The 67,560-nt window shown below is 42.0% G+C and overlaps 2 protein-coding genes across 3 annotated transcripts in view; one reads left to right on the forward strand and one right to left on the reverse strand.

Moving 5' to 3' along the window:
• The window catches only part of LOC129814391 (profilin-2-like), a 6,738-nt gene extending 4,441 nt beyond the window's left edge, over positions 1 to 2,297 (forward strand). Inside the window, exon 3 of one of the 2 annotated variants that reach the window (XM_055867491.1) lies at positions 143 to 562. In XM_055867491.1, coding sequence (XP_055723466.1) covers positions 143 to 240 — 98 coding nt within the window. In that variant the 3' untranslated portion in view covers positions 241 to 562. Of the gene's footprint in view, positions 1 to 142 lie in introns of both variants that reach the window. The other variant, XM_055867493.1, reaches the window with a different exon arrangement.
• Positions 2,298 to 18,986: 16,689 nt separating this feature from the next.
• Positions 18,987 to 49,597, reverse strand: LOC129813523 (protein crumbs homolog 1-like). The gene is made up of 9 exons (XM_055865812.1): positions 49,549 to 49,597; positions 46,678 to 47,700; positions 39,522 to 40,075; positions 29,688 to 29,853; positions 23,178 to 24,099; positions 22,920 to 22,961; positions 22,605 to 22,727; positions 21,551 to 21,778; positions 18,987 to 19,275 (listed from the first exon to the last, which is right to left on the reverse strand). Exons 1-9 carry the CDS (start codon positions 49,595 to 49,597, stop codon positions 18,987 to 18,989), a joined length of 3,396 nt encoding a protein of 1,131 aa, XP_055721787.1.
• Between the last annotated feature and the right edge of the window lie 17,963 nt (positions 49,598 to 67,560).

The raw sequence follows: 67,560 nt of genomic DNA on the forward strand, positions 1-67,560 counted from the left end.
GCAAAACAATTAGCCATAACTTTATCTTCAGTTATGCCAACTGTACACCTCCATTTTGTTACTAACCTTTCCTTCACTTGACTACCTTTCCTTTAACCTCTTAATACTCTAAACTTTTCCCTTTTCCTTTCTTCTCTTTCAGTCTTGGTTCTTGTAATGGGCAAAGAAGGGGTCCACGGAGGTGGATTGAATAAGAAGGCATACTCAATGGCAAAATACTTGAGGGATTCGGGGTTCTAGTGTCACCAAGCTTGCTTAGTTAAAATTGAGGGACAAAAAGAAGAGAATAAATATTGCTTTTAAGATTTCTTCTGCAAACAGTCAAATGTCGTGGAAACTTTAATAGCAATGAAGAGTAATGGTCGTGGTGGGAACATCCTATGTCACTTTTATCCCCACTCTTAGTGGGGGGAAAAGACTATTTTCAATTTTGTTCATTTTTCTTTTTGTTTCCTTGTGTGCTCCAGCATTAGTTTTAGTCATGGGAAAGGAAGGGGTCCATGGCGGACAGCTCAACAAGAAAGCATTTACCATGGCTGAGTACTTGAGGAAGTCTGGAACTTGAAGCAGCCTCTACCCATCATCTTACTCACCTCCATTGTGTTGACAGTACTTTGAGGATTAGTTAGCAGACACATTGGTACTCTTCCCCAGTTCCATTTTTATGTACACCCTTTGTTTTATTTTTTGTTAATTCATGTTTTTTTTGTCCCTTTTCCTCACCATTCTTTCTCAGAGCATTAACACTATGTATCCTATTTCTGACACTAAAGTAAGAGCATGTTCATCAACAATGGTTGAAATGTATATTTACCATAAGGGGAATGTGCAAAGAAATTCATAAAAATATAATAAAATGTGTACCAAATTTGGACTTAGCTTGTATAAACAAATACTTAGCAATTGGAAAATGACAGGAGGAAGCACACCTTAAATGGCGGCATCATTCGATGGTGCAGACAGTTTTGCATAGGAAAATGCCTTTTCAGAATTTTGAAGCGATAACCGTCTGGTGTGGTCTCCTTTCCTCAGCATGTCAGGGTTGGAAAGTTGCATGCATATCTTTTAGTATACAGAATTTCTCTTTCCTTGCCTTTCCCAAACCATTATATTCCATCCAGAAATGTTATTTTAATTCAGTCCTCCTTGAATTGTCATTTGATACATACATCATTAAGGTAAAGATTTCCTCCATCATAGTCCTCTAAGCATACTTTGAAACCCCTCAGCTGAATCAGCCCACTATTTAGGTTTTTCATTTTTTCTTTAGGTTGCATTATCTTCCATCAAATGCTTTTGCTGTTGTAACTTGAATGTGGTCTTACAAGTCATTGATGTGGTGTTGGAATATTGTTTGAGCGTAATGGCAGATAAGATCAGCATTGCTGAGTAAAAAAAAAAATATTCCTCCCATGAACCTTCAATATGTCTTAAAGTGGACATTCCATCTTTGCAATAGCTCAGGCACATATCTAGGATATGCCAGCTCCTGCAATTGTATTTTGCGCTGCTGACATTGCGCAGTGTATCGTCCCTACAAACCATGTTTTGGCAAGTTTTTATTTTCCATAGGACCAATTGTCTGTCAGGGTGATTTTCAGAATAGCTTCAAACCATTGTGAAAGATTGTTGGCCTCATTTGTCAGTCATTAGACACTATACTTCAGATGGCTTTAAAACACTTACTGCTTCTTTAGATTACTTAGAAACTAATTGATTTACTGCTAATTTGTTAACTGATGAAATTGCAGTCTCACTTGACAACTGGTAATGAGTGTATTCTTAGTGAATGACTGTAAACCCAAGCTCTGCTGGGCAAAACTCTTTGAATGAGTTGCCTTGGGCTCTACTCATCAAAGATGTATCAGCAACTGTTAGCACACTACTTAACAGTATATTAAAAACAACATTGAAAGTGTTAATGGTGTGAAAAGTGTTAATTAATGGAAAATGGTGTTGGTTGGAATAAGAACACTAGTGAGTTGTCTTGTGAAAACTTTCAAAGAAAACTATCCTGTGCCATAACGTAGATCTGATCTGTTGCTACTGTGAGTTAGATTTTTAACTTCTGCCTCAGCAAGGACTATGGCACTCTCCTCCGGTGAAGGCTTTGTGGAATATGTCCAGAACTACACATTTCTCACTGATTTGTGATTTTTCTTTTCCCTATGCATTTGGATTCAGTCAAAGTTATTAAATATGCATTTTGATAAATGTTTGGGGAAAATGCCATAAATTGATAAATCACCTTGTTTACAGACAGATCAAATAAAAGTTATTCCAACCAGAACTGTCAACCTGTGTTCGTGCTTTATTTCCTGCTAAAGTTCTGTTTGGTTTTAATCCATCTTTATGGTAAAAGTGCTCAAATAGAAATGTGGGGAAACATGCACGACTCTTTACAATATATGTTGTTTACACAGGCAGCTCAATTCTGATCTTATTACACTAATTGGTATTTTGACCAAAAGCTATTTTGCCAATAATTGGCCAGGCGTTCAGAATTGGGTTGCCTGTGTAAGCAGCCTGAGGATTTTGTGTGAAAGCAATATTGCTTATGCCTGTCATGCAGGCTGTGTTTACACAGGCAGCCTAATTCAGTCTTTTAACCAATCACCGATCTTTACACATCAGGTATTTTTCAGAGCTGAGGGATATATTATGATTGAAGCTAAATCTAGTCTTTTTTTTTTTTATAGCCAACTTCAGTTAGCTTCACATTCCAGCTCAGGGTTAATCTGCACTACGACGGTGGATATGTGAATATTGCTTGTCCGCCTGCCGCTAGGTAGCAGGCTTGTAACTGCGCGTGCATTTCGTACGTGCAAGTCAAACGCTGAACTCTTGAGTCAATGCTGAAACATCAATCAATGGGCGAGTCTGTGCCACATTTGGACTTTGTGCTGAGATCAAAACGAAATAAAGTTATCTTGCAAATTCTGCAAGCTATGGTGTAAAATAGGCTTGTTGAGGTGCTGTCTTTGATTAACGTTAATGCTGTCTTTGGTGTGCTTATCAATGCACCAACACCCCCCCCCCCCCCCCACTCATACACAAGTTTTACTGTGTGAAGTTTTATGCGATAGGTATTTTAACATTATTTTTTAACAATTAATAAAATATTTAATCAGTCAAATTAAGGGGATGATGGCGCAATCTTTGCGAGAGTGAGAGAATATTTCATTGGTCCTCAACTCGCAGCTCAGACACTTAATTCAGGATAAATTGAGTGACTGAGTTAACCTGCCTAGGAGCAGGTTCGTTCAGAGGATTCATTGCCATAGAAATGTACGTTGCTAAGATGGTGAGACACATTCGTGGTACGGGTTATCCCGTTGAACTCAGTTGGCCACAGTTACCTTGATGATGGAAAATATTCTAAGCATGCACATCAAAGAAATACCACTAATTCATCATAGGCACATATTATCACAGTAGCTTTCACATGGATAGAAATGTAGGCTGTAATGTAGATAAGACATGCCTCATGTAGAATAGGGAATTTTAGCTATATACAACAAATTCACCCTCCTGAACGTGACAAAGGTCATTTGATTAGAGACACCTGTGAATGGGAGTTCTGAAGTCTGGTCGGTAATTATCTTCAACCCACAAGTAACCTTACAGCTGTATAAGCCCAGAATCTGGTGACAGTGAACACCTTTACATGCACACCAATGTCCTGTTATAATTCGGGATACTCAAGTATTCTGTTTTTGAGTTGACGCATATTAACATCCTATCCCGTTTACAATGACCCAAATAAGCTTGTATCCCGGTTATGATAAACCCGGATAAGATGCCTGGGATACGCTGATCTTAAATGGTATACTGTGGCATGTCAACACCTTATCCTGTTTACTGTTGTTTTTTTGCGGCCTGCGTGTACTCAGTTTCACATATCATGGGTGTTGTGTGATGGTGTTCTCATCGGAATCTCAAATCAATCACTTAAAAAAGTAGGATATACCTGCACATTTCGAGCCACCATAATTCCATAATTTATTTAGCTAATACACAGTATTGGACCTTACTGGCTTAGGCTACTTTCACCCCTAATTTAGATATGTTTCTGCTTATAATTTCATACATTTGGTAGGCCATTTCTTTGTCAACTATAGTTCGATACATGCAGCTTCTCTACTGTCATAACTTGTTGCCCTGGCCTAGAAAACTAAGTAAATTAGTGCTGACAAGAATGTCTTACATCGATAGAATTAATGCATTCATAATCTAATTAACATTGGTAAAGTTGTCTGTTTCGTTTAGGGACTGGGGAGAAAACCGAATCACTCCAAAACAGTGGAAAGATTGTTCCTGTGCAAAATGTCCAAATGTCATCAAATTTGACAGGTTTTAAAGAAATGAAAAGCTGATAAAACGATTAAACACGTTTCTGCTAAGACTTCAGTTTGTCTTGGGTGCATATTTTGTGGTTGAAATACTGTCTGCTTGCATAAGTGTCAAAGATAACACACTACACGCACATTCGCATTTTCTCAAGAGATGAAAGAAAGAAGTCCTACTTTCCTGGTCCCGAGACAAAATGAACATTTGTTGTATAACTTAACTTCAAGAAATGCATAATTCTACAGCAGTTAATATTATATTACGCTAGATGTGAGAGGTTATAGGCCTACAGTCAGTTACTATTCCATTTAACCCATATGAATTTAAATTAGGAATATTCTGTTTATTCATGGTACAGGGAGATAATCGTGAGTGGAATATCAAAGGTGCATGTGAAAAGCGTATCTTGAATAAGACCTTAAACGGCATATGAGCTACTATCTGGAATACGGTACGCATGTAAACTTGGTCACAGAAAGAGACCGAAATAACTGAAAAAGTGGGAGGACTGGTTGGGGAAATTCACTTCATCCATACTTTGATGAAGAGTCTCTACCTTCTCATGTAAAGTTCTGCTTTATGAGATCCTTCGTGCCCAAACCCCTTCAGTGTAATAATTGCAAAGGATTTGGTCATGTGGCAAGTGTATGCAGATGGGAAGAGTATTGAATGCCAGAGGAGGTCATATGCTGGTGAACATGTTCCTGAATTGCCAGATTGTCCTGTAAGGGTAAATGAAACAGAGTTAGGTGAGGATGGAGAACAATCCACACTTTTTTTTGGGGGGGGGGGGGGGGGGCTGATTGTTCTCCATCCTCCCCTGATTCAGAATGTACCATTTTCATGCCATGCTTGGTTCAATAGCTATTGATGAGAGAACCGAATATACAGTTGAAGTCGGTTTTCCTCCTTACTGGTTTGAGCCAATCAGTTGTGTTGTGACAAGACAGGGTGGTAGAGTTGAAGATGGAAGTTTACATACACCATAACCAAATACATTTAAACTCAGTTTTTCACAATTCCTGAAATTTAATCCTAGTAAAAATTCCCTGTCTTAGGTCAGTTAGGATCACCACTTTATTTTAAGAATGTGAAATGTCAGAATAATAGTAGAGAAAGATTTTTTTCAGATTTTATTTCTGTCATCACATTCCCAGTGGGTCAGAAGTTTACATGCACTCAATTAGTATTTGGTAGCATTGCCTTTAAATTGTTTAACTTGGGCCAAACGTTACGGGTAGCCTTCCACAAGCTTCCCACAATAAGTTGGGTGAATTTTGGCCCATTCCCCCTGACAGAGCTGGTGTGACTGAGTCAGGTTTGTAGGCCTCCTTGCTCGCACATGCTTTTTCAGTTCTGCCCACACATTTTCTATAGGATTGAGGTCAGGGCTTTGTGATGGCCACTCCAATACCTTGACTTTGTTGTCCTTAAGCCATTTTGCCACAACTTTGGAAGTATGCTTGGGGTCATTGTCCATTTGGAAGACCCATTTGCGACCAAGCTTTAACTTCCTGACTGATGTCTTGAGATGTTGCTTCAATATATCCACATAATTTTCCGTCCTCTTGATGCCATCTATTTTGTGAAGTGCACCAGTCCCTCCTGCAGCAAAGCACCCCCACAACATGATGCTGCCACCCCCGTGCTTCACTGTTGGGACGGTGTTCTTCGGCTTGCAAGCATCCCCGTCTTTCCTCCAAACATAACGATGGTCATTATGGCCAAACAGTTCTATTTTTGTTTCATCAGACGTTTGGAAATTGCTCCCAAGGTTGAACCAGACTTGTGGAGGTCTACAATTTTTTTTCTGAGGTCTTGACTGATTTCTTTTGATTTTCCCATGATGTCAAGCAGAGGCACTGAGTTTGAATGTAGGCCTTGAAATACATCCACAGGTCCACCTCCAATTGACTCAAATTATGTCAATTAGCCTATTAGAAGCTTCTAAAGCCATGACATCCTTTTCTGGAATTTTCAAAGCTGTTTAAAGGCAAAGTGTATGTAAACTTCTGACCCACTGGAATTGTGAAACAGGGTGAGTGAAATAATCTGTCTGTAAGAAAATTTTGGAAACATTTCTTGCTTCATGCACAAAGTAGATGTCCTAACCGACTTGCCAAAACTCTAGTTTATTGACAATACATTTGTGGAGTGGTTGAAAAACGAGTTTTAATGACTCCAACCTAAGTGTATGTAAACTTCCGACTTCAACTGTATGTATATATATAGCCATATTAAAGTAACATAAGTTTGATTTATTTTATACTTTTAAAAAAAACATATTTTTACTTTACAGATATGCAAAGTATGGATGGTGTTCTCCGTTTTGCTCTGACCCCCCAAGTGTCAAATAGCTACATTTTCAAGTATGACCATCTTAAAACAATGTCAGCTTAGAATTATTGCCTACTTTCACCCAGATTTTCTTTGCTTTTGGAAAACAAGTTGTTCCAGTCGTTAGCTACACCGCTACTGAAAACAATACCAAGATTTATTTTAGTTAAACTACCACCAAGCTACAGCAACAATGTATTTAAATGACTAGTTGAACTACATGTAGTTCACTACTCCACAACAATGCTTAAAGATTATTTGAACATCGGTACCGTGACTGTGCCACAAATGTAGATAAATTGAATGCTTTTCCAATAGTCTTGAAGGAGTTCCCACACATGCTGAGCACTTGTTGGCTGCTTTTCCTCACTCTGCGGTCCAACTCATCCCAAACCATCTCAAGTGTGCCTTGTATTCTGAATAAATCACAGACAGTGTCACCAGCAAAGCACCCCCACACCATCACACCTTCTCCTCCATGCTTCACGGTGGGAAGCACACATTCGGAGATCACCCATTCACCTACTTTACATCACACAATGACACGGCGGTTGGAACCAAAAATCTCAAATTTTGACTATTCAGACCAAAGGACAGATTTCCACTGGTCTAATGTCCATTGTTCGTGTTTCTTGGACCAAGCAAGTCTCTTCTTCTTATTGGTGTACTTTAGTAGTGGTTTCTTTGCAGCAATCGACCATGAAGGCCTGATTAACACAGTCTCCTCTGGACTGTTGATGTGTCTGTTACTTGAACTCTGTGAAGCATTTCTTAGGCTGGTAACTTTAATGAACTTATCCTCTGCAGCAGAGGTAACTCTGGGTCTTCTTTTCCTGTGGCGATCCTCATGAGAGACAGTTTCATCATAGCACTTGATGGCTTTTGCACTTGAAGAAACTTTCAACGTTGTTGACATTTTCCGGATTGACTGACCTTCATGTCTTAAAGTAATGATGGACTGTCGTATCTCTTTACTTATTTGAGCTGTTCTTGCCATAATATGGACTTAGTCTTTTACCAAATAGGGCTATCTTTTGTATACCACCCCTAGCTTGTCAAAACACAACTGATTGGCTCAAACGCATTTAGGAGAGAAATTCCACAAATTAACTTTTAACAAGGCACAGCTGTTACTTGAAATGCATTCCAGGTGACTACCTCATGTGCTGGTTGAGAGAATGCCAAGAGTGTGCAGAGGGTGGCTACTTTGAAGAATTTCAAATATAAAATATATTTTGATTTGTTTAACACTTTTTTTGGTTACTACCTGATTCCATATGTGTTATTTCATAGTGTTGAGGTCTTCACTATGATTCTACAATGTAGAAAATAGTACAAATAAAGAAAAACCCTTGAATTATTAGGTGTGGCTGGTACTGTGTGTGTGTGTGTGTGTGTGTGTGTGTGTGTGTGTGTGTGTGTGTGTGTGTGTGTGTGTGTGTGTGTGTGTGTGTATAAAATATTTGATGCTCAATAAGTAAGACACAACGCCTAAAGTTAGAATAGGCTAATTTGGACGCATCTCCATCTGAGGACAGTATTTGGGGACCCTATTTGATTACTTTAAAAAATATTTTATTCAGTCTGGTATGAGAACGGTAGCCCTTATCTGCAAAGCAGGGTGTCTGCGGAAAGCTGAGTATCTTGGCTATTGATCGGTGCCTTCAAATCTTTGGTATGACTTAATACCATATATGGGCCTCATTCCAAGGTAGCTGCTACCTACATTCCGGTTAGCGTTGTGAAGCATAAATGAAATAAACACAGAATATGTTGATACACGCCGAAAGCCGGGACACCACGGATCATGAGGATATCATGTTTGTCTGCCTGTGACCTACCGTTATTGATCAACAGCCCTGAGTGTCAAAATGTTTATTTGACACGTTTTCACAAAACAGCAAACATTTTACAAGGTAAGCTTCAATTTGGTCTGTGTTTGAGCTATAGCTACACAGGGGGTACCACATTAATCCTTAGGCTAGATTTGTTCCTACCAACCTATGTTATGTGATGGTTTATGACTTAAATGGCAACATCGAATGTCCACCGATTGGATGTCTTTATGCTCTGTAGGCATCCATATCCCCTGTATATTCCCCTACACCACCACAATGTTTGAGAGAGGTTGGTGTTACCCCATAACGCCACCACAATGTTTGAGTATGGTTGATATGGTAGAAATTGTGTTTTTAGACTGAACAAATAGCATGTAGGGATTGCAAATATGTAATAGCACTGGAATTATCTAATTTACAGACATATGCCACTTTGGAGGTTTAGGGACACTTGGAAATGTCCCGTGACCACAGCTGACACCACTTAGTAAAACGTGCCCATTTCTAGTTATGTCTATCAATCACATTTTTTTATGATATTGCCATCTGATCTGTTTCCAGCTCTAGTCATCAATAATTCACTTATAGCTTGTCAATGAAAGATGACTTTAAAAATATAAAAAACGTATTTTGTGTGTGCTTGATTTAGTGTATTCTGAACTATGTAACTCCTATCTTCTGATATTTTCCTCATAATCTCCCAGATGTCTTCATTCCAAATATACCAAGTTTTTACATGTCAGAATCATGTAATTAAATATGAATAGCAATTACTTTTGGGTATGTCTATTTAGGCAGATATCTACATTTTGCCATTACATTAAAGAGGCTTTAATGTCTTCATGCTTTGTCTTTCAATACTTAAAAAAAGCATATGTTAAGTGAATTCACTGAGAAACATGTATACATGTTAATATATCTTACATGACTGCTTTTTAATGAATTTGACGATGCATATTCATTGTCAAATTCTTAGCCTACTAAACGAGGAACCAGGACGTACCACTTTCATACTGTATTCATGCCCTTGTTGTCCATGTTGGCTCCAATAGCCCCTAGTCGTCCATGTTGGTTGGGGAAAAATGCTTTTAGTTTTTATGCCCCTAGCTCACTGAATAGTCTTCAGGCCACCTTGAAGCTCGACTCGCTGATCTCCATTGGACAGTTTATATACATGTGAGCGGACCAAGTAATTTGGTGTCACTAAAGCCGAAAGGTGGAATAAGCGAGTCAGGAGTTGGTTTCTTGATTGAACACAGTTCTCTATTGAGGGATTTTGGTCAATACAAACACTCCAACATAATCAATGAAAATCTCCTTAGGAAAAAACATACATCTTCTTCTCCAGATGAAACAGGAACACAATACGATTATCTTTAAACTACAAAAAAAGTCACGGGTTCTTCGTGGTTAGCTTCTCTCTCTTGGTAGCCATCTTCCAGAGATAGGTTTTTCCTCCCTCCTCTCTCTTGGTTCCCTTCTCTCTCTTGTAGGGAAAAGATAATAGGTCATTAGTACCATCAGCTGTGCTTAATTGCCTCAGGTCCCCTTGACTCACATGCCTAGTTGGGCTACTATCCAAGAGTCCAGCTTGCCCTCTGGTGGTCTTTCCACATACATTTTGAGGGATAATATGTGATAGTTGTGTTTTGTTTTGATTAAACTTAATGTATTTATTGTGTTGATGTTATTTTGATTTAAATTGTATTGAATTGTGTATTCATGTTTCTTTTAGAATGACACCCTGATCTCAATGGTGACCCCCCCCCCCCCCCCCCATCTAAATAAAAGTATATATATATATATATATATATATGAGAGCAAGTTTCATCATATCGCTTGATGGTTTTTGCGACTGCACTTGAAGAACCTTTCAAAGTTTTTCCGGATTGAATGACCTTCATGTCTTAAAGTAATCATGGACTGTTGTTTCTCTTTGCTTATTTGAGTTATTCTTGCCATAATGTGGACTTGGTCTTTTACCAAATAGTGCTATCTTCTATATACAGTTGAAGTCGGAAGTTTACATACCTCCACAAGTCTGGTTCATCCTTGGGAGCAATTTCCAAATGCCTGAAGGTACCACGTTCATCTGTACAAACAATAGTACGCAAGTATAAACACCATGGGACCACGCAGCCGTCATACTGCTCAGGAAGGAGGCACATTCTGGTTCCTAGAGATGAACGTACTTTGGTGCGAAAGGTGCAAGTCAATCCCAGAACAACAGCAAAGGACCTTGTGAAGATGCTGGAGGAAATAGGTACAGACATATCTATATCCACAGTAAAACAAGTCATATATCAACATAACCTGAAAGGCCGCTCAGCAAGGAAAAAGTCACTGCTCCAAAACCGCCATAAAAAAGCCAGACTACGGTTTGCAACTGCACATGGGGACAAAGATCATACTTTTTGGAGGAGTGTCCTCTGGTCTGATGAAACAAAAATTGAACTGTTTGGCCATAATGACCATAGTTATGTTTGGAGGAAAAAGGGGGAGGCTTGCAAGCCGAAGAACACCATCCCAACCGTGAAGCATGGGGGTGGCAGCATCATAGTGTGGGGGTGCTTTGCTGCAGGAGGGACTGGTGCACTTCACAAAATAGATGGCATCATGAGGGAGGAAAATTATGTGGATATATTGAAGCAACATCTCAAGACATCAATCAGGAAGTTAAAGCTTGATCGCAAATGGGTCTTCCAAATGGACAATGACCCCAAGCATACTTCCAAAGTTGTGGCAAAATGGCTTAAGGACAACAAAGTCAAGGTATTGGAGTGGCCATCACAAAGCCCTGACCTCAACCCTATAGAAAATGTGTGGGCAGAACTGAAAAAGCATGTGCGAGCAAGGAGGCCTACACACCTGACTCAGTCACACCAGCTCTGTCAGGAGGAATGGGCCAAAATTCACCCAACTTATTGTGGGAAGCTTGTGGAAGGCTACCCGTAACGTTTGACCCAATTTAAACAATTTAAAGGCAATGCTACCAAATACTAATTGAGTGCATGTAAACTTCTGACCCACTGGGAATGTGATGACAGAAATAAAATCTGAAAAAAGTAATTCTCTCTACTATTATTCTGACATTTAACATTCTTAAAATAAAGTGGTGATCCTAGCTGACCTAAGACAGGGAATTTTTACTAGGATTAAATGTCAGGAATTGTGAAAAACGGAGTTTAAATGAATTTGGTTAAGGTGTATGTAAACTTCCGACTTCAACTGTACCACCCTGTCTTGTCACAACACAACTGATTGGCTCAAACGTAGTAAGGAGGAAAACAATCCACATATTGACTTTTAACAAGGCACACCTGTTAATTGAAATGCATTCCATGTAACTACCTCATGAAGCTGGTTGAGAGAATGCCAAGAGTGTTCAAAGCTATCATCAATGCAAAGGCTGGCTACTTTGAAGAATCTCAAATAAAAAATAGATTTTTATTTGTTTAACATTTTTTTTGGCTACTACATGATTCCGTATGTGTTATGTCTTCACTATTATTCTACAATTTAGAAAATAGTAAAAATAAAGAAATGCCCTTGAATGGGTAGGTGTGTACAAACTTTTGACTGGTACTGTATATACGTATATATTTATTATTTATTTAAATTTTGTTATTGCCTCTAGTCATACATGTTGGCTCCAATAGACCCTAATCGTCCATGTTGGCCCTTATCTGCTGGTGTTCCTGGTTGATCTCCTGGCCATCATCATCGAGGTGTAGGATTATGTAGGAAATGAACTGGAACATGTATTGCCACAGCACCAGGGCCAGGTACAAGTAGAACTCGCTGCAGTCGACTGTGCATTGGTTGCCTGAGAAGTTGCTCTCACAGTCACAGTGGAAGCCATTGGGGAGGTTGTGGCAGTAGCCTCTGTTATCACAGGGGCCTGATGAGCACTCATCGAAGTCTAACTCACACCTGTACAGAAGGAGGATTTTTTAAAGTATAGTATTTTATTAAGTAAATAATATCAATATTTTATATAAATAAATACATTTTGTTGTTTAAATACTTTGGTATAATATTACAAGACACAGATATTGGCTGTCTTTTACTAACCATGCGTATGCACAGATTTGTGATTATATTGTGAGGTGAGCGTAGATTAAATTGACCAACATTTTGGTATTCCCAATTTGTGTTTTTGGGTATGAGTCAATTTACAAATAAAAATGTAAAGGAGACCTCAAATCTTCATTTAGGAGAGGGATAGTTATGGTAGCAATAAGGTCCGCGGCGGTGTGGTATATGGCCAATATACCACGGCTGAGGGCTGTTCTTATACACAACGCAATGTGGATTGCCTGGACACAGCCCTTAGCCGTGGTATATTGGCCATATATCACAAACACCCGAGGTGCCTTATTGCTATTATAAACTGTTTACCAACATAATTAGAGAAATAAAAACCTGAGAAGTCATACCTATGGTTTACGGTCTGATATACCACAGCTGTCAGCCAATCAGCATTCAGGGCTCAAACCAGCCAGTTTATAATCATAATGATATGAAAAAACATTTCTAAATATTGACATGCTGTTGCGTTCTTCTCAACAGCTGATGTTGCGCTTTTCTTGATTGATTTAAGGATTTCTCCAGTAATTAAAAAAAATATTTTATACATTTGTTGTCTTTGGCACATTACTTTAAGCAATCCGCAAAAGTTATTTTCCAGTTCCTGTATTGTATCTACTGCTAGTAAAAACATGTCTTAAAACCTCTTAAGTATCCATCCCTTTTTTTTTAAATTTTCGCCTAAAATGAAATATCCAAATCTAACTGCCTGTAGCTCAGGACCTGAAGCAAGGATGTGCATATTATTGATACCATTTGAAAGGAAACACTTTGAAATTTGTGGAAATGTTAAATTAATGTAGGAGAATATAACATATTAGATCTGGTTAAAGATAATACAAAGAAAAAAAACAAGCTCTTTTATTTTGTACCATCATCTTTGATTAAAAAAAATATGTGTATGTGTGGAGTTAATCACTCCAGTTTCTGTAATTTTAGTGCACTATATATATTTTTGTGATCCCAAGTACATAATATATACAGCTAAAACCAACAATGCAATGTAAAAACAAGTTGACTGAGTTTAAAGGTCCAATGCAGCCGTTTTTAATTGCAATATCAAATCATTTCTGGGTAACAATTTAAGTACCTTACTGTAATTGTTTTCAATTAAAATGATCATAAAGAAACAAAATGGCTTCTTAGCAATGGGTAATTTCTCAAGCAAGAATGTTGCTTAGTTTTTACGGACATGATTGTAGTATACTATAGCATTCACTGTAGCTTTTTGTGGACTTTAATACTGTAGTATTTACTGTAGTATACTGTTGTATTTACAGTTAACTATAGTATAAATAATGTTTATAGTACAGATTATGGTATACCCTATTATTTACTGTAGTGTTTTGCAGACCTTAATCATTTTCTCTAGTGTTTTATTATCTTTGAGATAGAAGTGGAGGCTTTTTATTTGATGAAACATACTGGAGAAATACTACTTTGGCAGCGATTACAGCCTTGAGTCTTCTTGGGTATGATGCTACAAGCTTGGCACACCTGTATTTGGGGAGTTTCTATCATTCTTCTTTGCAGATCTTCTCAAGCTTGGTCAGGTTGATTGGGGAGCGTCACTCTCTAGAGATGTTCGATCGGGTTCAAGTCCGGGCTCTGGCTGGGCCACTCAAGGACTTTCAGGGACTTGTCCCGAAGCAACTCCTGCTTTGTCTTGGCTGTGTGCTTAGGGTCATTTTCCTGTTCTAGGTTTTTATCAAGGATCTCTCTGTACTTTGCTCCGTTCATCCTGACTAGTCTCCCATTCCCTGCCACTAAAAAAACTCCCCACAGCATGATGCTGCTGCCACCACCATGCTTCAGTGTAGGAATGGTGCCAGGTCTGCTCCAGACGTGACCCCTGGCATTCAGGCAAAAGAGTCCAATCTTGGTTTCATCAGACCAGAGAATCTTGTTTCTCATGTTCTGAGAGTCTTTCGGTGCCTTTTGGCAAACTCCAAGTGGGCTGTCATGTGCCTTTTACTGAGGAGTGGCCTTATTGGTGGAGTGCTGCAGAGATGTTGTCCTTCTGGAAGGTTCTCCCATCTCCACAGAGGAGCTCTATCAGTGACCGTTGGGTTCTTGGTCGCCTCCCGGACCAAGGACCTTCTCCCCCGATTGCTCAGTTTGAGCCTATCTCTAGGAAGAGTATTGGTGGTTCTAAACTTCTTCCATTTAATAATGATAGAGGCCACTGTGTTCTTGGGGACCTTCAATGCTGCAGACATTTGTTGGTACCCTTCCACAGATCTGTGCCTTGAGACAATCCTGTATCGGAGCACTACAGACAATTCCTTCGACCTCATGTCTTGGTTTTTGCTCTGATGTGCACTGGCAACTGTGGGACCTTATATAGACCGACAGATGTGTGCCTTTCCAAATCATGTCCAATCAATTGAATTTACCACAGGTGGACTCCAATCAAGTTGTAGAAACATCTCAAGGATGGTCAATGGAAACAGGATGCATCTGATCTAAATTTCAAGTCTCATAGCAAAGGTTCTGAGTTCTTATGTTTTTGTTATTTGTTTTTAATAAATTAGCAAACATTTCTAAACCTGTTTTCACTTTGTTATTATGTATAGATTGATGAGGGAAGATTTTTTATTTAACCATTTTTAGAATAGGGCTGTAACATAAGAAAATGTGGAAAAGGTAAAGGGGTCTGAATACTTTCTCAATGCACTGAATGTTCTAGCCTCTCAAATATAATCCAGTTGAATCAGGAATTCCCCAGGGTAGCTGTTTAGGCCCCTTGCTTTTTTCAATTTTTACTAACGACATGCCACTGGCTTTGAGTAAAGCCAGAGTGACTGTATGCGGATGACTCAACACTATACACGCCAGCTACTACAGCGACTGAAATGACTGCAACACTCAACAAAGAGCTGCAGTTAGTTTCAGAGTGGGTGGCAAGGAATAAGTTAGCCCTAAATATTTCTTAAACTAAAAGCATTATATTTAGAACAAAACACTCTAAACCTCAACTAAAATCTTGTAATAAATCATGTGGAAATTGAGCAAGTTGAGATGACTAAACTGCTTGAGTAAACCTAGATTGTAAACTGTCATGGTAAAAACATATTGATGCAGTAGTAGCTAAGATGGGGAGAAGTAAGTCTATAATAAAGCGATGCTCTGCCTTAACAACACTATCAACAGGGCAGGTCCTACAGGCCATAGTTTTGTCTCACCTTGACTACTGTTCAGTCGTGTGGTCAGGTGCCACAAAAAATTACTTAAAAAATGCAATTGGCTCAGAAAAGGGCAGCACGGCTGACCCTTGGATGTACACAGAGAGCTAATATTAATAATATGCATGTCAATCTCTCCTGGCTGAAAGTGGAGGAGAGATTGACTTCATCATTACTTTTATTTATGAGAGGTATTGACATGCTGAATGCACCGAAGCTGTCTGTCTACACTACTGGCACACAGCTCGGACACCCATGCATACCCCACAAGACATGCCACAAGAGGTCTATTCACAGTCTCTAAGTCCAGAACAGACTATGGGAGGCACACAGTACTAAATAGAGCCATGACTACATGGAACTCTATTCCACATCAAGTAACTGATGCAAGCAATAAAATCAGATTTAAAAAAACAGATTAAAAAAACACCTTATGGAACAGTGGGGACTGTGAAGCAACACAAACATTTCCACAGAAATGCATAAACACACACAATAACATATGCACTATACATACCCATGGATTTAGTACTGTAGATATGTGGTAGTGGTGGAGTAGGGGCCTGAGGGCACATAGTGTGTTGTGAAATCTGTGAATGTATTGTAATGTTTTTAAAATGGTATAAACTGCCTTAATTTTGCTGGACCCCATGAAGAATAAGCTAATGGGGATGCATAATAAATACAAATACTTGGCGTGTAGGTTTTTCACTTATGGGTGGCACAAATTGCGATATGTGGGAGGGAATGGGCAGTGTATAAGCAAATCAAATACTGTAATTATTAATATAGTTAAAGTGTAGTGTTTTTGTGAATAATACTGTAGTATTTGCTATGGTATTCTACACTATACTACAACATTCTATAGTAGGTACTAGACATGATTGAGGGATACCAGTGTGTAGGATGCTGATTGGCTGAAAGCTGTGGTATATTGGCCATATACCACACCCCCTCTGGCCTTATTGCTTAAGTATACTAGAGTTTACTATAGAATTATACAGTAAGTACTGTAGTATTCTATAGTAAACTGTAGTGGAGAGGGGAAAACAGAAAATGTTATTGGCAGAGACGTTTGGAACTATATCCCAACAAAACAGGCAGAAATTAAGGGAGTTTTTTCAAACAGACCTTACACTAAAAGGGCATCATTGACATTTTTCACAATTTCACAGTATTAGTCCCACCTCAATGTGGAAATATATATATAAAACACAGGTTAATCTCGTTTTTGACTGCACTGGGCCTTTAAGAAAGTGTGCTTTCTCAATTTACCTGATTTTGCTAACTTTTAAGTACAATCAAGACATCAATATTCTCGTAGTATTTTTTTGTATGAAAAATCTTAAATTACAGCTTAATTTATGCAAATTCAGAATGAGCAATTAATCGCTAATAAATACAGTAAATCCTGCAATTAATTCTAATTGATACAATAAATGCACAAGCTATACATAAATATCAAATGGAGTTTATATCAACATTCTGCTTCATTACAATAAAAAAACATGCAATACCTTAGAAAAAAGTTCAGTGAAAATGTATTCAGATTGTAAGGCACAAAAACAGCCTTCTACCATGTGGGAGTTTCAGTATGAAAATCTGGTCTATATGGCTATAGACATTAAAGGGGAAGTTCAGTATTTTACAACTTAATGTTAGATGATTCCTCACCCTGAAAGTAGTTTATGAGCCAGGAGAAACTGTAATTCATGGTCACTTTCAGGGTGAGGAACAATCTAACATTAAGTTGTACATTTTTTAAAATTGATTTCACCTTTATTTAACCGGGTAGGCTAGTTGAGAACAAGTTCTCATTTCCAACTACAACATTTCCAACTCATTGTCAAAATACTGATCTTTCTCTTGTAATACTGTATTGTAATAGGAAGAGCTGCGTGTCATAATGTTTAGAACAGATGAAAGTTAACTTGGCCTTCCTTGGCCGACTGACATACATAGTACTGAAATATGTACGGTGTCCACATTAACTTAAAAACTTATTTGGGATCGGTGTCCCTTCCACGGGACGGTTGAGCCAATGTAGGCTAATACGATTAGCATGAGGTTATAAGTAACAAGAACATTTCTCAGGACATAGACATATCTGATATTGTCAGAAAGCTTAAATTCTTGTTCAATTTACAGAAGCTATTACAGTGAAAGAATACCATGCTATTGTTTGAGGAGAGTGCACAATTTTGAACATGAAAAGTTATTAATAAACAAATTAGGCACATTTGGGCAGTCTTAATACAACATTTTGAACAGAAATGCAATGGTTCATTGGATCAGTCTAAAACTTTGCACACACACACTGCTGCCACCTAGTGGCAAAAATCTGTTTTTTTCTTTGTATTATCTTTTACCAGATCTAATGTGTTATATTCTGTTACATGCCTTTCACATTTCCACAAACTTCAAAGTGTGTCCTTTCAAATGGTACCAAGAATATGCATATCCTTGCTACAGGGCCTGAGCTACAGGCAGTTAGATTTAGGTATGTCATTTTAGGCGACATTTTTAAAAGGGGATGGAATGCCCCTAGATGTGATCTGAGGTCTGTTTTTCCATTTACCCCCTAATGGTGAAGGTCAGGATTTGGGGAGGGTATACTGATCCTAGACCTGTGTCTAGGAGGTGTGGGCAACATCTACGCAAAACTTTCAATCAACTCGTCGTAGCCCATGTTGGCTCCCAATGGCCCCTAGTCATCCATGTTGGTTCTCAATGGCCCTTAGTTGTCCATGTTGACTCACAATGGCCCCTAGTTGTCCATGTTGACTCCCAATTGGCCCTAGTCATCCATGTTGGTTCCATTAGCCCCTCAGTCTGTCCATGTTTGCTCTCAATGGCCCTAGTCATTCATGTTGGTTCTCAATTGCCCCTAGATGTCCATGTTGACTCCCAATGGCCCCTAGTCATCCATGTTGGCTCAATTAGCCACTCAGTCTTCCATGTTGGCTCCCAATGGCCCCTAGTCATCCATGTTGGCTCCCAATTGGCCCTAGTCATCCATGTTGGTTCCATTAGCCCCGCAGTCTGTCAATGTTTGCTCTCAATGGCCCTAGTCATTCATGTTGGTTCTCAATGGCCCCTAGATGTCCATGTTGACTCCCAATGGCCCCTAGTCATCCATGTTGGCTCTCAATGGCCCCTAGATGTCCATGTTGACTCCCAATGGCCCCTAGTCATCCATGTTGGCCCCAATGGGCTCCTCGTCGTTGTCCATCTGCTGGTGTTCCCAGTCTATCTCTGGGCCATCATCAATGTGCAGGATGAGGTAGGAAATGAGCTGGAGCATGAATTGCAACTGCACCAGGCCCAAGTACAAGTAGAAGTCGTTGCAGTCAATTGTGCACTGGTCGCCCGAGAAGTTGATCCCACACTCACAGTGGAAGCCATTGGGGAGGTTTTGGCAGTAGCCTCCGTTATCACAGGGGTTTAACAAACACTCGTCGAAGTCTACCTCACACCTGTTACAGACAGGGAATGTATTAAATACATTGTTATTATTTTATTAATTAAATAAGAACATTAAATATGAATTAATTAATTTAATATTATAATGTTAATAATATTATTATGCATATACATTGGTACGATATTACAAAACAGAAAGATATTGGGTCTCAATCACTAACTGTGTGTGTGCACAGATTTGTGCTTGTAGTGGCCGTAAAATAAAATTGACAAACATTTTGGCATTCATCATTCTTTCTCATCATAAATTTGTTCTTGAATTCTGTGACTGTCTCAGACCACTTGTACGCACATTTCCTTGTTGAAACAAGTCAATATACAAATTTAAATGATGTATTTTAGGAGAAAGCAATTTTTTTGTTGTTGATTTACACCTGACATATGAATTCTTTAGGAGAAGGCTGGTTAAGGTATCACAATATGTGGTTCTGTGTGGCTCAGTTGGTAGAGGTAGAGCTTGGTGCTTGCAATGCCAGGATCATGGGTTTGATTCCCACTGTGGCCACCCATTAGGAAATGTATGCACACATGACTGACTGTAAATTGCTTTGGATAAAAGTGACTGCTAAATGGAATATGTTATTATTAGGGCTGTCAGAGTTAATCAGTTAACTTTTTGTAATTTTAGTCCACTCGTTTTATTTTTATCGTAATTAATCGCATTGTCAGAAAGCCTTTAAAATACACTGAAAACATCCCAAATAAATAATCTATACAGATGAAAACAACAATCCAATGTAAAAACAAGTTTATATTGAGGTTAAAGAAAGTGCGCTTTCTCAATTGACCTAATTTTGCTAACCATTTCTTCAGACAAAATCAGGACGTCAATATTCTTGGTTTTTTTTGTATGAAAACTCTTGTGCAAATTTGTTCAAATTCAGGGTTTGCAATTCATAGCAATTAATCACAGCAATTCCTGAGATTAACTCGATTACATTTTTTTTTAAATCGGAATTGCAAGTAAGTAACCCGAAAATGTTTACAAAGTTATTTTCCCGGTTCTTGTATTGTCACTATTCCCTTTTTGTTTACAAAGCTCTCCTACACAAGCTTATGACTTTCCTAACTTCGTTGTTGAAGTATAAAAACACGAGTTGCCAAACCCGTTCACAGGGTTGGTTAATATTTTGAGGTTCCTCGGGTCTCCACCGATTTAGGCAAATTCGTTTTTAGCCTCACTGCAGGAACAATTTGCAAAACTCATTACAATTAGATTTTCTGGTGCTGCTCAGACAGTTTATGGTGTTAATTGAGGAAGTAGTAGCTGAGGACTGTAACTGTTTGTCATAAATGTGGTATTTTGTATTGCTTGGTGTTTTTTCTATACATTGTACTGGTTATTGTGTTTAGGGCACCCTCTGGAATGAGATCATGGTCTCAATGGGTTTTTCCTGAATAAATAAATATTAAAAATGGAAAGTATGTACAGAGTAATATAAAGTAACATAAACATGGATATAAAAAAGTTTGATTTAGATTCACTCAGTGCATTATTACACAAAGTTTATTGTCATATTTTCACCTTTACATATTATGTATGTACATATTGGGATTATAGCTTTCTGGTTTTGTGTTAAATATACAGTTTCTTATTATAAATGACCTGCTCGTAACCACATTTCACAACTATAGATGTTCTCACTGTTTTACCGTGTGCAACTCAAAAGAATAGGTACAGTATGTACAAAATATATACACACACAAGTTATACATACGTACAAATGGGATTCAATTAACATTCATCTTCTTAAATTAGAAAACATAAATACCTTAGAAAAAACATTGTTCCCGCAAATATTTTCTGGTTGTAAGGCACAGAAAAACAGCCTTCTACCATGATGGGCTTTCAGTATGAAAGATATAGACATTCAAATGAATATACTCTATGGTAATAGGAAGAGCTGCAGGTCATTTCATTTAGAACAGATTAAAGTTAACGCTTCTATCACGTCACCTTCTTTGGCTGACTTGTTTAACGCAAGCCATGTTGATACACATACAGTACGGAAATATGTACAGTATCACTTCCCCTCTAGTCGTCCAGATTAGCTAATTGGGAGTGGGATGCCCCGGGAAATACTGAGGACAGGATTTCTATGTACCCCTTAATGGTGAAAGTAAGGATTTGGGGGAGGGTATGCTGATCCTAGAACTGTGTCTGGGCGGTGGGGGGTAACATCTACCCAGAAAACTCAATCAACTCTTCGTAGCACACGTTGGCTCCCAATGGGCCCTTAGTTGCCGTCCATCAGCTGGTGTACCCACTCAATCTCGGGGGCATCATCGAGGTGCAAGAGGAGGTAGGATGTGAGCTGGAACATGTATTGCCACAGCAGCAGGGCCAGATACAGGTAGAAATCATTGACATCGATCTGGCACTGGTCACCTGTAAAGTTGATCTCACAATCACAGCGGAAGTTGTTGACGAGGTTGTGGCAGTAGCCTCCGTATTCACAGGGACACGACGCACACTCATCAAAGTCTACCTCACACCTGTTACAGACGGGGGATTTCATGAAATATACTTATATTACTTTATAGTTATTTGATATTTTAATAATATTAAGATTATTATTATTAATATACATTGGTACAATAGACCAATTAGACCAGAAGTATCAGCTATCCCACTGTCTAAAGCAGCAATCTCCCAATTAAAACGTTTTTATAAAATGCACCTACCTGGATTTATGTCAACTCTTTCAGACACCATAAAAGGCTTTTCATTTTCACATTTATTGTCCAACAATAACTTATTTTTGTTTTACTTATACCACTATATAATGCTCCAGCGCTAATTCTGTTGATAATTCATATTTTATCTTAATCTTCAAGGGAGGTGACAGGTTATGGTGTTGACCATGGTGATATCCATATGGTTTGTTTAAATCTATCACAAGTGGAGAACTTATCCGACCCTAAGTGGTCTCGTCTTGTTACACTATATGTAATCAGGAAATGAAGACGGGGTCCTCATGATATAGTTGACCCTGTTCATTCTTCCGTCGTTTAGGATTTTAAGACAAATCATTGACCAAACCATGGGACACATCTTTAATTAAGGAGTCACAGTTTAAAGTCACAGAGGGTTAGTGCTATAAACTATATAAGAACCGTTTTCGTATATTTTACATTTTTTGCCAGTTACAGTTTTTGGGGGGAGTTTTGGAGATTGAAATTGGGATCCTTTGCTCAGGACAAGGATTGTCTTAATCTTCAAGAATGCCTGAATTACATTGAAATTACACTTCGGTTTCATTAAGATTCATTGACACAAGCGTTTACTACAGATGTACTATTGTTTACAGCCATGGCTTACCATTGCCCTATAAAACCTGGCAGACAATCACAGGTGTTGTCCAGCTTAGAGCAGTTCCCCCCGTTGAAGCAGCTGTAGTTCCATCTGTGGCCAGGACACATGGATACCGGCAGGTTGGGATATCTAGAGTAGAGCGACACAAACATACAAGAATGAGATATGACAGTTAAGAGTCTGATAGCTGGCATCATGGTTCAAACAGGATTGTTAGCTAGTTGATTCAGTTGATGTGTCTAGTCACTCTGCGTGAGCCTGTATTGGCTTAAAATGAGATTATTTTTTACAAATTACTTGAAAGAACTTAAAATTTCTTACGGTATCTTTTCAATGTACCACGGGACTTCTGGAACCTCCTCACTGAAAGAGAATGAGTTTAAGGGTAATTTTGTGTTCGCATCACCCTTTTATGTAATATGTCATACACACAATTGAATCATAGCTTTGGATGGTTTTGTTGTGCTTTGCATATTTGTCTCTGGACATGTTCTCTTAGCGTTAAGCCTTATGTTAGCTGAATGGGGATTGGAGATAGGTTAGGGTTTAAGGGCAAACTGGGGAGTGTTTGAGACTCACTTGCAGAGGGGCCCGGTCATGTTCCTGGGGCAGAGGCAGGCGTAGTTCTGGAGGCCCCTGAGACAGGTGGCCCCTGGGCCACACTTGTTGTTCTCACACGTATCCACATCTTTCTCACACCTGGCCCCCCCGTACCCTGGCTCACACGCACATACGTAACCCTCCCCTAGGACAGTGCAGTTTCCATGGACGCAGGGCTTGACAGCGCAGGTGTTCGCATCATTCTGGCATTGTGGCCCAATCCACTCAGACGGGCACCTGCAGAGGGAGAGGTCAAAGAGGTCCTCACATACCCCCTGGTTCAGACAGGGGTTGGGCGAGCACACACTGGCTCCCCAGCAGCCATATTGTGGGGTGGCGACACCGGGGGTCCTCACAAACTGCTCCTCTTGGGGCCTGGGAAGGTTCAGGTCGGTGTCGCCATAGTAGGGCAGCGGGAGCCCACCGATCTGGACGGGGCCCAGACATCCAGCCAGGTTCCCCCCAGCCTCGGGCCCCAAACCCCCCAAGAGGATGTCCACTCCCTCCCTGAGGAAGTCCAGGCTCCCAGAGGCGGCTTCAGACACCTCCTTTTCTCCTCCCTCTCTTCCCCCGTCCAGGACCATGATCCACCTGGAGGTCTGTAGATCCGGAGCTTCCATGGAGATCTCCACTGTGTGCCACTGGCCGTTGCTGAGAAGGCCTTGGCTCTGGACAGTCAGCTTGGGGGAGGCCTCGCCTCTGCCGGCCTGTAGCTCCAGCACCAGGTGAGAGTCTTGGAGGGAGATTGTGAGGAACTCAGAGCCTTTCTCGGCGTGTAGTAGCGTGGTGTCCGTTTGCCTGGTTCGCACACTGAGGAGGATGCTGCTGAGGTGGCGGCTGATCTTCTCATTGCCTCTGTAGGACAGTATGCCGTCATTCCAGAGGGTCACGTTGGACACACCTGGAATGCAAAACAGCAGAGGGTTAATTAAGACGTAGGGTTCTATTTTAACAAACCTAACATAAACCTAGTGCTGCCGGTAGCGCTATAGGCCCCGGGTGTGTCAGAAATACTTTTTCTATTTTCACAGCCGGAATTATGAGCGCAATAGCTGGCGGTGGCATGAAATGGCTGGGTTTTGATGAATAAAAAAGTTGTAGGTATGATGAGGGTTTGGCCACTCACTGGCCAATCAAGGCATTCCATGGCTTCATACTGCATGCATTTACCTCAGGTTGAGTAGGTTATTGACGGTTTTGCATTGTTATCAACTATAATTCGGCCGGGGACACGGAATATTCTTGTCCTAGTCCATTGTGGATTTATACAAAAATGTATTAAACCAGTCTGTCATTCAGGGCAGGTGGGGTAGCCTCACATTTTTAGCAAAAAATGCCTGTTTTGCATGTTATTTTGGCATTATACATGTCACATATCAGTTTGCAAACAATGTAAAAAATAATATATTTCATTCAGTTAATAAAGCCGCACACAAACATGGTCTCTTTTTTGTTTTCTTGAGAAATGCAGCTCCAAAATGCAGGTGTTTCAGCCTAGCTCGATGCTTTCTGTGGTGGTGGGTCACTCATGGAGACACTACGTCACAGCCAAGTCTAAGGGTATACTTCGAAAATTCTAGCCCCTCGGGTGCTGCAAGTTACATTAGAAGTGGCCATTCAAGAAGACTCAAGGTCATAGGCCACAGCTAAAATGACGTCAAATTACGTTATATGTACAGTAGCTTTGATTGGACTGATCATGTCAACATTATACTTTCAAAATCTTAGCTAGCAATCCTTTTTAATCCTTGTCATATGAAGATAAATAATAAAGAGAAATTATAGATAAAACGTATCGGTGCTCATTGGCCATAAACATTACACAAGTTGGAAATAGCAAATTTAACAATGAGTGGTTTGGAAGGAATCAGTGACAGTGGCTGTGTGGTCTCAAATCTGGGTTAAGGGACTCTTTTCCAAGTTTAAAATGATAAACATTCAACATTGGCCATGCTGTCAATGAAGCATGATTCGTGCCGCGCTCAAAACATGTTAACTTGGAACTGCGAAAACTTGACTTCAGTGAGTTCAAGACAACTGGAAGTCGGGAATAAATGAGCTCCGACTGGGAAAATACATTTTGAACGGTCATCCAACTCGGAATTGTAAATCCAGCCTCTTTTTCTAGAGCTACGACCTGAAGATCAATGACGTCATTATGATTCAACCTTGTTTTTTTCCAAAGTTCCCAGTTTTGAAAGCATCATAAATCTAAAGAATGCCAGACTTTGATGACAAAATTTGCCTAGGAAGTACCGCCGCGACACCTTCCTGTTCAAGTGAGCACAGCACAGCAAGGTGAGTCCAAAAATGTATTGTATGCTGCTGCATCAATGAGGTAATATGCCAGGGAGATATGTATTCTGTAGCTAAGAAAGTAATATTAAGTGTATATTGTGTAGTAAGATGTTAGTAGCCCATGTGCCTCACCCTAATAATTTGGTCTATTTATCCCTCTTAATTTTGCCTACTGTTCTGACTTCGTGGTGCACATGTAGCCTATAACCTATTTTTGAGAAATGTAATCAAATATCGTAAGAGTTCTCGTCTGCTTATATGCCCCCTTTATTAATCCCACAGTTCTGACTTGGTGTACAGGGAGAACACTGTAAGAATGGCCCATGTTCTGATTTATGTCGCTGGACTTTTCAAAAGTGCTAACCAAATAGCTATATTGACTACGTCCGTCCTAGCTCGCTCTTTAATGTCTTAATCGAAATTACGGTCGTCCCCTTATGCCATAGTTTGTAAATCTCAATTGTCAGTAGAAACCACATTTGTTTAAAGCAAGTCAGGCATATCAGCTATGCTTTTTTTTAAAGTAAATGAGTCTGAATGAACTGTTTTGCTGCCAGACAAGGCTCCGCTGATAGCCAGGTGTAGCAGTCGTAAGATGTTGGGACTGCTGTTGGGACAGCTTTATGTAGGTCCTAACAGTTTGTGGGCACCGTTTGTCACCGTTATAGTGCAATTAATGTATTGTTTAGTGTTGTGTAGTGTAGTGGCTTTGCTGGCATGCATCCCACATTTTTTTGTTTGTTTGACCCACCAAGATTTACATGCTGAAAATCGCCACTGCCTATGTGAATTGTGAATAATGCAAAAGCATGATGGCAAGAGCCTTGAGTAGACCCTATAGAAACCTTTAATGGATAGGCTACTTGCCTAATGTATGGCCAGGATAAGAAAGACACCAGAGGCATCAAACTAAACGTAAAACAAGCAATTGTTACAGGAAAATAACTTAAATGTTTCTAAATAGGAGTGTCACTGGATTATCTTATCATCCATCTCTTCTTCCATTTTACCAACATCCAAAATAATAACAGGAGCTGGCTAAAATAATGTACAACAACTGTTTTGCTGCTCCCAAACTTGATATTCTAATAAAGCTTTGGTGATTAAGATTCATTTCAAAGCAGTCTCACAAGCCAAACCCTGTATTGATAGTCTTGACTACTTGGCGCATGCTTTGGGCAGGACATAATAAATCGCCTTCATTGAGAGGAATGGAGGCTCTGCTTGGTTTTTAATCAAATTAAACAATTAAAGGCACATCTCTCTTGTTCCCTGTGCATATGGGCACTGTGCGTCACGGCTGGTTAGGCTGCGCTTCCGCTGTTAAAATCCATGCCATGGCCAACTGCTAAAATCAGCTTTCGGTTGGTCTTAAATATCCTCACCAGCACATAGTGAAATTGGCTCTTTGGCACGCGTTTTTAAAGGACACAACTCAAATATTGCTACCCCTCCAACCTCAGTGCAAGCAAGCTCATATGACAGGTAAATTACCACTCTTGGCACTAGGATTTGAAAATAGAACAGGTGGAAATTGCAAACAAGCTGAAAATAGAGCCATAAATCTGTAACTTGAATATCCTCAGTGGCACAATAAGTAACATTGGAGAAAGTTACATTTGTTAAGACACAACAAGTGGGCTGTTGACTGGAAATCAAATGACAGATGCCACCTATATACATTGTATGTTACAGTACACATCAGTAAGCTCTACTGGATGGGGAACCTTACATGACACGTTATCAGCGTTATCCATCCATATGGTCTGGATTTACTAAGTGGTTGCACCAGGTGCGAAGGTTGCAGTACTTCTGGATTGAGACAGGTTGTTTAATTGGGAATTAAAGGATAAGTTCTCTATTTTAGACCTTAGTCAGTAGACGTATCTGCCAGGAAAGACTGTAAACCATGGTTTGAATTAATTATAATGGATTCTATTAACTTCAGCTAACTTTAGCCACTGCTAACCAAAAATCTACGAGAGAGATGGGTGCAAGTGCAATGTTCAGCAACTGGGCCAAATCATCTTTCAGTTAGGACTATGACATTTTGAACATTGAACGGTTGCCGCATCTCTCCAACTGATTTTTTTGGTTAGCCTTAGCTAAAGTTGTCTGAAGTTGTTAGTGGCTGTTTAAAGAAATCAGAGCCATGGATTACAGTCTCTCCTGGAACCATAGACTACTTTCAGGGTAAGGGTAAAGCCTTCGGAAATTATTCAGACCCCTTGACTTTTTCCACATTTTGTTACGTTACAGCCTTTTTCTAAAATTGATTAAATCGTTTTTCTTCTAATTAATCTATGCACAATACCCCATAATCACAAATCTGAAATATCACATTTACATAAGTATTCACACCCTTCACTCAGTACTTTGTAGAAGCACCTTTGGCAGCGACTACAGCCTCAAGTCTTCTTGGGTATGACGCTACAAGCTTGGCACATCTGTATTTGTGGAGTTTCTCCCATTCTTCTCTGCAGATCCTCTCAAGTTCTATCAGGTTGGATGGGGGGGGGGGGGGGGCATCACTGCACAGCTATTTTCAGGTCTCTCCAGAGATTGGGTTTAAGTCCGGGCTCTGGACACTCAAGAACACCTGAAGCCACACCTGCATTGTCTTTGCTGTGAGCTTAAGGTCGTTGTCCTGTTGGAAGGTGAATCTTCACCCCAGTCTGAGGTCCTAAGTGCTCTGGAGCAGGTTTTCATCAAGGATCTCACTGTAGTTTGCTCCGTTCACCTTTCCCTCCATCCTGACTAGTCTCCCATTCCCTGACGCTGAAAAACATCCCCACAGCATGATTCTGCCACCGCCATGCTTCACCATAGGGATGGTGCCTGGTTTTCTCCAGACAAGACGCTTGGCATTCACCCCAAAGAGTTCAATCTTGGTTTAATCAGACCAGAGAATCTTGTTTCTCATGGTCAGAGTCCTTTTGGTGCCTTTTGGCAAACTCCAAGCGGGCTGCCATGTGCCTTTTACTGAGGAGTGGCTTCCGTCTGGCCACGCTACCATAAAAGACTGATTGGTGGAGTTCTGAAGAGATGGTTGTCCTTCTGGAAAGTTCTCCCATCTCCACAGAGGAACTCTGGAGCTTTGTCAGAGTGACCATCGGGTTTTTGGTCACCTCCCTGACCAAGGCCCTTCTCCCCCGATTGCTCAGTTTGGCCTGGCGGCCAACTTGGCCAAACTGTGTTCTCGGGGACCTTCAATGCTGAAGAAATGTTTTGGTACCCTTCCCCAGATCTGTGTCTCGACACAATCCTGTTTCGGAGCTCTACGGACAACTCTACGACCTCATGGCTTAGTTTTTGCTCTAACATGCACTGTCAACTGTGGGACCTTATATAGACAGATGTGTGCTTTTCCAAATCATGTCCAATGAATTGAATTTACCACAGGTGGACTCCAATCAAGTTGTGGAAACATCAAGGATGATGAATGGAAACAGGATGCACCTGAACTCAACTGTTTGAGTCAAGTATTATATCTGTTTGGGCTTCTGCAGTCAATTTGTTGTCTCCCCCTGACCATCTGCTCAAGAAGAAAATCGCCCCCCGGCTGAATCTAGTTGATCAATGCATTATATAGTTTTCTCCTTAGACCTAGACGTATCCTCTATTAGCTTGTGTTGTAGTGATTATGTAGACAAAAAGAAACCGAGAAACAAACGTTCTGAGCCAGAGCTAGATGTATTTTTGTAAGTGTTGGAAAAACGCATTTGCAAAAATGTTTGGGTCTCACAATCACTCCATCAAATAAGTCTATAAAAGGCAGAATAACCAACAGTCCATTCAATGGATACACACTGACAGTGTGAATAGGCCGACATAATAGCCTACTCTATATACAATATGCCAAATACAGAGAAGCAATTGCTTTATGTCTATATTTCCTAACCCGTCTTCGAGAACCCCCAGACAGTTTCACGTATTTGATCTATTCAAGTACAGCACACTTGATCCAACTTATTAAGCAGACCTAATTCAGCTAATAAAGGGTTTGATGATTAGTGAGCTACCGGTAATTGAATCAGGTGTGCAGATACTGGATTAGGTCAATTATTTTGAACTCTCTGGGGATATTCAAGGAGAGGTTTTGGAAACATTGCTGTAAGTAATAGTGAATTCTGCAGAATGGAATTTGATTGATAATCTGTACAGAAAGGGATTCTCGAACTAACAACTCACACTCAAAGCCCTGGGAGAGGGACTGGCAGGCTGCAGTCGAGGGACATGGAGACAGCTCACACCACTTGACGTCCTCACAGCAACGCCCTCCAGTGTTGGGAGGACAATTGCAGATGAAGTCGTCCCACATGGAGTAGCACACTCCGTTGTTCAGACACGGGTTTTTCTGTTGGAGACAAACAATAACTCTGTCAAGCAGTTGACTTTGTCATGGCGGGGCAACTGTGCTGTGTCATGGGGCAAATATGTTGTACAAAGAGAATATGAATGAAGAGTTCCAGGATCTGCTTCTCCAATAGACATCCTTAATCACACTTATAAGCGATGTCATTAGCAAGCTAAGCTCATGCTCAAAAATGAGAGAAAAGGGACAGACCAAGCAAGCAATGAAAGACTGAACTGAGTATGGAAGAAATATTGGAGGGTTTATTTTCCTAAACCTTAAATTACTCTACATGACCAAAAGTATGTAGACACCTGCTCGTTGAACAAATCTCTTTACAAAATTGTGTGCATTAATATGGAGTTGGTCCCCCCTTTGCTTCTATAACAGCCTTCACTCTTCTGGAAAGGCTTTCTACTAGATGTTGGAACAGTGCTGCGGTGACTTGCTTCCATTCAGCCACTAGAGTATTAGTGAAGTCGGCATTTCAATTCATCCCGAAGGTGTTCGATGGGGTTGAGGTCAGGGCTCTGTGCTGGCCAGTCAAGTTCTTCCACACTGATCTCAACAAACCATTTCTGTATGGACCTCGCTTTGAGTAGGGGGCATTGCCATGCTGAAACAGGAAAGGGCCTTCCCAAAACTTGCCACAAAGTTGGAAGCACAGAATCATCTAGAATGCCATTGTACACTGTAGCATTAAGATTTCCCTTCTCTGGAACTAAGGGGCCTAGACTGAACCATGAAAAACAGCCCCAGGCCATTATTCGTCCTCCACCAAACTTTACAGTTGGCACTATGCATTGGGGCAGGTAGCGTTCTCCTGGCATCCACCAAACCCAGATTCGTCTGTCAGACTGCCAGATGGTGAAGAGTGATTCATCACTCCAGAGAACATGTTTCCACTGCTCCAGAGTCCAATGAAAGCGAATTTTACTCCACTCCAGACAACTCTTGGCATTGCGCATCGGGATCTTAGGCTGATCGGCCATGGAAACCCATTTTTCATGAAGCTCCCCAAGAAGAGTTCTTGTGCTGACGTTGCTTCCTGAGGCAGTTTGGAACTCGGCAGTGAGTGTTGCAACCAAGGACAGACACATTTTATGTGCTGTGCGCTTCAGCACTCGGCGGTCCCATTCTGTGAGCTTGTGTGGCCTACCACTTCGTGGCTGAGCCTTTGCTGCTCCTAGACGTTTCCAAGTCACAATAACAGCACTTACAGTGGACTGGTGCAGCTATAGCAGGGTAGACATTTGACAAACTGACTTGTTGGAAAGGTGGCATGCTATGATTGTGCCATGTTGAAAGTCACTGAGCTCTTCAGTAAGGTCATTCTATTGCCAATGTTTGTCTATGGAGATTGCATGGCGGTGTGCTCGATTTTATACACTTATCAGCAATGGGTGTGCTGAAATAGCTGAATCCACTAATTTGAAGGGGTGTCCACATACATTGTAAATACACTATATACACAAAAGTAAGACAATCAAAACCATAATGTGCATAAAATAGAATACATAAAGTATAAGGTCTGTAAATAAATACAAGTGAATTGATCTTAATCTTAACTGAGGTCTACATAGCAAAAGTAATTCCGCTACCTGAGAATAGTAAAGCCCCCTTACTGGCTCAAATAGCTGACCAAACAGCCTGTTACCAACCCTTAGTAAAGTTTTGGAAAAAATAATGTTTGACCAGATAAAATGCTATTTTACATTAAACAAATTTACAACAGACTTTCAGCATGCTTATAGGGAGGGACATTCAACAAGCACAGCACTTACACAAATTACTGATGATTGGCTCAGAGAAATTGATGATAAAAAGTTTTGGGGGGGCTGTTTTGTTAGACTTCAGTGTGGCTTTTGACATTATCGATCATAGTCCGGAAAAACTTGTGTTATGGCTTTGCACCCCTGCTATATTGTGGATAAAGAGTTACCTGCTCTACCTTCTTAACAGAACTATCAACAAGGCAGGTCCTACAAGCTCTAGTTTTGTGGCACCTGGAATTTAATTTAATTTAATTTATTTTTATTTCACCTTTATTTAACCAGGTAGGCAAATTGAGAACACGTTCTCATTTACAATTGCGACCTGGCCAAGATAAAGCAAAGCAGTTCGACACATACAACAACACATTACTGTTCAGTCGTGTGGTCAGGTGCCACAAAGAGGGACTTATGAAATGTTCAATTGGCTCAGAACAGGGCAGCACGGCTGGCCCTTGGATGTACACAGAGATCAAAGTAGAGGAGATATTGACTTCATCATTACTTGTATTTGTGAGAGGTATTGACATGTTGAAAGCACCGAGCTGTCTGTTTAAACGACTAGCACACAGCTCTGACACCAATGCATACCACACAAGACATGCCACCAGAGGTCTCTTTGCAGTCCCCAAGTCCAGAACAGGCTATGGGAGGCGCACAGTACTAGATAGAGCCATGACTACATGTAACTCTATTCCACATCAGGTAACTGATGCAAGCAGTAGAATCAGATTGAAAAAAACAGATAAAAATACACCTTATGGAACAGCGGGGACTGTGAAGCAACACAAACATAGGCACAGACACATGCATACACACACGCACACATGGATTTTGTGTTGTAGATATGTGGTAGTGGAGTATGGGCCTGAGGGCACACACTTAGTGTGTTGTGAATTCTGTAATGAATGTATTGTAATGTTTTTTAAATTGTATAACTTCCTTAATTTTGCCGGACCCCAGGAAGAGTAGCTGCTTCTTTGGCAACAGCTAATGGGGATCCATAATAAATACAGATACAAATAGCAGACCAGGAGCAACTCAAATGAAGGGTTAACGAAAGCCTTTCGGACAGTTCCAAACATCTGAGGCAGGTGGGCTGTGAAGATACACATATAATTCATCCAAGGATCTAATCTTTTAACATTTTTACCATAAATACGATTTTAGTTATGTCTCATCATTAACATGAATTGCTTTAATTATATCCATTTTAAATAGTACATTCTAGCATATTTTATGAGATGGGGAAATCTATTTCCCCTACATGCTGGACGGAGGTGGTATCACCCGACACCTCTCGATTCAGGATAATAGGAAGTGACAATGAGGGACACGCTCTCTAACAAGAGCACCTGGCAACCATGCTGCAGACATGGCACCACACCAAAAAAGAGCCGCAAGAACGTAACAAATGAGTTTCATTCCGAAATACGCTGTATCCATTTTCGGAAATGTTAGTACGTTTGTTTTTATTGTGTAGTCCTTTCCACTCTCAGCCAGTCATCCTGTATACGGGTTTAAAGTGTCAGATTTTGTCATTGATTAGCGCCTGAATTGAAACGGAGTAGCTGTACAGTAACACGCTATACATGAAGTCAGGGCTCTGCTTCACAGCGCTGTGTGGGTTTTGACTGACAGCCGCTATAAACTTGAGCACCGTGCGCCACAAGAATATGCCCCTATCCCTCCCGCTACATTTGCACATTTGTTGTCTGAGGGAAATGTGTTCTGAAAGGTTGAGGATTATAATGAATACCACTTTGATGTCATACAAGCAATTCACACACCCGTGAGTCCAGTATTTGAAAACTAATGTCATTACAGTATCAACATTTATGATCACTATGTTTGATCCACAGTTGCAAGGATAACATGCGTTATACCCTGGGTTGTCCTGAACACAATGAGCCTGTTTGTCATGTTGTGAAGAAAATTTGTCACGGAACACGCACTTGAATGCACTCATGACTCTATGCGCACCAACATTACAATCTGTCTGAGGTGCCTTTTGACAGCCAAAAACTGTAAGATTCTATTTTATAACTTAGCTAGCCATGTTGGAACATTTAATAATGTAACATTTTTGGATTGCGTAAACAACAACAGTAATTGTGTGATGGTGGTGACGCATCACACTGGTTGAATCAACATTGTTTCCAAGTCATTTCAATAACGTTAAACCAACGTGGAATAGATGTTGAATTGACTTTAGTGCCCAGTGGCAGGGCTTTGTTCCAAACCAAAAATTACAAGTGCGCTTGCTTCAGTTCCTTAATGGCAAAAAAAATGCACCTTATAGTTTCTCTTTCCTTAGGTCATAAAAGCGCATTGAAATGATTAGCCTGAACTGTGCACAGTTTGGAGAGGTGTGTGGCCACTAGGAAACACCACTTAGACCTCTCACTCAAACCATTTTTTTCTTAATATCTTGCACCTACTCCAAAATGTCAATGAATATTCCTATTATGCCACTGTTAACCCCAAGGCATTTTTTAGAAAATACTTCTAGTAAGTTGAACCCAAGTCAATGAAAATACATTATTACTTAAAATGTTTGTGGTACTGACTCAAAGCTAAATGAGAAGTTACACCAACTTTCTTTTTAAAGTATTTTTCCCAGCATGCTCTACTGCAGGTTGATAAAAAAAATGTTGCATGTACATTGAGTGATCAATCAATCTTATGCAAAACAAAGATAAATAATATATATATTTTTTTCAACGAATCCAATCATTTAGTTAGAATCTTTGCACCCGTTATTGAAATGGTTGTTTCAGTTTAAAGGGCAATAAAAGCAATCATTATGAATGCAGGTTGCAGGTGAATACAAATTTCAACTGTTGGATATCCTAACTCTGGCTGGATTCCAATAGGAACTACACATCGCTTTACAATCTAGCATAATGTGACATGCAGGTAGGGTTGCAAAATTCTTCAAAATCTCACAGGTTTTCCAGAAATCGCAGTTGGAAGATTCCTGGAAATCCTTCAACCTAGATTTTTTGAAAGTTTGGGAAAGTTACTGTAATTTTGCAACCCTACTTGCAGGGCTGATGTGGCCTGTTTGAGTTTCAGGCCACTGTATTAGGGTAAAGCTAGGCTTCAAAATGCGATCTTATGAGATATGTATCGTCATAAAGATTTTCACTCACTTGTTGAAGGCCGCAGGATTGAAAATGAACAAATTCAACAACCATGTCACTATCAAATACAGTCATGGGTGGTAACTCTACAATTCACTCAGGGCGTGGCTTAGTGGGGGCGGTACAATTTTTTTCACACTGATACAACTCAAACCCTACAGGATCACAGTGAGTATGTTTACATGCTCAGTAATCATTTGGTATTAAACTGATTATGGCAGTAGGCAGATTATGCAATAGTCCTTTAAACAGCTTACTCTGCTTATCTTAATTGGCGTAAAAGGCAAAATCAAAGTAAACATACACAGATTAAAACACCTAGTTTTCAGAGCAATTTTTTGTATTATTAGGACAGTTGGGGAACTCCAGTACAGTAGGTGGCATTAACGCACAATAAGGTTGGATGCCAGCTGCCGATAAACCCCACAAAAGAAGGGGCGGGGTGCGACAATGGTAGCTGGCTAGCCGTACACCGGTAGACAGTGTCCTTTGTCCCCACCTGTCGGTCGCTGTTTTCCCGCAGTTCTGTTTACGATGGCGAGGGCATGTGTTCGGCAGGTAGACAGCGAAGGATGCTGTTTTCTTTATTTGACTATTTTCTACATTGTAGAAGACATCAAAACTATGAAATAACACATATGGAATCATGTTGTCACAAATATTTTATATTTGTGATTCTTCAAAATAGCCACCCCTTTGCCTTGATTTGTTGAACACTTGGTTACTACATGATTCCATATGTGTTATTTCATAGTTTTGATGTGTTCACTATTATTCTACAATGTAGAAAATAGTAAAAAATTAATTAATTAAAACACTTGAATGAGAAGTTGTCCAAACTTTCGACTGGTACTGTACATTCAAAAGTGTCACAAGCATGAAGAAGTTGTGCGTATACCCACATGCAGGAACGCCCCGAATTGCAGGCTGCGATTGCACACTATTGATTTGATCTGTGCAGGTGCTAGCACTAGCCGAGCGAGCCTACACCTCTTTAGCTTGAGTTCAAAACAACTGCATCTATGCGACTTGGAAATAGTTTTCACATGCAAACTTTACATGTCCGAACTCAGAATCAAATTTGCTTCCCAAAAATAACATGGTCGCTGTGGTAGAACGTTTATTTTGATTGCCAATTTTCTGCATTAAGAAGAGTGCCATCAGGACGCCTGATTTCATGTGTCCATGTAACAGGATTATAAGGGAAATCGTTCTTCTTGCAAAGCACGTAAACATTTTAATTAAACTATTATATTAATCTAACTATTCACAATAATCACATTATTGTGTGCATGTAACAGTACTCAGTAGCTACTATTGGTTTGAGTAATGACTAAAAAAATCACTTTATGTAACTACTCAGATATATTTAGTGAAATAGGTTTCTTGAATGGTTTTGAGTAATGACAGGGCCGATAACTACTACACGTGTGTCTCAGATCTCAACCGCTCTCTTTGAGTTCTAGGCTAAAGTCAACACAGAGGAAGACAGAATGCTTCTGAAGTTTTGCTTTGAGTGTAGTTAACTGTTTTGCATTTACTGATTTATATTTGAGTTAAGGCTGATTGATACAATGGAGGTAATCACTTTTCTACATTTAAAGTGAAGTTAGTCATTTCTATATTCACGTAAAAAAAAAATCACGTAAGATTTTTACTTTACTCACCAAGAACGTGTATTTGTTTACATCTCAATGACTAATGTCAATATACTGAGTCTGAACACCAAAGGCCTTCATTCGCCTTTCAAGAGATTATGGAGTTTAGATTTATTCAAACGAAAATGCATAGATACTGATTTTATTCAAGAAACTCGTCTAAAACAAGATGTAAAACGGTTTCCGAACAGGAATTATTGCACACTCGAAAACCAGGGGCGTTTCGATCTTCCTGTGCAGTGCTGTCCCTTGACCGCTTAGAATGGACATACTTCTGGGTTGTTTTGGGTTAGGCTCCTCTATCATTCACAGGCCTAAGACTCTCTACAACGAGCCTTTTGCTTGAGTTCTCACCGGCTGATCCACTTCTCCGCAGTTTAGGGTGCAAAGAGGCTCAAGACCAGGTTGCCCATTATCCTCAATTTTATTTGCCTTGTCTCTTGAGCCTCTTGCCCAGGCTGTGCAACAAAGTCCAGAGACCTATTAGTATTAAAAGGTACTGTCCATCATATTTCCTTGTATGCAGATGATGTTCTAGTTTTCTTATCAGATATTTCTAACGCTATACGTCATTCTCTTGAAATGGCAATCAGCAGTTGAAACAATAACAGAGCGCCCCCGTTTCGGTAAAAAGCTGAGGGATGGGGCTAAGAAATGTAACCACTCTCAAATTCATAGACTGAGCTATGGACGCAAAGACTGGCCATCCCTGCTATCAAAATGATAGTTTTAACCATGTTTTTATCGTGTTTGTTTACATTTACTTTGCTTACATACATTGGAGTAAAATATATTTTGGGTTCTGATGGGGTATGACAGTTGAACTAAGCTCATGAGGCAATTATAATTCATATTCTTCAAGAATCAATGAGTGGGTACATATGGTTAATTCACAAGTCCGAAAATGGCTGTAGCAATTGCAGATTGCACCTTTAAATTATTTGAGCCTTTTGGTTTCCTTTCAAGATACACTGCTCAAAAAAATAAAGGGAACACTTAAACAACACAATGTAACTTCAAGTCAATCACACTTCTGTGAAATCAAACTGTTCACTTAGGAAGCAACACTGATTGACAATAAATTTCACATGCTGTTGTGCAAATGGAATAGACAAAAGGTGGAAATTATAGGCAATTAGCAAGACACCCCCCAAAACAGGAGTGATTCTGCAGGTGGTGACCACAGACCACTTCTCAGTTCCTATGCTTCCTGGCTGATGTTTTGGTCACTTTTGAATGCTGGCGGTGCTCTCACTCTAGTGGTACCATGAGACGGAGTCTACAACCCACACAAGTGGCTCAGGTAGTGCAGTTCATCCAGGATGGCACATCAATGCGAACTGTGGCAAAAAGGTTTGCTGTGTCTGTCAGCGTAGTGTCCAGAGCATGCAGGAGCTACCAGGAGACAGGCCAGTACATCAGGAGACGTGGAGGAGGCCGTAGGAGGGCAACAACCCAGCAGCAGGACCGCTACCTCCGCCTTTGTGCAAGGAGGTGCACTGCCAGCGCCCTGCAAAATGACCTCCAGCAGGCCACAAATGTGCATGTGTCTGCTCAAACGGTCAGAAACAGACTCCATGAGGGTGGTATGAGGGTCCGACGTCCACAGGTGGGGGTTGTGCTTACAGCCCAACACCGTGCAGGACGTTTGGCATTTGCCAGAGAACACCAAGATTGGCAAATTCGCCACTGGCGCCCTGTGCTCTTCACAGATGAAAGCAGGTTCACACTGAGCACATGAGCACATGTGACAGACGTGACAGAGTCTGGAGACGCCGTGGAGAACGTTCTGCTGCCTGCAACATCCTCCAGCATGACCGGTTTGGCGATGGGTCAGTCATGGTGTGGGGTGGCATTTCTTTGTGGGGCCGCACAGCCCTCCATGTGCTCGCCAGAGGTTGCCTGACTGCCATTAGGTACCGAGATGAGATCCTCAGACCCCTTGTGAGACCATATGCTGACACATGCACATTTGTGGCCTGCTGGAGGTCATTTTGCAGGGCGCTGGCAGTGCACCTCCTTGCACAAAGGCGGAGGTAGCGGTCCTGCTGCTGGGTTGTTGCCCTCCTACGGCCTCCTCCACGTCTCCTGATGTACTGGCCTGTCTCCTGGTAGCTCCTGCATGCTCTGGACACTACGCTGACAGACACAGCAAACCTTTTTGCCACAGTTCGCATTGATGTGCCATCCTGGATGAACTGCACTACCTGAGCCACTTGTGTGGGTTGTAGACTCCGTCTCATGGTACCACTAGAGTGAGAGCACCGCCAGCATTCAAAAGTGACCAAAACATCAGCCAGGAAGCATAGGAAAAACTCTCTGGCAATAATCTCTGCAACGGTTGCATTCTTGGTTCAGTCCGGAGCTATGTACATATGTTTCGGGAATGCCCAGTGGTCTCTGACCTCTGGACATACAGTACGTTAAATACCTTCTTCGCACCTTGATAGAGGTAAATGTACCTATGTCGCCTGGTCTGTTTCTACTAGGAAATACTTGACATTCTATTGGATTAGATGAAATTGAAAGTGTTCGTGTGTGTCCTAACTGCTGCCAAAAAGGCAGTACATTTTTTGTTGTTGATCCAAATACTTATTTGAAATCTTCCTGGAAAATGTACTTTTTGGACATTCTTATTCTGGAGAAATCCACAGCTAAGCTGCACGGCTACAACTCTAGTGGGCGGGTTAAATCAAAGACATTTGTTAGGTACCCCTCATGTAATATTATCTCTCAATTGTTGTATCTTGAACTGCTTGTCAATCCCCCCTTCATGCTCATGTTTTGTTTCTGTGCAAGTCATGTGACTGCTATCTCTTGTTTGATTGACATTGATACAACCCCCGCCCACAAAGAAAAAGCATAGGGACATTTAGCTGTACGACTAGATGTGGCCTTCACACTAAGGAAGTTATTTTTCACGCTCCCTTTGGCTTCCCAAATCCCAGTCTGTTCTGTTTGGTCTGCTTCGCGGGCATCCCCGGAAATATTGGCCACTTGGAACTCTGGGTTTAAAAACTGGTATTGTCATGGCGCAACTATGTTGTGGCAAAATACCTGTATGTGTATAGTATACTGTATATCCAGCTACTCACGCTACAGGCGTTGTCACTGGTACATCCCTGTGTGACATTGACCAGCTCCACCAGGCCGTACGAGGCCACTGGGGTTGCTATGGGGAAGAACTGCAGCCGTTTACTGTTAATCCTCAGGTCCTGGACACAGCCTTTCAGGTAACCCCCAAAGGAGGCCGAGGCTCTTTCGTCGGCCAGGCCCCCGACGTAGACCAGGTCCCCTGGCTGAGCCACCACGGGCCGGACGGGGATGGTTCCCTGGCTATGGGCCGACTGGAACAGGGTCACAAAGTCGCCCTCCAGCCGCACCGTCACCAAGTGAAAGTGGCCGTCGCTGACCACGACTCGACCCGACAGGCTCTCTAAGTTGTTCACCTGAAGTTTTACCCGGCCATCGTCCAGCCACAGGTGGAGGTACTGGCTGGTGCTGTTGGCCAGGACCAGGAGGAGGCCGTTCGAGCGCCGCGTGCGCACAAACATGGATATGGAGATGGTGCCAGAACCCGGGGGGTCATCCAAGGAGAAGACGGCATAGCTCGCTGCGTCCTCGTTGCCGAACCTGGCCGCGTTGTACTCTGTGTTGGTAAAAAAGAGAGAGAGTTTTTAACAATTAATAAAGTTCCATACACTATGCTACCAATTACTAAATGGATAGATGAAGAACTAACAGAGAAAGAGAGAGAGTGTCAAAATACAAAGACAATAGCATGGTTTCCACTACCTTTCGATCTCCGGGTGAACTACTAGTGCCTTTTTTTGGTTTTGTTTACTCGCCTGGGTAAAAGAGTTGGTGCCAATTCCATTTCAACTGAGTCAAGTCAGGAAGTGAATTCAAAGTTGAAATCTCCCCCAACTTTGACTTGGTATCACCCCGAGATTTTTATATCACTCCTTCAAGTCACACGGATGGGCAATTCCAGTCCTCGAGGGCCAGATTGATATCACTTTTTACCTAGCCAACACACCTGATTAAACAAATTGCATTCTAAACTTAAGACCATGATTAGTTGATTTTTAGAGTCAGTTGTGTTAGCTGGGGCAATCCGGTCCCGAGCAGTTGCCCATCCCTGATTCTAGGTGAAGCTGACGGGTACTCAGAACAGTTATTTTCACCTATCACGTAAGATTCCAAGATGGCTTAGCAGTTCAGACGTCATTTTTGTCCTCGTACTGTCTTGTCCTGTATATATATATTTACACCTTCTTCGCATATCTTTTATATTTTTTTATTATCCAAGAACTCAACTACAAAAGCTTTCCTGCAACCCGCCTCACCAATGACAACAAAAAAGTATTATTTACCTCAAATCTGAAAATCCACAGTGAAGCTAACCAGGGGCTAATCAGAAGTTAGCCAGAAAGTTAACCAGAAGTTAGCCGAAAGCTAGCCGAAAGCTAATTTGAAGCTGCCCAGAAGTTAGCCGGCTTGCTGGCTAGCGTTGGTGTTTCAGCTGCCCACGTTTTGTGGTCATCAGCTATTCCTTTAGCTCGATAATCTACCGGCACTTTTGTGCAACGCGACTCGGACCGGAGCATACCGGGCCTTTTTTTCTCTCAGTTTCCCCGGATTTCAGCCGCAGGCTCTGGACATTTGCACCTTGATTTCGCAGCTAGCTAGCTGCAAACCGTGTGACTATTGGCTTACGTCGATCCCGGAGCAAACTTAAATTATTCCGGAGCTAGCCAGCTGAGGAGTTCCATCAGCCATTCCTGGGCTACAGTCACCTATCCGGACCCGGGTTTTTTTTTTTTGCTGCAGATACGGAGCCCCACCGGGCCTTCACGATTGACTGCCGACGTTATCTGCCCGAGGGAGTTATCCAACTGGCACCTCCGTCGCGACGTTACCTGAACGCTCACCTGGGGCCCGCTAATCGTTAGCTGTCTTATCGGCTGCTATCTTAATAAGTATTTCGGACAATTTTTTAAACATTTTTCTTGGGTCACTATATCTATTTTGCCAATTGGATTGATCCCCTCTACAAGACACGGAACCCCACTAAGCTACTGACGGAAACGCACGAGGTGTCTAAAAAATAGACCTCCATCCCATGCTATCTTGCTACCGATAGCCATCTACCTGGACAGCTGTCTGGATCGCCGTGACCCCAACCAACCTCTACTCACTGGACCCTTATTGATCACTCGATTAAGCATGCCTCTCCTTAATGTAAATATGCCTTGTCCACTGCTGTTCTGGTTAGTGTTTATTGGCTTATTTCACTGTAGGGCCTCTAGCCCTGCTCACTATACCATATCCAACCTTTCATTTCCACCACCCACATATGCGATGACATCACCTGGTTTCAATGATGTTTCTAGAGACAATGATGTTTCTAGAGACAATATCTCTCTCATCATCACTCAAACCTTTACCTCCACTGTATTCACATCCTACCATACCTTTGTCTGTACATTATTCCTTGAAGCTATTTTATCGCCCCCAGAAACGTCCTTTTACTCTCTGTTCTAGATGCTCTAGACGACCAATTCTCATAGCTTTTAGCCGTACCCTTATCCTACTCCTCCTCTGTTCCTCTGGTGATGTAGAGGTGAATCCAGGCCCTGCTGTACCTAGCTCCACTCCTATTCCCCAGGCGCTCTCTTTTGATGACTTCTGTAACCGTAATAGCCTTGGTTCGATGCATGTTAACATTAGAAGCCTCCTCCCTAAGTTTGTTTTGTTCACTGCTTTAGCTCACTCTGCCAACCCGGATGTTTTAGCCGTGTCTGAATCCTGGCTTAGAAAGACCACCAAAAATTCTGACATTTTCATCCCAAACTACAAGATTTTCAGACAAGATAGAACGGCCAAAGGGGGCGGTGTTGCAATCTACTGCAAAGATTGCCTGCAGAGTTCTGTTTTACTATCCAGGTCTGTTCCCAAACAATTTGAACTTCTACTTTTAAAAATCCACCTCTCTAAAAACAAGTCTCTCACCATTGCCGCCTGCTATAGACCACCCTCTGCCCCCAGCTGTGCTCTGGACACCATATGTGAACTGATTGCCCCCCATCTATCTTCAGAGCTCGTGCTGCTAGGCGACCTAAATTGGAACATGCTTAACACCCCAGCCATCCTACAATCTAAGCTTGATGCCCTCAATCTCACACAAATTATCAATGAACCTACCAGGTACCACCCCAATTCCGTAAACACGGGCACCCTCATAGATATCATCCTAACCAACTTGCCCTCCAAATACACCTCTGCTGTTTTCAACCAAGATCTCAGCGATCTCTGCCTGCATCCGTAATGGGTCAGCGGTCAAACGACCTCCACTCATCACTATCAAACGCTCCCTGAAACACTTTAGCGAGCAGGTCTTTCAGATCGACCTGGCCGATGTATCCTGGAAGGATATTGATCTCATCCCGTCAGTAGAGGATGCCTGGATATTTTTTTTAAATGCCTTCCTCACCATCTTGAATAAGCATGCCCCATTCAAGAAATTTAGATATAGCCCTTGGTTCTCTCCTGACCTGACTGCCCTTAACCAACAGAAAAACATCCTATGGCGTTCTGCATTAGCATCGAACAGCCCCCGTGATATGCAACTTTTCAGGGAAGCTAGAAACCAGTATACACAGGCAGTTAGAAAAGCCAAGGCTAGCTTTTTCAAGCAGAAATTTGCTTCCTGCAACACAAATTCAAAAAAGTTCTGGGACACTGTAAAGTCCATGGAGAATAAGAACACCTCCTCCCAGCTTCCAACTGCACTGAAGATAGGAAACACTGTCACCACCGACAAATCCACTATAATTGAGAATTTCAATAAGCATTTTTCTACGGCTGGCCATGCTTTCCACCTGGCTGCCCCTACCCCGGTCAACAGCACTGCCCTCCCCTCTGCTACTCGCCCAAGCCTTCCCCATTTCTCTTTCTCCCAAATACAGTCAGCTGATGTTCTGAAAGAGCTGCAAAATCTGGACCCTTACAAATCAGCCGGGCTAGATAATCTGGACCCTTTCTTTCTAAAACTATCTACTGAAATTGTTGCCACCCCTATTACTAGCCTTTTCAACCTCTCTTTCGTGTCGTCTGAGATTCCCAAAGATTGGAAAGCAGCTGCGGTTATCCCCCTCTTCAAAGGGGGGGACACTCTTGACCCTAACAGCTACAGACCTATATCTATCCTACCCTGCCTTTCTAAGGTCTTCGAAAGCCAAGTCAACAAACAGATTACCGACCATTTCGAATCCCACCATACCTTCTCCACTATGCAATCTGGTTTCAGAGCTGGCCATGGGTGCACCTCAGCCACGCTCAAGGTCATAAACGATATCTTAACCGCCATCGATAGGAAACAATACTGTGCAGCCGTATTCATTGACCTGGCCAAGGCTTTTGACTCTGTCAATCACCACATCCTCATCGGCAGACTCGACAGCCTTGGTTTCTCTAATGATTGCCTCGCCTGGTTCACCAACTACTTCTCTGATCGAGTTCAGTGTGTCAAATCGGAGGGTCTGTTGTCCGGGCCTCTGGCAGTTTCTATGGGGGTGCCACAGGGTTCAATTCTTGGACCGACTCTCTTCTCTGTATACATCAATGATGTCGCTCTTGCTGCTGGTGATTCTCTGATCCATCTCTACGCAGACGACACTATTCTGTATACTTCTGGCCCTTCTTTTGACACTGTGTTAACAACCCTCCAGGCGAGCTTCAATGCCATACAACTCTCCTTCCGTGGCCTCCATTTGCTCTTAAATACAAGTAAAACTAAATGCATGCTCTTCAACCGATCGCTGCCTGCACCTGCCCGCCTGTCCAACATCACTACTCTGGACGGCTCTGACTTAGAATATGTGGACAACTACAAATACCTAGGTGTCTGGTTAGACTGTAAACTCTCCTTCCAGACTCACATCAAACATCTCCAATCCAAAGTTAAATCTAGAATTGGCTTCCTATTCCGCAACAAAGCATCCTTCACTCATGCTGCCAAACATACCCTTGTAAAACTGACCATCCTACCAATCCTCGACTTCGGTGATGTCATTTACAAAATAGCCTCCAAAAGCCTACTCAATAAATTGGATGCAGTCTATCACAGTGCCATCCGTTTTGTCACCAAAGCCCCATATACTACCCACCACTGCGACCTGTACACTCTCGTTGGCTGGCCCTCGCTTCATACTCGTCGTCAAACCCACTGGCTCCAGGTCATCTACAAGACCCTGCTAGGTAAAGTCCCCCCTTATCTCAGCTCGCTGGTCACCATAGCAGCACCTACCTGTAGCACGCGCTCCAGCAGGTATATCTCTCTGGCCACCCCCAAAACCAATTCTTCCTTTGGCCGCCTCTCCTTCCAGTTCTCTGCTGCCAATGACTGGAACGAACTACAAAAATCTCTGAAACTGGAAACACTTATCTCCCTCACTAGCTTTAAGCACCAGCTGTCAGAGCAGCTCATAGATTACTGCACCTGTACATAGCCCATCTATAATTTAGCCCAAACAACTACCTCTTTACCTACTGTATTTATTTATTTATTTATTTATTTTGCTCCTTTGCACCCCATTATTTCTATCTCTACTTTTTTCTATCTCTACTATCTCTACTTTTTTACCTTTTTTACTTGCTATATTGTATTTACTTCGCCACCATGGCCTTTTTATATTTTTATTTATTTATATACAGTAATCCCTCGTTTATCGCGGGGGTTACGTTCCGAAAATGACCCGCGATAAGTGAAATCCGCGAAATAGAAAACTTTTTTTTTTTTTACAATTAGCAACTATTACATGTATACAAATACAGTGACTCACGTGTAGGCCGTTTCACTGCTCTTCAGAGCGTTTCGTCGACATTATGGGTTTAGGAGATGTTCGAAATTACAAGATAATTTGGCCAACTTAATGTAAATTTGCCAAGCTGTTTTATGTACGTACACATAACTGCACGAGACGACAAAATGATAGCACAATTCGTAGCATGTTTTGATACAAGAAGCGGGAGTGAGTTTTTAGCGAATCAGAATGCAGAGCACAATGCACCAAAAAAAAAAAAAAATGCATTATGAAAATCCGCGAAATAGCGAATCCGCGATAAGTGAACCGCGAAGTGGCGAGGGATCACTGTATATATTTTGTTTGCCCTTATCTCACCTCACTTGCTCATATTGTATACAGACTTATTTTTCACTGTATTATTGACTGTATGTTTGTTTTACTCCATGTGTAACTATGTGTTGTTGTATGTGTCGAACTGCTTTGCTTTATCTTGGCCAGGTCGCAATTGTAAATGAGAACGTGTTCTCAATTTGCCTACCTGGTTAAATAAAGGTGAAATAAAAAAATAATAATAAAAGACCACGTGTCAAACTCATTCCACGGAGGGCCGAGTGTCTGCGGGTTTTCGCTCCTCCCTTGTACTTGATTGATTAAATAAATTCAGTAATTAGTAAGGAACTCCCCTCACCTGGTTGTCTATGTCTTAATTGAAAGAAAAAAGAAAAACCTAGGCCTTCCATGGAATGAGTTTGACACCCCTGCGTTAGAGGATTGTTGCGAGAGTCCTTGGGAAACCCTGTTTTACGGCAAGTGAAGGCGGTCCTTAATCCCTAAACATTTCCTTAATCCTAGAGTCAGGTGTTGTTTATCTGCGCCTCTTTGCCTGTGTGTATATCTGTGTGTTACTGTGTATGTATATGTGTGTACATGCATATGTGTAAGTGTGTGTGTGTTTACATGGTTGCATGTGTGTGTGTATTCTACACGCTATTTTAGCTAGTTCTCTAAGCTCCTTTGCAGTCTACCACAGGCTACTTTTATCCACCTCTTATGTGCCACATTAGGATGCCAGCCATTTAGATTTTGGAGTGATTCTATTGAGGCTGAACTGTTGACCTCAGGTGATTAGTTTATGAAACTCATACCAGAGTCCTTAGTGAAGTCCAAAATGATCCCTACTTTCTGAGTTTGAACATTTTGTTGTAAGCTACATTCATCAGAGCTGCATGAGAAGCACACGCTGGCTCTAATAGGATATGTGAGATTATTGCATTGAAATGGAATAGATCAAACCAGAGCAAGCTATTGGCTCTCATATTGTATCATGTTACTGCTTCATTATGCCCATTGTTTTCGTATGTTGCAATGGTCAAGTGTTTTGCTGCTACATTTACAGTGTTTTCAGACATGCAAGCGCAAGACCACATCTCTCAGGCCTTACCCTCAGCGCAGTCCGTAGTCCCCTCGTATGGTCTGTAGCACTCGCACACATAGCTCCTCCATCCCTGGTTTATGCAATACCCCCGGTTCTCACACGGACTGTCGTCACACTTGTCCCTGTCATTGCACCCGGCTGTGACGTTGACCTGAGCCGGTGAGTTGGCGACGGCGGGCACTACCAACCGTGACTCCACAAACACGTCCCGGAAACAGCCCAGGAAGTAAGCAGCTGGGCCAGGTGGGGCAGGCGCGTCTGCAGCCTCAGTCTCCCTTTCCCCTGCCACCCCACCGGAGCCCCAGCCCACTCCCACCCCTCCTAGAAAGAGGCTGTGGCGAACCGAGCTGGGCTCTCGTAGGCCGGAGCCTTGCTCCAGCAGGGGTGTCTCGGTGGCGGGGAACTCCCTGGTGCAACCCACCTCAGCGCAGGGGGAGTGAAGCAGCCTCACACTGCTCCCTTCCTTCTCACAGCCCAGCCAGGCCTCCACCGTGTGCCACTGGCTGTCCGCCACGCTCGGCGGTAGCTCCAGAAATACTGGGTTTCTTGTCCCTGGAGCTCTTAGCATGCTGAGGCGTAAGCGGCTGTCTACAAGCTCGAGGGTGAGCAGCAGGTTGTCGACCCGGCGCTGGAGGAGAGTGCCGGCAGGCCGGTCCGTCTTGAAGCTAAGGGTGACGTTGAGAGGGACTTCAGGGTCCGATAGCTGGGTCTCCACATACATGTAGCCGCTGGACTCGAAGGAGAAGATGGTTGACGTCTGACACTTGGAGCCGGTGAAGCCAGCGCGGCAGGTGCAGGTGTGGGTGTGGCGGTAGTTCAGGAAGAGGGGAGAGCAGATGCCACTATTCTTGCAGCGGTTGCCGTCACAGCCCAGGAGGGCGACTGTGCAATTCTCGCCTCCGTACAGTAAGCCATCTTGGCTCTGTTGAGAGCAGAGGCACCTGTAGCCGCCATGTTGGCTGTCGCAGACGCCACCATTCTGACACGGTTGCAGTTCACATGCATAAGTGTCCTCCTCACAGACAGCACCTGTGTAGATAGGTAAACATAATCAGATAACATAACCAGTTGGCAATTCATTTTGCATCTATTTGGAATTGAAATGTTATTCATATTATATTGGAAATGGAAAAATTCTATATTTTTTTTGCATGTGAATTTGGCCATACTAAGAAACATTAATCCAAAGGTTTGGCCCATGACATGCCAGTGATTACTAGTTTGTTTAAAAAAATGTTCATCCATCATTATTGTCCAATATATCCATATTCACACATAACTAGTTAATTACTTTATCTAGGGAAGTATGACACTATTGGTTGGTAAAACATGTTCACGTATTTGCACACGTTCTTTACTTTCTTTCGATATCAAACAATAAATATAACTTTAATTATGGAAATAGATACTTGTAATTTATTTTGTTACATTTAGTTTAGCTTCCCACAATACGTTTTGGGAATTTTGGCCCATTCCCCCTGACAGAGCTGGTGTAACTGAGTCAGGTTTGTAGGCCTCCTTGCTCGCACACATTTTTTCAGTTCTGCCCACAAATGTTCTATAGGATTGAGGTCAGGGCTTTGTGATGGCCACTCCAATACCTTGACTTTGTTGTCCTTAAGCCATTTGCCACAACTTTGGAAGTATGCTTGGGGTCGCACAACATGATGCTGCCACTGCTTCACGGTTGGGATGGTATTCTTCGGCTTGCAAGCCTCCCCCTTTTTCCTCCAAACATAACGATGGTCATTATGGCCAAACAGTTCTATTTTTGTTTCATTGGACCAGAGGACATTTCTCCAAAAAGTATGATCTTTGTCCCCATGTGCAGTTGCAAACCGTAGTCTGGCTTTTTTATGGCGGTTTTGGAGCAGTGGCTTCTTCCTTGCTGAGCGGCCTTTCAGGTTATGTTGGTATAGGACATCTTCACAAGGTCCTTTGCTGCTGTTCTGGGATTGATTTGCACCAAAGTACGTTCATCTCTAGGAGACAGAGCACGTCTCCTTCCTGAGCGGTATGACGTCTGCGTGGTCCCATGGTGTTTATACTTGCGTACGATTGTTTGTACAGATGGACGTGGTACCTTCATGCATTTGGAAATTGCTTCCAAGGATGAACCTGACTTGTGGAGGTCTGCAATTTCTTTTGAGGTCTTGGCTGATTTTTTGGGGGATTTTCCCATGATGTCAAGCCAAGAGGCACTGAGTTTGAAGGTAGGCCTTGAAATACATCCACAGGTACACCTCCAATTGTCTCAAATGATGTCAATTAGCCTATCAGAAGCTTCTAAAACCATGACATAATTTTCCAAGCTTCCAAGTAAACTTCTGACCCACTGGAATTGTGATACAGTGAATTCTAAGTGAAATAATCTGTCTGTAAACAATTGTTGTTAAAATGACTTGTGTCATGCATAAAGTAGATGTCCTAAAACTATAGTTTGCCAAAACTATAGTTTGTTATCAAGAAAGTTGTGGAGTGGTTGAAAAACGAGTTTTAATGACTCCAACCTAAGCGTATGTCAACTTCCGACTTCAACTGTATATGTAAACATTAGCATGATGACACAATTGTATATACTCATTGTAATGTACAGTGCACACTATATAGCATGGGATCTCACAGAACAAACAACATCCACTGGGAAACTACTAATTGAATCTACATTGTTTTCGTATCATTAAAAAAAATGTTGAATCAATGTGGAAAACTGATTGGATTTAAAAAAAAGTCAAGCTTATCAAGGTAAGGGAATTTTGTCTTTTTTCACCCAACTTTTAACCTTGAATTCACGTTAGTTGACAACTCAACCAAATGTAAATCAAAGCTAGATGTACCCACTGTGTCCAGTGGGCATGAACAAGAGAGCAAAATTACCTGTATAGCACAACCACAAAATCCAAACACACACGTTGATTCTCAACATTGTCCTTGCCAAGTCCCCCTAATCAGAAGAAATCGAAATATCGATATACGACTCCATTGCATTTCATAGAAGTGGTTTGGAAACCATAACAACAGATATCAGCTTCTTCCCTTGTGTTTCCCCCATACATGAATGGCTGCCCAGTCCAGTCTAATGCTGGGATCACTACAAGCCAAAGAGCCTATTCTGGATTAAGTTAATGCACTTAAAATGTCTTACAAATGGAGTGTTGTCCAGGGAGGAGTTTACAGGACTAATTTGAGCCATGGTGAACATCTCCATTCTAGAAACACGAAAGCTTACATAAGAGACTGGGACCTATCTCACCTATATTAGGAGTAGGGGGCAGAATCTGCATTGGCCAGAGGCCAGCGGAGGCAATATGGCTCTAGTCTGTCTTGCTGTGGCACTTCTGTCACCAAAACATGTTCAATAATGAAACACTGGTACAGGTGTTGAATCAAACCTACTGTACAGTAAAACACAGCGGTAGCACACTGTACATAGGGAGCCAATTTGCATGACGTCAGTAAATCTCACTGAGGTATTGTTTTTACGTTTATGCTGATTAATTCATCTTTGTTGACGCTGACGTACTGAGTTGCCTAATGTACTGTATGTACTGTATGTAATAGCATGTCATATTCATAATACAAATTGCAAGTGAGTCTGAAATGAGGGAGAATAAGGGCAGAACATTAAAGGGGTCTATACTGTTGAAGTAAAAGGAAGGTTTTCTGCCCAAAGAAGACATGGAGAAGGACGAATGGGGATTAGATGAAGAAGGCAGTAACCACGATTGTCAAAAGAGTACAGCTACGACTGGAAGTTACGTTTTGTAGCAGCTCAGGAGAGTCATTAAACCTTTCCCTAACCATAATCTAATTATCCAAACCTGCTAAATTGTATAAAAAGGATATTACAATCTTAAGAAATGAAGGGGGAGGAGACATTAACTTTTGTACCGAACATAGAATTCCCCTAACCTGCTGGGTAAGTTTTCCTAACCTGTTTCTAAAGGACATCCCTGCCGGCCAAACCCTCACCTAACCCGGACAACGCTGGGCCAATTGTGCACCGGCCCAGTCATCACCGTCTGCGACAGAGCCTGGACTCGAACCAGGATCTCTCGTGGCACACTGCGCCACTTGGGAGGCCCTGATGTGTCTCTACACTGAGTATACAAAACATTAATAAAAAGAGATTTCACACTGGGATATTATGTTGATCTTAACAAGTGAAATGGCATGAACACTGAGTATACAAAAAAATAAGAACATCTGCTCTTTCAACGACATATGGGCTCCCGAGTGGCGCAGCAGTCTAAGGCACTACATCTCAGTGCAAGAGGCGTCACTACAGTCCCTGGTTTGAATCCAGGCTGTATCACATCTGGGGTAGGCTGTCATTGTAAGCAAAAATGTGTTCTTAACTGACTGGCCTAGTAAAATAAAAATGCTTTCGACACCTTGTAGAGTCCATGTCCCAGCTGTTCTGAGGGCAAAAGGGGTGGGTGCTGCAGTGGTCTAAGGCACTACATCGCAGTGCTTGAGGTGTCACTACAGCCCCAGGTTCAATACCAGCCTGTGTGACAACTGGCAGACCCATGAGGCGGTGCACAATTGGCCCAGCGTCGTCCAGGTTAGGGGAGGGTTTGGCTGGGTGGGATTTCCTTGTCCCATTGTGCTTTAGTGACTCCTTGTGGTGGGCTGCAATTTGACTTCGGTTGCCTGTTGGATGGTATTTCCTCTGACACATTGGTGTGGCTGGCTTTCTATAAACACCCACTAGAGGGAGCCAAACAACACAATATACATATAATGGCATACTGACAAAATACTGCTATTATGGCTGATGTAATGTGGACAGATTTGGGAGGGGTGCAGCCATGGCAATCAGAATTTGTCTGAGTTTTTCCCCACAAAAAGGCTTTATTACAGATAGAAATACGCCTCAGTTTCATCAGCTGTCCAGGTGGCTGGTCTCAGATGATCCCGCAGGTGAAGAAGATGGACGTGGAGGTCCTGGGCTGGCATGGTTACACTTGGTCTGCGGTTGTGAGGCCGGTTGGACGTACTGCCAAATTCTCAAATATGTTGGAGGCTGCTTATGATAGTGAAATGAACATTACATTCTCTGGCAACATCTCTTGAGGCGTCTGTGGCATTGTGTTGCATGACAAAACTACACATTTTAGAGTGGCCTTTTATTGTCCCCAGGACAAGGTGTACCTGTGTAATGATCATGCTGTTTAATCAGCTTCCTGATATGCCACACCTGTCAGGTGGATGGATTATCTTGGCAAAGGAGAAATATTCACTGACAGGTATGTAACCAAATTTGTGTGCACAATTTGAGGGAAATACGCTTTTAGGAGCGTATGGAAAATTTTGCGGATTTTTGATTTTAGCTCATGAAACATGTTACATTTATATTTTTGTTCAGTGTATATAAATGCAATCACTTCCATATTTACATGTCATGATCAGTTATGTGACATTGTTACTGTGTTGTTAAGTGCTACTTTAGCCAAGAAGCCATTAGCCTAGTCATTCAAGAAATCTAATCTTTCACCATCCATTTAAATTTTTTATTTTTATTTTGCCTAACTTGTAACAGCACTAAAGAGACATAGTACTAAAGAGGGATATGAAACCTCATTTGTCACTTTCCATGGAAGCAAAAGTTTTAAATGGTTTTTTTTTGTGTCAAAGCTAGCTAGCTATCTAGCAGCCAGTGTTAGAGAACACGCTAGCAAAGCTTTCTAACTTACAAATATTTTGCAAACACAACACATAAAAAATAACTGATACCCCCTAACATGTTCATATAGAATGTATGGTTGTTTTAGTATGTTTCTGACTTTAAGTATGTTCTGAAAAAAAGTTTTTCACCTCCACACACTTTATCTTCTCCAGCCCAGCACTTTGACTATCTGATATGGCCCTAGGAATATCAAAATCCTGCAGGATTCGGTTCTTCAGGATTCGTGCTGGGATATCCTTGGTCCTGTGGGAATTGCCAGGTCCTGCAGGAATTGCCATGGTCCTACACGACTTGGCATATCCTGCAGCATTATCAAAATACTGAAGGTTTTGGTCCTGCAGGAATTGTCATGTTTGTGCAGGATTTCCAAAACTTTTGCAGGACATGCTGCCACCTATCCATGGTTTTTTGGTTTGGATAAGTTCTTATTGTCAGGGACTTTTCCTGATTTTATCAAACCTACAGGATTCCTGCAGGACACCTGCACAATTCCTTCACAAAAGGTTGAATCCCGGCAGGACTCCTGTAGGACGTTTTTGTAAGGGATAGCATTATGGAGGTCATAGCTGGTCTGTTTGTACACGTCCATGTTCCCAGTCACCTTCCCGTGCTAAAATGTGGTGGTTCACGCTTTCAGTTTTGCTCAAATGCTGCCATCTATCTACGTTTTTGGTTTGGATAAGTTCTTATGGTCACAGTAGGAACAACATCCTCTGTGCATGTCCTGTCTAGCTTTCACTCTGTTGGATATTTATGCAATTCTGTAGTGAAGGCATTTGAGTTGTTGACTTCTTGACTAAGTTTCACCCTTTCCCAGTCAATAAACTGGAGGACAACCAGCCTAGTCTCATAGATTAGACGTAACATAGTAAACGAGTCCCCCTCAGGAGACTGAGAAGATTTGGCATGGGTCCTCAGGTCCTCAAAAAGTTCTACAACTGCACCATTGAAAGCATCCTGACTGGTTGCATCACCGCCTGGTATGGAACTGCTTGGCTTCCAACCGCAAGGCGCTACAGAGGGTAGTGCGTACGGCCCAGTACATACTGGGGCCAAGCTCTCTGCCATCCAGGACCTCTATACTAGGTGGTGTCAGAGGAAGGCCCTAAAAATGGTCAAAGACTCCAGCTACCCATAGACTGTTCTCTCTGTTACCGCAGGGCAAGAGGTACCGGAGCGCCAAGCCTAGGTCCAAAAAGCTCCTTAACAGCTTATATCTGCTGTTACTCACTGTTTATTATCTACGGTGCCTTCAGAAAGTATTCAGAGCGTCGATGCACAGCTATTTTCAGGTCTCTCCAGAGATGTTCAATCGGGTTCAAGTCGGGGCTCTGGCTGGCCCACTCAAGGACATTCAGAGACTTCTCCCGAAGCCACTCCTGCATTGTCTTGGCTGTGTCTTGGCTGTGTGCCCCTTCGCTCTGGAGCAGGTTTTCATCAAGGATCTCTGTACTGCTTTTTAAAATATTTTCCTCGATCCTGACTAGTCTCTCAGTCCCTGCCGCTAAAAAACATTCCCACAGCAGGATGCTGCCACCACCATGCTTCATCGTAGGGATGGTGCCAGGTTTCCTCCAGACGTCACATTTAGCTTTCAGGCCAAAGAGTTCAGTCATGTTTTCATCAGAGAAGAGAATCTTATTTCTTATGGTCTGAGAGTCTTTAGGTGGCTTTTAACAAACTCAAAGCGAGCTGTCATGTGCCTTTTACTGAGGAGTAGCTTCCGTCTGGCCACTCTACCATAAAGGCCTGATTGGTGGAGTGCTGCAGAGATGGTTGTCCTCTTGGAAGGTTCTCCCATCTCCACAGAGGAACTCTAGAGCTCTGTCAGAGTGACCATCGGGTTCTTGGTCACCTCCCTGACTAAGGCCCTTCTCCCCTGATTGCTCAGTTTGGCTGGGCAGCCAGCTCTAGGAAGAGTCTTGGTGGTTCCAAACTTCTTCCATTTAATGATGGAGGCCACTGTGTTCTTGTGGATCTTCAAAGCTGCAGAACGTTTTTGGTACCCTTCCCCAGATCTGTGCCCCGAGACAATCCTGTCTCTGTGCGCTACAGACAATTCCTTTGACCTCGTGGCTTGGTTTAACGTGCACTGTCAACTATGGAACCTTATCTAGATAGTTGTGTGTCTTTCCAAATCATGACCAATCAATAGAATTTACCTCAGGTGGACGCCAATCAAGTTGTAGAAACATCTCAAGGATGATCATTGGAAACAGGATGCACCTGAGATCAATTTCAAGTATCATAACAAAGGGTCTGAATAGTTATGTAAATAAAGTATATTGTTTATACATTTGAAAAAAAATCTAAAAAGGGCTTGTAAGTAAGCATTTCACGATAAGGTGAATACACCTGTTGTATTCGGCACGTGACAAATAAAATGTTATTTGATTTTATTTGAAAATCCGGGACACTCAAATTAGTATGATATCTTAAGTTTGGTTACATAAGACAGAAGGTTACTTGAGGCAAAAACTAGAAGAGTGTGGTTGGTCGGGGTGGCAATATAACTCAAACGTCTAGCAACCCAAAGGTTGCATGTTTTAATCTCATCAAGGTCAACTTTGCAACTGGCACATCAGATGCGCTCCACAGAGGCACCCCTGCACTTCTCACCACAGCAGTGAACTCTGACCTTAGTGTGAGTATCACAACAGAATTACTGCATTTTATTGTGAACAGAATATGTGTTGTCATATTCTGGGGAAGATATTTAACATATTTTAACATAGTCAACATTACTCTGATGGTCCATCAATGTTACCATATAATAATTGATTTTGCATTCAGTCCCTGGTCTTTCAACATCTTAAGGGTGATGATTTGAGGGCCTCTTCACAGATATTACAATGGCTTACTCAACAGATAGATGACACATTTATATCGCTCAGGTTGAAAGTTCTATCTGCTTTTGGCCACAAGGTGGCAGTCTTGAAACGTTAATGACAGGGAACTGTATTGACCTGCCCAGATTTAATTACATTTCTAAGACTTCTCCGACTGGTATGTAATACACAGTTTTGGTACTTCACTGATGACTATTACTATGGTGACATAGTCTCTTGGACTCGAGGGAAATTTGGTTTCCTGACGGGCACCTTGGTTTTCCCCACCCTCCCGGATTCTTATGGGACTCTGGTATTAACAACGGTTTCTACTAGTTTCAACTTCAAAATTTGCTACATCGTACAAAATTTATGAAAACTAAATTTTTCTTTTTGGTGTTCATTTAAGGTTAGGGTTAGGCACAAGATTAGCAGTGTGATTAAAGGTTAGGATTATGTTTCAAATCTGTTGTAACTACTGATGACCATTAAAAACCGAGAAGCACTTCTCCCGTTCCGAAATCTCGCATGACAAGGGACCTACCAACCAGGAAATACACACGTCAGTTTGGCAATTTCCGCCATTGGCTGAGGTTCAATCTCATAAAAGACACACCCTCGTCCACTTACCCTTGCCTTATGCCCTTGGGGGAATCCCCGTCACCATCTCGGAGGGCGGTCAAAATGATTAGCCAAGCAAGGGAAGTTTGCAACGTAAGCCCTCATTTTTAGTCGAGTTTGCGTGTACAAACAACTGTTCACTTCAGGGCCTGTAACTCCCCATAATTCAATTCGCGACGATTGTACATTCACCAAGAAAAGTCAGCCAAAAATGAAAACCACAACGGCAATATGGAGTCAACATACAAGTGTAGGTAAAAACAAATGTAAATAAGTTAGAAATTGTGCTACTAATGCACATGACGGCACAAACACATCTCAAATAAAAATGTTGTCACATGCACCGAAGTGTAGACCTTACCGTGAAATGCTTATTTACTTAACCAACAGTGCAGTTCAAGAAGAGTTAAGAAAATATTTAGCAAATAAATTCAAGTAAAAAACACAACTTGCCCGCCCGTCCAGCATCACTACTCTGGACGGTTCTGACTTAGAATATGTGGACAACTTGAAATACCTAGGTGTCTGGTTAGACTATAAACTCTCCTTCCAGACTCACATCAAACATCTCCAATCCAAAGTTAAATCTAGAATTGGCTTCCTATTCCGCAACAAAGCATCCTTCACTCATGCTGCCAAACATCCCCTCGTAAAACTGACCATCCTACCGATCCTCGACTTCGGCGATGTCATTTACAAAATAGCCTCCAATACCCTACTCAACAAATTGGATGCAGTCTATCACAGTGCCATCCGTTTTGTCACCAAAGCCCCATATACTACCCACCACTGCTACCTGTATGCTCTCGTTGGCTCGCCCTCGCTTCATACTCGTCGCCAAACCCACTGGCTCCAGGTCATCTACAAGACCCTGCTAGGTAAAGGTAAAGTCTAGGTAAAGTCCCCCCTTAGCTCGCTGGTCACCATAGCAGCACCCACCTGTAGCACGCGCTCCAGCTGCTGCGCCTTCTTCACAACGCTGTCTGTGTGGGTGGACCAATTCAGTTTGTCCGTGATGTGTACGCCGAGGAACTTAAAACTTACTACCCTCTCCACTACTGTCCCGTCGATGTTAATAGGGGGGTGTTCCCTCTGCTGTTTCCTGAAGTCCACAATCATCTCCTTTGTTTTGTTGACGTTGAGTGTGAGGTTATTTTCCTGACACCACACTCCGAGGGCCCTCACCTCCTCTCTGTAGGCCGTCTCGTCGTTGTTGGTAATCAAGCCTACCACTGTAGTGTCGTTCGCAAACTTGACAATTGAGTTGGAGGCGTGCATGGCCACGCAGTTGTGGGTGAACAGGGAGTACAGGAGAGGGCTCAGAACGCACCCTTGTGGGGCCCCAGTGTTGAGGATCAGCGGGGTGGAGATGTTGTTACCTACCCTCACCACCTGGGGGCGGCCCGTCAGGAAGTCCAGTACCCAGTTGCACAGGGCGGGGTCGTGACCCAGGGTCTCGAGCTTGATGACGAGTTTGGAGGGTACTATGGTGTTAAATGCTGAGCTGTAGTCGATGAACAGCATTCTCACATAGGTATTCCTCTTGTCCAGATGGGTTAGGGCAGTGTGCAGTGTGGTTGCGATTGCGTCGTCTGTGGACCTATTGGGTCGGTAAGCAAATTGGAGTGGGTCTAGGGTGTCAGGTAGGGTGGAGGTGATATCCATTTTTTTCCTGCATAGGTAGCTTTCACAATTTCGACCAAATAAAGATATAAATAGTCACTAACCAAGAAACAACTTCATCAGATGACAGTCTGATAACATATTTATTGTATAGCATATGTTTTGTTAGAAAAATGTGCATATTTCAGGTATAAATCATAGTTTCGCATTGCAGCCACCATCACAAATCTCACCAAAGCAGCTAGAATAACTACAGAGACCAACGTGAAATACCTAAATACTCATCATAAAACATTTATGAAAAATACATGGTGTACAGCAAATGGAAGACAAACATCTTGTGAATTGAGCCAATATTTCAGATTTTTTAAGTGTTTTACAGCGAAAACACAATATAGCATTATATTAGCTTACTACAATAGCCTACCACACAACCACATTCATTCAAGGCAACGTTAGCGATAGCGAATAAACCAGCAAAAGATATACATTTTTTCACTAACCTTCTCCATCTTCATCAGATGACAGTCCTATAACATATTACACAATACATATATGGTTTGTTCGAAAATGTGCATATTTAGCGGCACAAATCGTGGTTTTACAATGTGAATACGTAGTGAAAATGCAGAAATATTGTCCGGAGAAATCTTGGAGAGGCACCTAATCTAATCAAATAACTAATCATAAACTTTACTAAAAAATACATGTTGGACAGCAAATTAAAGATACACTAGTTCTTAATGCAACCGCTGTGTTAGATTTTAAAAAATTACTTTAGTACGACATACAGCTTACGTTATAGCGAGACAGCGCCCAAAATCAGGGCGGAATATACGTCTAAACATTTGACAGAAATACGAAATAACATCATAAATGGTTCCTACTATTTGATGAGCTTCCATCAGAATCTTGTACAAGTTGTCCTTTGTCCAGAATAATCGTTGTTCGGTTGTAGAATGTCGTCTTCATCTGTCGAATTAGCTAACAAAGCTGGCCATGCGGCACAGAGTGTCCAACTCACCATAAGGCATAACAAAGAAAATACCGAAAATCGCAATTAAACTGATATAAACTGATATAAGTCGGTTTAAAATAACTAGTTTATGATGTTTTTAACACATATCAAATAAAATCAGAGCCGGATATATCTAACGTCTATAACGAAAGCTTTTCAGAACGCAATCCTGAGGTCCCTCTCGCGCCAAGCTGAACGGTGAAAAGACTAGACCCACCGTTCCAAGAGGTCTCGTTCGGCCTCACATAGAGCTATACACCCCATGCCACCTCTCACTGCCTACTGACATCTAGTGGAAGGCGTATGCAGTGCATGTAGACCCATAGATTCCATGCAAATGAATAGGATGACCCTGGAACAGAGCCCCCGATTTCAGATTTTTCACTTCCTGACAGGAAGTTTGCTGCAAAATGAGTTCTGTTTTACTCACAGATATAATTCAAACGGTTTTAGAAACTAGAGTGTTTTCTATCCAATAGGAATAATAATATGCATATTGTACGAGCAAGAATTGAGTACGAGGCAGTTTAATTTGGGAACGATTTTTTACAAAGTGTAAACAGCGCCCCCCCCTATTTTAAGGATTACAAGGATATGCACATATTGTTCTGAGACATTTCAGCTCATCAAGCAGGCCACTGCCAGATGAAAGGAATCGGGGTAATGTCAGGCAGCCGAGGGTAGAATGTAGCCGTACTACGCCACCTAGGTGTGATATGAGCCCAGTAGGAAGTCAATGGACTAAATACAAAATAACAGGATCTTGGTTTAGGAGGGGAGCAGTGTAACAATTACACAGAAGGAGGAGGCTGAAGTAGAGTACACAATTAACATTTTTATTATATTATAAAATTATAAAAACAATGTCTACATAAAAGTATTCAGCCAAAAATGACAAAAATATTATGCTAATTTGATGTCCGCAAGAAAAAGTCACTTTCAAAAGATACTTATTCCAACAGATGGCGCCAACGTCATCCTCAGTTCAGTCCAAATTCACAGGTTCACCAACAGTAGTATAGATTCTCTCACAGCAGCTCCTCAATTTCCCACATGGCGAAGCTAGATCAGCGAATCACCTTAAGGTACACAATACTGCTGTGTTTCAGGCGTTACGAAGGCTGGCTCTGGTCTAGCAGTTGCGGCTCTAGAAGTATAGACAGGTTGGCCTTACCGGCTACACTATAAATCTATCCTGCTTTCCACAGCGGTCTGACGTTTGTCCAAAGGTCACACGGTTGGAGCGTCAGGATACAAATGCTCTGTCCAGCCCAGTGGGCTCAACTGCAGGAGCAGTATAAAAAACATCTACTCCAGTCTCTGTGCTGCCTTCCCCTACCACACGGGCTTACCTAGGACCTGGGAGGAGTCTTGGTATTGTGGACATGGTTCTGCCTATGCTTCTTATTAACTGCTTCTACCTCCCTACTTACAGCAGTGGGGCTTAAGGGGACTCTAGTCTCCACTCTCTGCAGGCTACAGGTAGTCCCCCAAGAGTGAAAACCCCATACCTCCTCTACCATGCGTGGCCAGAAGAAGTGCTTACGAATTTGAGACACGGTCCTCCTCACCCCCACATGGCCAGCACCTTCAACGTACTTTGTCCACACGTCCTGGTACATGGATGTTGGACAATCAGTAAGCGTTGCTCGTGGGTGTTAGGGTCTGTAAATCTCCTACACAACACACCAACATGCCCCTGGCATCAACTCCATTTCCACATACCATTTGACAGCTTGGATGTCTGGATCACTCAGCTGACCAGTCTGCCACTCAATAACCTGTGTACCAGAGTCCCCCTGCTGGTCAGGTACCACCCCAACATTGGTCACACTCCGGTCTTGGGCTCCATGGGCACCCACATCCACAGTGTCTGGTTCAGGCGAGGCTTCCAACGGCCTGCGGTAGCCACGGCCTCTTGATCCTGTGCAGGTACGTCTCCTCCCGACACCACTTCTGGCCAGAATACGGGTCTCATGACGGCCAATAGGACCAACATATCCAAGAGACCCCTCCTTCCAATTGGCAGTATCTGTCCATCGGCAGGTGGTAGACACTCCTCTTTTGACCTGCTGAGGATGGGGGATCTGGCAAGGCAAAGTCACTGCGTTCCCATGACTTTTGAATAACAGTATCTGTCCAGTCATGCAATTCATACCAATAATGAGGGGGTCAATTGAAGGTTCATCCTTTACCATTACAAATCCTCGGTTTGGTATTTTGACATCTCCAACTTCAAAGTCCATAACTTGCCCAATGTAAGGAATGTCAATGCCACTAGCAGCCTTGAGTGTCAAAACCGCAGGGTTTCCCCCCACCCTTATACGACAACTAAGGAAGCATTGGTTCAGTAAGTGTTGTTGCATCAGAGTTACTTGGGAGCCTGTGTCTGGCTCCCCTGGAAGTTTAACTCCATCTATATGAACGTCCACTGTTGGACAATCTGCAATACAAGTTGAGGTTGTCCGTTTATCACAACCATTACCAGGTGACCCTACTGCTCGAACTTCAGCAACAGGGCAAGCTAGTTTAAAGTTGGCCCAGATTCTGAGAATTGCCTACACATCTCTTGCTATGTTTTCGGCCTGGCAATGGTGGCATGAGTTACCTTCAGCGCATTTGTTAGAGTAGGATGATGGCCTCCTCCGTTCGGCCACAGTGGGTCAGCTCTTTGAAAGGGTTTCAGCTCCTGGATGATGTCCCTTGTGAGCACCTTCATCTGGTCCTTAACCTCTTCCATGATTTTTCTTTTTAAAGCCTGCTTCCAGTCAGTTTCCTGTGGACAAGATCGCAGAACATTATACTCTCCTACAGCAGAACACATTACCTCAGCCAACCTTTTGCCATGATGTTCCTCAGCACAGCCTCCTGGCATATCCACAAAATCCCTTTCCTGGGTTACAATGGGCATACAGTTGAAGTCGGAAGTTTACATACACCTTAGCCAAATACATTTAAACTCTGTTTCACAATTCCTGACATTTAATCCTAGTAAAAATTCCCTGTCTTAGGTCAGTTAGGATCACCACTTTATTTTAAGTATGTGAAATGTCAGAATAATAGTAGAGATAATGATTTATTTCAGCTTTTATTTCTTTCGTCACATTCCCAGTGGGTCAGAAGTTTACATACACTCAATTAGTATTTGGCAGCATTGCCTTTAAATTGTTTAACTTGGGTCAAACGTTTCGGGTAGCATTCCACAAGCTTCCCACAATAAGTTGGGTGTATTTTGGCCCATTCCTCCTGACAGAGCTGGTGTAACTGAGTCAGGTTTGTAGGCCTCCTTGCTCGCACACACGCTTTTTCAGTTCTGCCTACAAATGTTCTATAGGATTGAGGTCTGGGCTTTGTGATGGCCACTCCAATACCTTGACTTTGTTGTCCTTAAGCCATTTTGCAACAACTTTGGAAGTATGCTTGGGGTCATTGTCATTTTTATGGCGGTTTTGGAGCAGTGGCTTCTTCCTTGCTGAGCGGCCTTTCAGGTTATGTCGATATAGGACTCGTTTTACTGTGGATATAGATAATTTTGTACCTGTTTCCTCCAGCATCTTCATAAGGTCCTTTGCTGTTGTTCTGGGATTGATTTGCACTTTTTGCACCAAATTACGTTCATCTCTAGGAGTGGTATGACGACTGCGTGGTCCCGTGGTGTTTATGCTTGAGTACAATTGTTTGTACAGATGAACGTGGTACCTTCAGGCATTTGGAAATTGCTCCCAAGGATGAACCAGAATTGTGGATGTAACGGCTGTTGATGGAAGAAGGTGAAGAGGACCAAGGTTCAGCGTGGTAAGTGTTCATTTTAATCAAATAAAATAAACAGAACATTGAATGACAATAACAACAAAGAGAGAGAACGAAACGAAACAGTCCTGTAAGGTATACACACAAAACAGGAAACAACTACCCACCAACACAGGTGGGAACAGCCTACCTAAGTATGGTTCTCAATCAGAGACAACGATAGACAGCTGCCTCTGATTGGGAACCATACCAGGCCAAACACATAGAAATACAAAACTACTTGTACTTGTTACGGATCCCTCCGGTACTGCGGCTCATTCCGTGTACCAAACCCGAAGTTCTAGGTCACTGGCTTCTAGATGTCACTGAACTGGTTCATTACCATCATGCCCAGACTGTCTTGTCTAATTACGCACACCTGGTTCCTATTTCCCACGGATTATTAATTGTATATTATCACATTTCAGTTAAGACCCAGGTGCAGACTGTGTTGAAAGAACAATGTTTATTGCAACAACAGGGGCAGGCAAACGACAAATCAAGGCAGGCAGGGGTCGGTAATCCAAAATAGTGGGCCAAGGCAGGCACACTCAGGACATGCAGGAAAGGTCAAAACCGGGAAACTATAAAACAGGGACTATAGCAAAGACAGGCGCAAGGGAAACCACTGGTAGGTTTGAACGAATAAAACAAACGGTCACAGACAGAAAGAAAACACAATTATAAGTACCCAGGGGATAATGGGGAAGATGGGCGACACCTGGAGGGGGGTAGAGACAAGCACAAGGACAGGTGAACCAGATCAGGGCGTGACAGTATATATGTGCCCTCTGTTCACCTTTGTGTTGTTCGGGTTTTCTTACCATGTCCGTTGGTCCTGTGAGTACATGTGGTGTTTCGACTTTTGTGCTGCGTGCTTTGGGCTCTGGATGATCGGCTATGAAAAGCCAACTGGCATTTACTCCCGAGGTGCTGACCTGTTGCACCCTCTACCACCACACCAGTGTTTATTATCTGACCCTGCTGGTCATCTAGGAACATATGACTATCTTGGCCATGTTCTGTTTTAATCTCCACCCGGCACAGTGAGAAGAGAACTGGCCACCCCTTAGAGCCTGGTTCCTCTCTAGGTTTCTTCCTAGGTTCTGGCCTTTCTAGGAAGTTTTTCCTAGCCCCTGTGCTTCTACATATGTATTGCTTGCTCTTCTGGGTTTCTGTACAGCACTTTGTGACATCCGCTGACGTAAAAAGGGCTTTATAAATACATTTGTGCAATTGTTATTACAGGTCTCGTCCCATGCAGAGATTTAATCTCACTCTTTTGTTTGGGTTACATCCCTGTGTGTTTTGTATACGTGTTTGTTTTGGGCTTCGTCCCCGTGCATTTCATGGCATGTTGTATAGTTTGAGTATTAAAACCCCCTATTACGTATTCCTGCGCCTGTCTCCAACAATTTATACAACGTGACAGCACTTTACTATTTATATTTGACAATTTTTACAACACATTCCTAAAGAAAATATTGTACTTTTTACTCCATACATTTTCACTGACAACCCCAAGTACTCGTGTAACGTCCTGACCAGAGTTCTTATGTGTTTTGCTTGTTTAGTGTTGGTCAGGACGTGAGCTGGGTGGGAATTCTATGTTGTGTGTCTAGTTTGTCTGTTTCTGTGTCCAGCCAGTATGGTTCTCAATCAGAGGCAGCTGTCAATCGTTGTCCCTGATTGAGAATCATATATAGGAGGCTTGTTTTGTGTTGGGATTTTGTGGGTGATTGTTTCCTGTCTCTGTGTTTGTGTTCTGCACCAGATAGGTCTGTCTCGGTTTTCACATTTGTTATTTTGCAAAGTGTTCACGTATTCGTCTCTTTGTTAATTAAATATGTTGAACACTAGCCGCGCTGCATGTTGGTCCTCTCCTTCACCAATGGAAGAAAACCGTTACAACTCGTTACATTTTGAATGCTTAGCAGGATAGGAAAATTGTGAAATTCAGACTTATCAAGAGAACATGTGGTCATCCCTACTGCCTATGGTCTGGTGGACTAATTAAACACAAATGCATATTTTGTAAATGTTGGAGTGTGCCCCTGGCTGTCCATACATTTTAAAAACAAGAAAATGGTGTCTGCTTTGCTTAATATAAGGAATTTGTAACGTCGGGAGAGTGATGGGTGTGGAGTCAGACGCAGAAGGTAGACGGGAAAAAACGCTTTAATGTCCTCAAGCACAGTAACAGGTACAAACGTGGGTGAAGCCCAAAACACAGGCGCAACAAACCCAAAACCACTGTTACCAAAATACCGGACAGCGAAAAACCCAAAAGTCAACAAACACCACTAACGTCAAATAACCACAAGCCCGCACAAATACCAGCTAAACGAACTTAAATAACACCCATCCCCAAAACCCCAACAAGGAACAGGTGAAAATAATTAGACAAAAACAAGCGAAAAGGGATCGGTGGCAGCTAGTAGACCGACGACCGCCGAGCGCCACCCGAACAGGAAGGGGAGCCACCTTCGGTAGTATTCGTGACAGAATTTGAAATTATTTTTACTTCTACTTTTGATAATTCTATTTTAGCAATTACATGTACTTTTGATACTTGAGTATATTTAAAACCAAATACTTCTAGACTTTTACTCAAGTACGATTTTACTGGGTGACTTTTACTTGACTGACTTTCTATTAAGTTGTCTATACTTTTACTCAAGTATGACAATTGTGTACTTTTCCCACCACTGCATAGGTCTGAAAGGCCTAGCCCAGGGTGCCATCTTTAAGTCCAAGAAACTGGTCCAATAGGTTTTGGTCGGTTGGGGCATCCTCTGGGCTGTGCGGCTAAAGCCTGCAATTTAGTTCCCTTAAACGTAATACGTATGCTTTTAGTCTCATCAGGCTTTTGCTTGCAACTATAAAACTGATCTTACTGTAAAGGGAATCTAAATACATAAATATCTTGGTGGCTCTGTCGCGCTCCCCCTCTTACAGTTCCTGTTGCTTAGCTTCCCTAATTAAGGTCCTCATTCTGATTTTTGTTCCTGTAAATTCTTGAATGCCTAAAAGCGCCTGAATCGGCTCTTTCCTTTCACCATACTTCAAATTACCATTAGAGCCTTTACATTTTCCTCCTTTGGCCGCCTTTCCTTCCAGTTCTCTGCTGCCAATGACTGGAACGAATTGCAAAAATCACTGAAGCTGGACACTCGTATCTCCCTCACTAACTTTAAGCACCAGCTGTCAGAGCAGCTCACAGATCACTGTGCCTGTACATAGCCCATCTGTAAAATAGCCCATCCAACTACCTCATCCCCATACTGTTTATTTTTTTTGCTCCTTTGCACCCCAGTATCTCTACTTGAACATTCATCTTCTGCACGTCTATCACTCCAGTGTTTAATTGCTAAATTGTAATTATTTCACCACTATGGCCTATTTATTTATTTTATTTTATTTTACTGTTATTTTACCAGGTAAGTTGACTGAGAACACGTTCTCATTTGCAGCAACGACCTGGGGAATAGTTACAGGGGAGAGGAGGGGGATGAATGAGCCAATTGTAAACTGGGGATTATTAGGTGACCATGATGGTTTGAGGGCCAGATTGGGAATTTAGCCAGGACACCGGGGTTAACACCCCTACTCTTACAATAAGTGCCATGGGATCTTTAATGACCTCAGAGAGTCAGGACACCCGTTTAACGTCCCATCCAAAAGACGGCACCCTACACAGGGCAGTGTCCCCAATCACTGCCCTGGGGCATTGGGATATTTTTCAGACCAGAGGAAAGAGTGCCTCCTACTGGCACTCCAACACCACTTCCAGCAGCATCTGGTCTCCCATCCAGGGACTGACCAGGACCAACCCTGCTTAGCTTCAGAAGCAAGCCAGCAGTGGTATGCAGGGTGGTATGCTGCTGCCTTACCTCCCTTATTTTATCTCATTTGCACACACTGTATATGGACTTTTTTTCTATTGTGTTATTGACTGTATGTTTGTTTATTCCATGTGTATTTATTCCAACTCTGTTTGTGTTGCACTGCTTTGCTTTATCTTGGCCAGGTCGCAGTTGTAAATGAGAACTTGTTCTCAACTAGCCTACCTGGTTAAATAAAGGCAAAATAAAAATTTGGGCACCCAGGGGTGCACCGGGGTTTATTAGCATCATGTTTGTTTAGCTTAAAGCTGTCAATTGGTTAACTGCACACTGCTCCAAAGACCCAATTCTGATGACTATGCCAAATGTCAGGCAGCAAAGGGTGGAATGTAGCCATACTTCGCCACCTAGGTGTGATATGAGCCCAAGAAACTGAATGCAATAGGTTCTTGGTTTGGTTCTGGGTCACTGTTACACTGCTCCCTCCCCAAACCAAGAGCCTGTTATTTTATAGTTATTCAATTGAGTTCCTAGGGTTCATATCACACCTAGTGGCGTAGTACGGTTAGATTCTAGCTTCGACTGCTTGACATTAACACTTAACTTTGAGAATCCAGGTATAATAGAACCTTTTATATGCTTTGTAATCATGTCATCATTATACTTGGATGTAAGTGTTACTGGACTAGCTTCTATTTGAGGCACTAAATATGATAAAATAGTCTGGTGAAAAGTGGGAAACAAAAAGTTTGCATTACCAGGTAAAAATAGACCTGAGTCACTAGGTTGTGGTCTGGCAGTGGGGCCTCATCACCTGTTGGAGAAAGTTACAGTAGATCTGTGAAAATGAACCTGTTGGGACATGGGTCATTATCCACTGGGCACACCATGTCATTTCAACTTGGATAATTGGGTAATTTTTGCATAAAAGTCACTTTGTTCTAGAGAGATTTACACGGTTATCAAAACGTCACGCCAGGGTAAGCCTACACGAAACACAGCCCTTATTTGAATTATTTCTAAAATCCTCACGGGGAAAAAATGTATGGTGGAAAAATGATTGGAACTATTTCCGTGTTTGACCGCTGGGTTTTATGGATATTATGAATCATACTGTTGTACTCTGAGTGAAAAGTGCTTATCTCACACAGACAGATTAGTAAATCCTCTTGCTTCACTTCTTCTTCTCTGGCTATGTAGCCTACATTTTTGTGCATATGAATGTATTTCAAACAAAACAGTATTGTTTTGAATAGTAAAGGATGTAGCTAACTTCAAGCGTGATTCATCACTCCAGAAAACGCATTTCCACCACTTCAGAGTCCAATGGCGGCGAGCTTTACACTAGTCCAGCCGACACTTGCCATTGTGCATGGTGATTTTAGGCGTGTGTGCGGCTGCTCAGCCATGGAAAAGTTATTGTGCTGACGTTGCTACTCAGTAGTGATTGTTGCAAGACGAGGACAGGCGGGT

The sequence above is a fragment of the Salvelinus fontinalis genome, chromosome 17, assembly GCF_029448725.1.
Source record: "Salvelinus fontinalis isolate EN_2023a chromosome 17, ASM2944872v1, whole genome shotgun sequence".
Taxonomy (NCBI): domain Eukaryota; kingdom Metazoa; phylum Chordata; class Actinopteri; order Salmoniformes; family Salmonidae; genus Salvelinus; species Salvelinus fontinalis.

What these genes read in the sequence shown, in the direction of transcription:
- LOC129813523 (XM_055865812.1), bottom strand. Translation starts at nt 49,597, where the DNA reads ATGTTGAGAATCAACGTGTGTGTTTGGATTTTGTGGTTGTGCTATACA. An exon ending in CCTCTCCCAGGGCTTTGAGT is followed by an intron (nt 24,100 to 29,687) that starts GTGAGTTGTTAG and finishes TTTGCATTCCAG; the next exon opens with GTGTGTCCAACGTGACCCTC. An exon ending in CCAGGTTTTATAGGGCAATG is followed by an intron (nt 21,779 to 22,604) that starts GTAAGCCATGGC and finishes CGTCTGTAACAG; the next exon opens with GTGTGAGGTAGACTTTGATG.